Genomic DNA, 52,171 nt, shown 5'->3' with positions numbered 1-52,171 from the left:
TGGTCTCGATCTCCTGACCTCGTGATCCGCCCGTCTCGGCCTCCCAAAGTGCTGGGATTACAGGCTTGAGCCACCGCGCCCGGCCACTGTCCTCAAATTTTCAAAACCAGACCTTGCCTGACCCATTAAAGCGAAGGGCTAAGCATGGCCAGCTGTGTCCGAGGAGGTTTTGTCCTCCCTTAGTTCTTCCTCGGATCCGCAGTGGGTTGATCCTGCCCTTTCTGAAATCCACCACCATGTTTGCTGGTCAAATTGTACCCACTGGCTCCTTGATGGAACTGAAGGCAGTTTGTTGCAGAAAAATTCAGGAGCTGCAAAGTTAAGAGGCTCAACTGTAGCACAGAGTCAACAGTTTGCAAATAAAGCCCCTGGAGCTAAGATTTCCTTTCATGTGTTAGCTGCCTCCAGGATACATAGGGGCAGGTGGGAGTGCCAGCTCTTGTACTTGGAAGAGTGGATTCGGCTTTAGACAAACTCCTGCAGAGTGACCCAAGGAAGCACTGAGGGTCTGAGGAACGACAGGGAGCAGAGATTTACTGAGGAGAGTGTGACCTCCCGTCATAGCACCATTGCTGTTACTTGAGTAAATTAGGTAGAATCTTTCAGTAAGAAAACTTGGTCAAAGGTATTCCAGCAGAGTCTTCCTATGAAACCATGCTCACTCATCACCACCTTCCAAGTGCAGCCCAGCTACTGCAGCCACCCACCCCGCAGCCCCACCACCTCCTCCTGCCATCCCATGGCATCTCAGGTCCTCTGTGGGTACAAAACGGAGTGGGAACCAGTCCCTCTCCCAAGACATACTGGGATAGTGCCACGGGACATGCGTGTGCACATCTGCAGGAAGGGCCGCAGGAGCAGTCAGGGCCAGCCCTGCCAGGCGGTCATGTGGAAGACCCTCACCAAGCCCACAGCCGTGGAGGCTGGAGGCGGATGCTGCTCTGAGAGCCCGTGACAAACCCACTACTCCCCTGCCAGGCCGTCATCTGCTGATGACGGATGATGGTTTTACCTGAAGCGTCTGCATTTGTATTTAATATATTCACTTTTCAGGAATAAAGAGGGATATTCCCATGCATTTTTTTCCAGGGTATTTTACCGACTCCCGTTGTAGCCACCCATTATACAACCCAGCAGAACTGGAAGAAAACGATGCCATCGGAGTGAGGCGGGCGGCCCAGAGGCATCTGCAAGCAGAGCTGGGAATTCCTGGGGAGCAGGTACACGCAGCACCCAGTCACGGCTATGTCCACGGGAGTCCAGGTTGGCAGTGGGCAGAAGCTGAACAAAGTCCAGGCTGGATCTGTGCTGTTGGCCTCATGAAGCACCGTGAGGATGAAGGATGGGGCTGTGGATGGGGCTGTGAATGGGCTGTGGATGGGAACGTGAATGTAGCTGTAGATGGGGCAGTGTGAGTTTTTGTGTGTCCCAGGCAGGGTTGAGACTGTGCAGGAATCTGTCGGCCACACACCAAAGAGGAAATGCAAGTGTCCACTAGAAAGAATGTCCAGGATCCTGTGAGCATATGTGTTAACTTCATCCATTCAAGAACATCTTTAAGAGAGGACGGATGTTCTCCTGACAGTGCTGGCCGGTTTCTATGGGATTTTCTGTTGAGGATGTGTGTGTGACAGGGTTAGTTCTTTAAATGAAGACACAGACAGGTTTACTGGAACCAAGAAACCAAAGCCAGTTTATCATTCAGACTTGAGTCCACAAAAATTTACTTGGCTAAAATTGAGGTTTTGGAAATTATCAATTACCAAAAGAAAGTGTTCATTTTCTTTGAGGAAAACAATGTGTTTATTTTCTCTATTTTTCTGTAAATTCTGTTTTACATGTGTGTTGTTAACACTGCACCAATTTCTGTCAGATTTCTCCAGAGGACATTGTGTTCATGACAATCTATCACCACAAGGCAAAATCAGACAGAATTTGGGGAGAGCATGACATTTGTTACCTTCTGCTTGTGAGGAAAAATGTCACCGTGAACCTGGATCCCAGTGAAAAGAAAAGCATCCTCTACCTGTCCCAGGAGGAGCTGCGGGAGCTCCTGAAGAGGGGGCCAGGGGCGAAGTCAAAGTCACCCCCTGGCTAAGAACCATTGCCGAGAAGTTTCTGTACCGGTGGTGGCCTCACCTGGATGATGTGACCCAGTTTGTGGAGCTTCACACAGAGTATGAGAGGCAGGGAGATCGAGTCAGCCGTGTGGAATGCTCTCAGTGCAGGCAGACACACCATCGAGGCAACAGCACACCCAACACAGGGCGAAAGGGGCATGTGATTGCCCATCAGCTATAAATCACTCGTTTCCTTTTCATCAACTTTGTCATGTCTTCATTTTCCCTTTCCTTTATTTCTATATTTCTCATCTGCCTGGTGGCACGGAGGAAATTTAACGTTTCCCTTGTCCCAGTTTCCATTTTATAAGCACTTGGTCGATGAACAGCGGCTGATCCCGAAAGTCTTGGGGAGAGCTTGAGAGTTCTGACGCAGGCGGACTAGCATGGCTGGACTGTGAGGCTGCCTCCCCACAGCTTTATCCGAGCCTCCAAGGTCAGGAGGGGTCTCTGCTCCATCTGTTTCTTTCTAAATCACTTATTTCCAAGTGCAACACAAGGTTGCATTTTTTAAAAAAGACACATTCAATTTTGCATCTTAAGCCTTGGCGATATGCATTTAAGTTCACCTTTCAAATGAATTTAGACTTACAGATATTACATTCCTAATACGAGCAGTACAGAAGATGTGTATGGTCTCAGCCAAGTGACTCAACGTTTATCCACTTCTGTTCATTTGATTACATTTCAGTAATATGCTTACAAATAAAGACATACTTGCTTTAAAACATACTGTTGTTGTTGAACACAAAGTAACTACATATTAGGTTTTGGTGTTTAATACGGAGAAAGAATTTCAAAAACCAGATCTGGTAAAAATTTTTTTTTGACACAGAGTCTTGCTCTGTCACATAGGCAGGAGTGCAATGGCACGATCTCGGCTCACTGCAACCTCCGCCTCCTGGGCTCAAGTGATTCTCCTGCCTTAGCCTTCTGAGCAGCTGGGATTACAGACGCCCATCACCACGCACGGCTAATTTTTCTATTTTTAGTAGAGATGGTGTTTCACCAAGTTGGCCAGGCTGCTCTCAAACTCCTGACCTCATGATCTGCCCACCTTGGCCTCCCAAAGTGCTGGGACTATAGGCCTGAGCCACTGTGCCCGGCCCAGACCTGGTAAATTTTGAAAATTGCCACATGTAATCCAGAAGTGTGACCAACTAAAATCCTGTCCTCAGCTATAATGTTGATTGCGACTTGATAACTCATCTGTGGTGGCTCTCGGATCCCTGTGTGTCCTCAGGGCTCCAGGAGCACACGGACCCCTGGGCGAGTCCCTCTGACCCCACAGCTCTTCATCTCAACGCTCCCCGGCAGGTGCTTCTGAGATGGTATTGGGGGTGTTTCTGTGTTTTACTGAACATATATACTTCAGGGACAGGCCACAGAAATAGGAGAATGCCCATATTTAATTGCCTAATGCCTCCAGCAACACTTTACTCCCCCAAAAGTATTTTTGCTTTAAAACAAAATAGAAATGTCATATGTTTTTTGCCTTTTTATTTGGTCAAATCAATAGTGACTATAACTGAACCAAAACATGGCTAAGTATATCAAAACTACTTTCTTTTTTTTTTTTTTGAGATGGAGTCTCGCTCTGTGGCCCAGGCCGGAGTGCAGTGGCCGGATCTCAGCTCACTGCAAGCTCCGCCTCCCAGGTTTACGCCATTCTCCTGCCTCAGCCTCCCGAGTAGCTGGACTACAGGCGCCCACCATCTCGCCCGGCTAGTTTTTTGTATTTTTTTAGTAGAGACGGGGTTTCACCAGGTTAGCCAGGATGGTCTCGATCTCCTGACCTCGTGATCCACCCATCTCGGCCTCCCAAAGTGCTGGGATTACAGGCTTGAGCCACCGCGTCCGGCCTAAAACTACTTTCTTCTGGAAGTTTATTTTGGATAAAATAATTGAAGACAGATTACAATGAGACACTGTACAATAAGAGTAGAAAATAATTTAGGAGGGTATTTTAAGCACGGATTCCGACACATTCATAAACATGTTTGCTCCCAAACTCTTACAAAAGAAAATAAGGTTTTTCTCCATCAAGAACAACCCAGTTACACCAGTAAATCTTACCAGTTCTGAAAATCTGAAGCGACTGATACTCCATTAAATGTAGAAATATTGTCTACTCAAAATATTTGTAATATTATGCAGTGACAAAAATTTCCCACATCTATTAACCATAGTTTTCAGCAAAGCAACAAGTGCTTTACTTATTTTGTCTTTTTCAGTTTATACAGAACTCCAATTTCATGAAACCACACTGTGCCAAGCCAGGAAATAAAGAGCAACAGTCTAGCCAAGCCACAATCAAACGGATACTATCTCCTGTCCTTTTTGCCAGCTTTCCTCTTCCCAGAGAGCAAGTGCTTAGGCTTCATGTCGAACACGTGTCTGTCTGCCTCCCCTTTCTTCCCCAACCGGTTCATCTTCTTCTGGGCATTCTTCATCATAGTCTTGGCTTTCTTCACCATCTAAAAGGAGGAGGAAAAATGAAGTATGTTCATGGCTTGAAACCAATTTACCATTCTGAATTTGAACTACTGGGTAACAATCCGTTTTAATGGCTCCAGTCTGTTCAGTGAAGAGACCCTGTAACATCTCTTTTCTCTTAAGCCCAGCACAGTATCTGCAGGAACTCAATGAATATTTTTGTATAAAGACTGGATGAAAATCATACCTAGGACAAGCTTTACACCCAGGACTAGCTACATTTTAGACCTAGAAGGTTTTAACTCCCTCTTATACAACCTAAGGACTCAGGCCCGTGAACCTGTTTTGCTCAGGTCTGATTGACAAGTGGTAACACCAATATTAACAGCCAGGTTTCAAGATGGCAGCGGCACAGAAGAGTGAAGCTCAGGCTTCTATGAAGGAGACGGCAGTTTACACACAGACTTTCTCCTGCATCTCCATTGCCACAATGCTGAAACTAAAAGTTGTTGTGTTTAATAAAAGGACATTTCACCAAGAGAGACTGTACATCCAAAGTGTCTTTGCCAAAAGACATTACCAATGAACTAAATGTGACTCCAGCTCTCCACCTGGGGGGAACAATCCTGCAACCTAAAGATGAGCAGGATCACCCGCCAATCGACCCAGGACTTCCCTCTGGCTGTTCCTCCCACGGGGGGCTTCCTGGGACTTGAGGTCTCCTGGTGCTCAGCAGTGGCCACTTCCTGGCCCTCTTCAGACAGCGGGGCCTGAGCCCAGACTGCGGTGCTGTCCGACCACGCTCTGGCCACCCTCCGCAAAAGGAAAGTGCCACGGAGGGGTCCATCCAGGGCAGCTGTCCAGGGGCGTCCACTTGTACCCTGGCCCATGCTCCCCTCTAAAGGATGCCACAAAACCAGGGCCGGCAGTGCACACGACCCCTGCCATAGCTCCTGCAAACGGCAACTGCTGGTGTTTGCCCTGAACCCTGTGCAATACACAACAGAGGCTGTCATTTTATCACATTGCACAACACAGAGACTGACCTTGACATCCCTAAGACCAGAAACGTCACGTGGAGTTCGAGAGCAGCTCCGACTCCGGGCCACAGAGGACGGGGGAGCAGAGTCTTCCCGCTTTCTTTTCCTGGTGACGCTCCGGGATCTTCTTGCCTGGACTGCGTAGTGGGCCTGCAAAGCAGGGAAAGCAACGCTGAGCGCTCAGGACCCCGGCCCCGCTCCCGGGCTCAGCGCTCGGGACCCCGGCCCCGCTCCCGGGCTCAGCAACAGGCATGAGGTCACTCCAGCAAGAGGGGAGGAGAGGAGTGTTTGAACCATTACCACATGGGCTAAAGATCTTGAAAATACATATTTTCATATTAGTGACACCATTTCAAGTTCACATTAGTAACAATTTCACATTAATTGTTGGTCAAATATTCTTATCCGCTTAACAGAAGCTGCTTTAGGTAACAAAGCTGATTTTAACTCCACTTACAGAAACTTAGAACTCTCATTTAAAAGTGATTATTAGAGTATAGCATCACAATTTGTATTTCAGACATAAACAATGCTCTGTCCCTCATCGTCCCGTTTTGGGGGTTACTGATATGAACACAAAGGGACAACCATCAGACAGAAACCGTCAGACAGAAGCTGCAGACTGCACATCTAGAGGACAGGGTCTGCAGCCACACCCTGGGCACGTCACCGCGCGGCCTGGTGCTGCTGTGGACACACCCTGGATACGCACAGAGCTGCCTCCTGCGGGCTGTGAAGCTTTTTATTTTTTTTTTGAGATAGTCTTGCTCTGTCGCCCAGGCTGGAGTGCAGCCTCAATCCACCACTTCAGCCCAGACCCAGGGTCAGGGAATCCTCAACCCAGCCCCAGGGCCAGAAAATCTCAAAAGACGAAAACTGGAAGCTCTCATTTCTTTTGCTGTCATTTCCCACGGCTTTCCAAAACCCTGGTTTGTTTTCTTCCTTTCCTTCCCTTTTTCCTTCCTTCTTTTCTTTTCTCTTTTTCTGAGATGGAGTCTCACTCTGTCACCCAGCCTGGAGTAGAGTGGCGTGATCTCAGCTCACTGAAACCTCTGCTTTCCGGGTTCAAGCGATTCTCCTGCCTCAGCCTCCTGAGTAGCTGGGACTACCAGCATGCACCACCACGCCCGGCTAATTTTTTGTACTTTTTTTCAGTACAGACTATGTTTCACCATGTTGACTAGGCTGGTCTCGAACCCCTGACCTCATGATCTTCCAGCGCGCCTTGGCCTCCCAAAGTGCCTGGATTACAGGCGTGAGCCGCCGCATCCGGCCGGTTTTCTTTATTAAAAAGGTGTATCCAGCCACATCAACACACGAACCGCCCCCACACTCACGTCGTCTTTATCATCCATGTCAACACCAAGACTGCGCATCTCCTTCTCCAAAGCTGTCCTCTGAACCTGAAAAGGAAAAAAAGAAATATCTGCTTTAAATTAGTTTGATGAAATGCTGAAAAAAACTTAAAGACAATATATATGTATATATATTTTGCAACAATTATACTTATTTTAGAAGTTGCAATTTTTACTGGGCCTTGCTTTCATGTTTTTGGATAGCTCAATTAAATCCCACGGAAACTAACATTTACGGAGCAATTGCCGTGGGAAGCATCAGGTGTCCTCTACGTCTGTCTGCTCTTCACCACCACACGGGGGGGAATGTCCCCTACGTCTGTCCGCTCTTCACCACCACACGGGGGAGAGTGTCCTCTCTACGTCTGTTCACTCTTCACCACCACACGGGGGAGAGTGTCCCCTCTACGTCTGTCCGCTCTTCACCACCACACGGGGGGAAGTGTCCTCTACGTCTGTCTGCTCTTCACCACCACACGGGGGGAGTGTCCTCTACGTCTGTCCGCTCTTCACCACCACACGGGGGGGAAGTGTCCCCTCTACGTCTGTCTGCTCTTCTTCACCACACGGGGGGAGTGTCCTCTACGTCTGTCCGCTCTTCACCACCACACGGGGGGGACGTCTGTCCGCTCTTCACCACCACACGGGGGGGAGTGTCCCCTCTACGTCTGTCCACTCTTCACCACCACACGGGGGGGAGTGTCCTCTACGTCTGTCCGCTCTTCACCACCACACGGGGGAGAGTGTCCTCTACGTCTGTCTGCTCTTCACCACCACACGGGGGAGAGTCCCCTCTACATCTGTCCGCTCTTCACCACCACACGGGGGGGAGTGACCGTCTCCATCGGAGGTGAGACACTAAAGCTGAGGTTAGCGAGGCGGCCTAAGGCAAAGGCAGTGCGCCAACCTCTCTCCTCCCAGAGATGGCTGAGCCCCTCCCGGAGAAGTAAAAAAATGTCCAAGTCCGCCATAACCAGTCACTTGCCACCATATGAAAACTGTGTGTTCAAACAGGAAGACCCACTGAGAGGCATCCTGAATGTCAAGTGACTTCTCTGGTGACATGTTAACCGCCCTGCATGTGGGCTTTCTTTTCCCCCCATCCCACCCTGCCACAGAGCCAATAAATTGCCTTTTGTAGACTGGGTCAGGTTTCTGTAAATTGCTAAAGAGTCCAGATTTAATGCAGAAATTAAACAACAAGAAAACCAGCCGGGCGTGGTGGCTCATGCCTGTAATCTCAGCACTTTGGGAGGCCAAGGCAGGCAGATCACTTGAGGTCAGGAGTTCGAGACCAGCCTGGCTAACATAGTGAAACTCATCTCTACTAAAAAGACAAAAGTCAGCCGGGCGTAGTGGCAGGTGCCTGTAGTCCCAGCTCCTCAGAAGGTTGAGGCAGGAGAATCGCGTGAACCCGGGAGGTGGAGGCTGCAGTGAGGAGAGATTGTGCCATTGCCCTCCAGCCTGGGCAACAGAGCAAGACTCCATCCCCACCCCCGCAAAAAAGAGAGAGAGAGAAAAGGACAGGAAAATGTTAACTGAGAGCCTTAAATGTCTGTGAATCTTAAGTTACAGTTTTAATCTGTACAACTGCAAAAAGACTGGATCTAGAATAGTGCCAAACTCGAAGCTGAAAATCACCAAGAAAGGACACAGTAAAGAATACGAAAGATCAGGACGTGAGCAATCTTGCAAATCCATAAACCAATAAAACAAGAATGTGCAATCTTATGGCCATGAATGGGTGGAAAGTTGTTATTCAGCAATGATCACACAGGAATCCAATCTGCAAAAACGAGATCACACCTCTTTGGAAAGACACAAACTTGCCTTCTTAGCAGTTCGCGGCATCCTGGGTCCCTGGGTATTCTTTTCTTTGGACTCCAGAATTTTCAACTTCTTTTTCTCTCTAATCTGATTCGCCAGCTGTCGGATTTCCAGCATCTCCTCATCTTCACTCTCAGATTCACTGTCATACTCTCCAGCAGCTGTTCTCAGCTCTTCTTCTTTTTCTAATTCTTCCAATTTCTTTAAAAATACAGTTGTAATTAAACAAAATTAACAGTGAGAAAACCCCTAAGTCAGTGAGTGTGGCAGTGTGTATATATGAGCTATGTTTCCCTGCCTCGAAAGACAGAGCGATTGCCCTGGTCCGGTCCCACCTGGGCCCGGCCTACGTGCCATTTACCTCACAGGGAGGGTTCTGTGAAGAAAATGGAGACCACGTGAACGCCAGCTGCCAGCAAGTCAGGAACCGCTGTGCACCGTTTCCCTTTTGTAAAACAATTAAATTCCAAGGCTAAAAATGTGCAGAGACTGCCTCCTTCACTTCCAATGCTTGCAGCAGACACACAAAAGGAACTCAGTCCTGAGAAACTGAATTCGTGCCACATCCCATGTATCCGTTCTAATGTCACCCCAAATACAACATCACTGGATACAAATAAGACAAAAATGAAAACTAAAATACATGCATGTTTATCACACCCTAATGAAGCAACCTAGTCAGGAGCCCAACAGGCAGACGTGCCTGCGTGAGACTCTGGCCAGGAGTGCAGAGGGTGAGGCTGGGGGGCCAGGCCTCGTGGAAGCGGATGGCATGGGCACAGCTGTGTCGGAGGAGGGGAGTCTCAAGGCTTCTCACGCCCGGCAGCGCGGACTGCAGAGGGGAAGAGGCTGAGAAGGCAGGCGGCCACTGCAGGGACAGTGAGGGCATGGGCTGGACGGGGGCCCCAGCAGTGGCAAGAGCAGATGCCCTGAGGCCACTCCTCCAGCACCAATGAAATTGAGATGCTGCCCCCAGAATCTGCTATCCCAGAGTCTGCTATGGAGGCACAGGAAGCACAGAGACCATGAGACTGAAAATGCGAACTCAATTATGGAGGGCCTGTGGGAACCAAGGAGTAGAAACGTGGGACATGCAGAGGGCAAGTATTATATAAAGCATGTTTCACACAGCTCAACTGAGAAGGCAGGATAACAATTAATGGAGGACACGGTTTAAGTATGTTTTCGTTTTTTAAAAGGATGAGTAAAACTTGTGGACATTTATATGCTAAGAAAAAGCATGTAGGGAGGGGATTGAGGCAGGAAAAAGATATGACAGAGGAGAGCTCAAAGGGAATAGGGCCCAGCAGAGCAGAGCCCATCCCTGCCAGAGTCTCGGGGTGGGGAGGAGGTGCAGGGGGCAGAGTCAGGATCGAGGGGACAGGCCCAGAAGCTGTGCTGCTATCTTCCAGCAGTAATATCATGACAAAAAGGAAAACAATCCACAATTTAAAAAGTGACACAAACCTTCATGATGGCTGGATCAATATAATCAGCTATATTATGGCCTTCCCAGATTTCTGGTATCTTATCATGCTTTTCAGACGAATTCATTAAATCCCAGTACTCTAAAGTTAAAAAAACGGTGGTTACATTTACAGCAGTTTTTAATATCTTCAAGTACTACGTGCGTAAAATGAGTTGTGACTGACGGCAAGTCAGCGACTCCACCGCAGAAGAGAGCACGACATGCAATTCCACTGCAGCAGCACCAACAGCATCAGCCTCACTCAACACCCACACGCAGAGAAAGCTACAAAAACCACCCCACCGCCCCAAAACAACAGGAAACAACTCCCACATCACCCTCACTCAACACCCACACACGGAGAAAGCTGCAAAAGTCACCCCACTGTCCCAAAACAACAGGAAACAACAGAAGAACTCCCACTGAGTGCTATCAGTATGCAACTTTTTTTTTTGAGACAGTCTCTCGCTCTGTCATCCAGGCTGGAGGGCAGTGGTGCAATTTCTGCTCACTACAGCCTCGACCTCCCAGGGTCAAGTGATCCTCCCATCTCAGCCTCCCGTGTAGCTGGGACTACAGGCACATGTCACCACACTCGGCTAATCTTTGTATTTTTTGTAGAGACAGGGTTCTGCCATGTTGCCTAGGTTGGTCTCAAACTCCTGGGCACAAGCAATCCAGTGTTGTGATTGTAGGCGTGAGCCACCACACCTGGCCCTCAGGATGCAACTTTTAATCTTGAAATTGACAAATAGGCTGAGACGCTTTTACTCATTAAAGTCTTTCCCCCCTTTTCTGAAATACTTCACGTTCAACTGGCATTTTATAATAATGATCCCACTCTGGCCCTTACTCTGAAGATCCAAAATATAATCATCTCCCATTTCCAGCTCAAGATCTCGTTCCTGCAATGGAAAGAGAAATTATCATCAGCTTCCTTTTGCCGTTCAGATCCAGAAATGCTCTGCCCCTTGTCACTTGAAACAATCTTTTCTCCAATTCCCTCAGTATCAGTGGGGTTCACCTTCCATTTCTGGTAGGAAGGCTGCTTCTTATTTCAGTGCCTGTGGGGCCCGCCTTTGGGTTGTGGTAGGAAGGCTGTTTCTGGCGGTCTGTGGACTGTCCATCCTACTCATGCATTGTATTCATGGCCATCTTCCCTCAAGCCAAAGAGCTCCATGAGAGGGGCTTCTGCAGGGGGACTCACTGCTGTGTCCGCAGCCTGATGGGGCTGGTGCCTGGGCAGCCACGCCTCCTGTTCGATGCCCCAGGCCCCCGCGACATGCACACACAGCCTGCCTCCCCCAATGAGAACACCGGGCAAGAGCTCTGGCAGCATACCCTCTTCTTCTTGGGCTCCTCAATTTCCATCCTCTTCCTGCGAGCCACCACTCCGTCAGGGATGAAAGGAGGCCTCTCCTGAGAAGACACCACAAAAAGTATTTATGTGAAATGCCTGCTGAATGAGAAACTTACAAAGCCGAAAAAGTAGAAACAAATGCCCTATGTGTAAGGGGTACGGAAAACCATACCCAGACCAGTTAAAACCAACAGATTATTTTAGGGGCAAGCAGAGGGTTTCGGGGTCACTTTGCGCAGAGACCAGGAGGACTCCACACAGTGATTCCAAAGTTTATCCAGGAAAAACAGAAATCATGATTATCGTGAAAAATTACGGAAGAAGAAAGTGGTAAGAAATAACACTGGATCAACAAATGAAAGAAATTTAGACATAAACTCAAGTGCATATAACAATTCAATGGAAAGACAAAATTTCCAATACTCAGGTCAGAAATGCCGACCACTTGGAACGGAGTGCAACCTCCACCCTCACAACAGAACCAACTCAAGACATGGTGAAGACTATCTAAAAAAGCTAATTTTTAATGCAAGGATAAAAGATAAATTTTTTTTTTTTTTTTTTTAGACAGAGTTTCACTCGTCTCCCAGGCTAGAGTGCAATGGAGTGATCTCGGCTCACTGCAACCTCCGCCTCCCAGGTTCAAGCAATTCTCCCGCCTCAGCCTCCTGAGTAGCTAGAATTACAGGTGCATGCCTGACTAATTTTTGTATTTTTAGCAGAGATGGGGTTTCACCATGATGGCCAGGCTGGTCTCGAACTCTTGACCTCAGGTGATCCACCTGCGTCGGCCTCCCAGAGTGCTGGGATTACAGACGTAAGCCACTGCACCCAGCAAGAAAATATACTTTTAAAATGACTTTGGAATGAATGGTAAGCCTTTCTATGTACAATGCAAACCCAAAGAGCCAGAAATAAAATATTAATATATTTTACTAGTTTAAAAATGTACAGCATATTTGAGGTTAAAAAGGCAAGTGACAAAAAGAGAAAAAAAAATTTACAGTGTATCTAACAAGAATCCAACCTTTGTAATATAAAAACAACCAATCAATGAGAAAAACAGAAACAGCCTAAAGAACTCTGAGAAGGCCAATAAGCAGACAGACAAGCTCAACCGCACCCATCATTACAGAAACACACAACAATAAAACCATCTTTACACCACAAGACTGACAGAGTGAGCGCCCGACCACGTCAAGGACACAAACAGAGGGAAGGACACAGCCTCCGGTGTCAGTGGAGCACACACCAGGAAGGCGTCTGTGGGACAGGAATGCTGTCCACACCACACTGTGAAGTGTGGACACATTTGCAGTAAAACATGAAGACACAGCGTAACGACGTGTGCCCATCCACAATGGACAAAACAATGAAAATTTATTTTATTTTACTTTTTTATAGAGACAGGGTCCCATTACGTTGCCCAGGCTGGTCTCGAACTCCTGGGCTTCAGTGATCCTCCCACCTTGGCCTCCCAAAGTGCTGGGATTACAGGCGTGAGCCACCTCCCCGGCCAAAAAAATGAAGAATTAAAGAATGAAACAGATTTCCATCTGTGTTTAAAGAACTTTTTAAAAATTAATCTTCTATGTCAGACACATTTCTGGAAGGATAAACGACGACCGTGTCATGCAGTGAGAAACGGGCGCCATGTGGCGCTTTGCACTTTCTTCACCTTCTTGATCCTTCACTGTACGCAAGGAGGTGAAACTGAGGCCCACCCACGATATCCACCTGCGAGTGTGTGAAGCTGGATCTGAGGCTTCTGGAAAAGGCACATGGACGGCACCTGCTGACAGCGCAGAGCCCATGGCAGTCCCAGGAGCCGCCTTACCTTATCGTCCCTCCTGGTTGGGACAGCCAGGTGCAGTCTATTCAGCACCTCATTCACTTTATTTCCCTTCATTTTGGTTTCCACTCGATGAGCCAAAAGCCTGTCGCAAGCCTAATAACGTAAAAAAGAAGGCACAGTCACAAACACATCCTCCAGCAGCCTCCGGCTGCAGATTCCAGGAGAAGCCACAGATCAGAGCCACTGAGACTTTTCCCTCAAGGTAACTAACATGTAGGGGCCACACCCTCTGAGGCCCAGGCGGAAGTGGCCCTGAGGGAAGATGCATCTTCAGTGCCTGGGCCTCACTCCCACCACAGTGACCCCGTGCACAGGCGCAGGGCGCCCTCCCACTGCCCTTCACAAACTGGAGGCAATGTTGCCCCTCAGGACTCTAACCCGAGCAACAAATCCCTGGGTGCCACCATGGCATCAGGAGCGCCTTCTTTTTAAATCCCTGGGTGCAACCACGGCATCAGGAGCGCCTTCTTTTTTTTTGAGACAGAGTCTCGCTCTGTTGCCCAGGCTGGAGTGCAGTGGTGCGATCTCGGCTCACCGCAACCTCTGCCTCCCAGGTTCAAGTTGTTCTCCTGCCTCAGCCTCCCGAGTAGCTGAGATTACAGGCATGCGCCACCACGCCCGGCTGATTTTGTATTTTTAGGAGAGACGGGGTTTCACCATGCTGGCCAGGCTGGTCTCGAACTCCCGACCTCGGGTGATCCGCCCGCCTCGGCCTCCCAAAGTGCTGGGATTACAGGCGTGAGCCACTGCACCCGGCCAGGAGTGTCCCTTTCTTTGAGATAAAAACAACATGAAGTAGAAAGTAATTAGGACAGCACGTGAAATCCAGCAGCGGACTGCCTCCTGCAAAAGCTGTTCTGCTTTTTAGACTTTTCTCCCTTCTACTTCTGAACAGGTTCCATAAAAATAATTTTCACTGTACTTGCTACTGGAATATTAGAAGGCCAGAGACAACAGCTGCTTTAGGGTAAAGTTGTTTGGGGTGACAACAGCAAAGCATCCCCTCAAACCCCACTGTCCACCGGGCGCAGGGAAAGTGGGTCTTAGAGGGGTCTGTCTTCACGCCTCGCTCTCGCACGCCACCCGCCTCGCTACTGCGAGGGCTCCACGTGTAATAATGTCTAGAAAGAAAACTATTTTCTCCCCATGACTGACTTGAATCAAACAAGAGACAGTAAAAGGATTGATACCTGACTTAAGGCAGCACTGACCTCTGTTTTAACTTTAATAACACCTTCCTCAGTCAGGGTGCTGGTCTCTATTACAGGGAATCCTTCAGTCTGCAAATCTGTAAATATTTTCTGGGAATACAAAGAAAAAATGAGAGATGTATTATTTATTTCCAGTTCCCTATGGAACAAACTGTACAGTTCTGCAAATGGAGGTTGCAAATGTGAACTGTTCAACATCTGTGGCTGTTTCAAAGTCTTAAAAAACAGACATATCCTAAAAACAGTTATTTTCTTCATATTCTTCTATGATCAAGAAAATGCAAATGACATCAACAAGATGGCCGACTCGTAGCCCCTCACATCTGTCCCTTACAACAAAGGCAATCAGAATAACGAACAACTACGTGGTAATAACTGAGGGGGAGCTCCAGAGGGCATCACAGGAGTGACAGGCACACCCTGGTGAGTAGAAAAACGATGAAATACAGCCCAAAGAAAACACTGGGGGCCAGGCGCGGTGGCTCACGCCTGTAATCCCAGCCTTTGGGAGGCCAAGGCAGGCGGATCATGAGGTCAGGAGATAGACACCGTCCTGGCTAACAGGGTGAAATCCCGTCTCTACTAAAAATATAAAAAATTAGCCAGGCGTGGTGGTGGGCGCCTGTAGTCCCAGCTACTCGGGAGGTTGAGGCAGGAGAATGGCGTGAACCCGAGAGGCAGAGCTTGCAGTGAGCCGAGATCGAGCCACTGCACTCCAGCCTGGGCCACACAGTGAGACTCCATCTTAAAACAAACCAACCAACCAACCAAACAAAAAAAACGCTGGGCTGCCAGCAATCCCCCTACAGCTGGGATGCAACGGGTCCCAGGAGGAGGTTCTCCCTACAGCGAGGGGTAAGCAAGAGGATGGCAGCAGCTCCCACCACCACTCTGGACACCCACAGCCCTCACCACTGGAGTCCCCTGGCGTCCTCGCAGCTGAGCTCCCACACAGAAGGAGCTGACACTGGGCCCCGTCTGTTGGGCCCATGGGGTGGCTATACTCCATCATCTTGGGACTGGAACTACGGCTGCAGTACGTCTTGCTCAGGGGAAAGTGGCCACAGCTCCCCTTCATCCCTGAGGCTAAACTGCCTCCAAACTACCCAAACCTGGTGGCCCAACATCCCCAAGCCAGCTGCGAGCAGCTGCTACACCCTTCCCAGCAGGGCTTGGTGGAGGCGGAGCCCCTTCCCAGCAGGGCTTGGTGGAGGTGGAGCCCCTCTCCCGGCCCTTGCCCCAGCACCCAACGGTACCCTGCCTCCTGGTAAATAGCACTGTGGCCTCTCCGGGCACCCTTGTCTCCCTGCTGCCTGAGCTGAAGCAGTGCGCTGCCTCCTGGGAAATGCCCAGAATGGTCACATATCCCAGCACCTACACTGAAGAGATACCTTGTATCCCAAGGAAACAGTGCCTGGGCCACCCAGAAGAGTCACAACCCTCAGGCCCAAGCTGATCAGCCATGCACCATGGGGAGGAGCTGACATTGTACTCCACGTCCCAGGGAAACAGGGCAGGGGCTGAGCAGAGGCACCTGCCCCACCAGGCAAACAGCTCCAGCACCTGCTCCCTGGAGCTGGACTAACCCTACAGTCCGAGCTGCAGAGTCACCACTTTCCAGGAAATGGAGTCACTGCTGTCCTCCTCCCTGTCCTCCAGAGCCCAAATGACAGCTGGACTGGTCCATTCTGGGGTCCTTGCTGCCACCTCGCTCAGCATCACAGGGTCTGGGATACTGCCGGGCCCCACCATCCCAGGGTCCAGAGTTACCACTACACAGTGCCTCATCCCCTCAAGCTGACACTAAGCCCTCCCTACTGGCTCAGGTTTCTGAAGTGCAGCTCTACCCTGCTTCCCAGGCTCAAACCTCCAGAGTACTTCTTCCTTGGAGTCAGGCCAGGACTGTGCCCTGACACCATGGGTGGAGTCACAGCTACAACCTGGCCCTGTGGGCCTAAGCTGCTAGGAGTGCTTCAGGATCACAGATCCACCACAGAGAGCAAACCTGCACCCCAAGGCCAGATACCATGATAGGCACACAAGACCCTAAGGCTAGGACCCCAGTCCCACAGCTACTCTGAGTACCTGTAGCTGGAACCCAGCACCATAGCAGCTGCTTGTAGACCATCTCAGACCTGACACCCAGAGAGATCCCTTCGGATAAGTCCCCTATTGTGGGAAAAACAAGAATAGCAGGACCCCAAAAGCCCTTGACACCAAGGACATTAAAAACGTACACCACTGCTGGCACAAACTTTCAGAGCTGAGGCCACTGAGCCACTCAGTTATTGCCAACATTTCATGGAGGTGAGGAAGCTGCACAGAAACAGTATCACTGCTCCTATCCAGAAAGTCACGGTTCCCTTCCCAAATGGCACCTTAAACCCCAAGTGAGGTGAAAGTCTTTCTCCATGAAAGCCAATCTAGAAGAAAGTATACAAGAGGCCATTGTTCTACCAGATACAGAGACGTCAATGAAGGGACACAAGAAACATGAAAAAGCAAGCAAATAAGAAATCATGAAAGGAATATTAACTCTCTAGGAACAGACTCTAATGAAAAGGAAATCATGAGTTGCCAGAAAGAGAACTCAAAATAATTTTTTTTGAAGGAAACTCAATAAGAAACAAGAAAATACAGATAGACAATTCAACAAAATCAGGAAAACAATTTCATGATATGAACAAGAAATTAAATTGAGACAGAAATTATAAAAAAGAGCCAAAGAGAAATCCTATAGCTGAAGAATTCAATGGATGAGAGAATACAATAGACAGTTTTAACAGCAAACTGGATGAAGCAGAAGAAAAATCTCTGTCATTTGAAACTACCTAGTCAGAGAAAAAAAAAGCAGTAAGAATGAAAAAGAATGAAAGAAGCCTACAAGATTTACAGGAAAACATTAAGAGAATACATGTTGGTATTATGGGAGTTCAAGAAGGAGAAGGGAAAAGGCTTAATAACCTATGTAATGAGATAGCTGAAAACTTTCCAAGACTGGGGAGAGGTACGGATATCTAAAACCAGGAAGTTCAAAGATTCCCAAATAGAGTCAGCCCAGAAAGGTCTTCCCCAAGCCACATTATAGTCAAACTGTCAAATGTCAAATACAAAGGAAATTCTAAAAACAGCTAGAGAAAAGCTTCAAGTCACATATAAGAAAATCCCCATTAGACTAACAGCGGATTTCCTTGCAGAAACCTTGCACGCCAGGAGAGAATGGGGTGATATATATTCAGTGTGTTGGAAAAAAAAAAAGAAGACTGCCAGCCAACTATACTACATCCAGCAAAGCTATCCTTCAGAAATAAGGGAGAAACAAATTCTTTCCGAGAAAAGCAAAAACTGAGAGAATTCATCACTAGTAGACCAGCCTTACAAGAAATACTTAAGAAAGTCCTACATCTGGAAGTGAAGACGATAATCACTATCATGAAAGCATGAAAAAGTATCCAAGAATTCACTTAACCTGTAAAGACACACATAGACTGAAAACAAGGAGATACAAAAAGATATTCTATACAGATGGAAACCAAAAGCAAGTAGGAGTAGCTACACTCCTATCAGATAAAGCAGATTTTAGGTCAAAAACAGTAAAAAGAGACAAGAAGATCATTATATAATAATAAAGGGGCCAATAATACTTGGGGACATCAACATCAGGCTCTCAACATTAGACAGATCCTAGGCAAAAAAGAATCAACAAATACTGGATTTAAAGTGCACTGTAGGCCACGCGCCATGGCTCACACCTGCAATCCCAACACTTTGGGAGGCCAAGGCGGGCGGATCACTTAAGGTCAGAAGTTTGAGACCAGTCTGGCCAACATGGTGAAATCCTGTCTGTACTAAAAATACAAGAAATTAGCTGGGTGTGGTGGCACGTGCCTGTAATCCCAGCTACTTGGGAGGCTGAGGCAGGAGAATCACTTGAACCTGGGAGGCAGAGGCTGCAGTGAGCCGAGATCGTGCCACTGCACTCCAGCCTGGGCGACATAGGAAGACTCCGTCTCAAAGAACAAAAAAAAGTGCACTGTAGACCAAACATCTACTGAACATGTCATCCAACCGCTGCATGATACACATTCTTCTCCTCAGTCCATGGAACGTTCTCCAGGATAGACCATATGTTAGGCCAAAAAACAAATCTCATCAATTTTTAAAAATTAAAATCATGTCAAGTATCTTTTCAGACCACAATGGAATAAAACTAGAAATCAATACCCAGAGAAACTTTCAAAGCTGTAAAAAAAGAAACCCATGGGAATTATAAACATGTCCCAGAATGACCAATGGGTCAATGAGGAAATTCAGGAAGAAATTAAGAAGGTGATGCTGACATGGCTGGTCCAGGACCACAATTTGAAAGCCACTCTACCAATGCATGCTTCTAAAAGCATTTATCACGAAGGACGCCTATTAAAAAGGGTTGTAGGACCAGGCGCAGTGGCTCACGCCTGTAATCCCAGCACTTTGGGAGGCCAAGGCGGGTGGATCACGAGGTCCGGAGATCAAGACCATCCTGGCTAACACGGTGAAACCCCGTCTCTACTAAAAATACAAAAAATTAGCCGGGCGTGGTGGCGGGCGCCTGTAGTCCCAGCTACTCAGGAGGCTGAGGCAGGAGAACCTGGGAGGCGGAGCTTGCAGTGAGCCAAGATCACGCCACTGCACTTCAGCCTAGGCGACAGAGCCAGACTCCGTCTCAAAAAAAATAAAAAATAAAAAAAATAAGGGTAGTAGGATTCAATTAGTTTGAAAAATTATGTCCAACAATACTGCCTGCCTCTTGGAGAAAGCTAGCAGGCACGTCTCACTCATAGATCCAGAAAGCCCCAAATTCCAAGATCCTCCTTCTCCTTCACTCAATCATTCGTTTCCAAACTCATTTAATCACAGAACCTGTTTTATGAATTAACACCTGTGAGTACCCTTCCCCAACAGTTCTCTCCTAAGTAATCACATTTTCCAAAAGTTCAGCCCATCAAATACAGATAGTTCTACACACTCAAGAACAAAGTAGGAATCCAGAAACCTATGTTTTAGTTTTAGTTTGCCAATAACTACGTTTTTATTATGTCATTTCACTAAACCACTGAGGATATTATCTCAACTATAAAATACAATTGTGGACTAGTATTGCTAAAATTCCTTCATCTAAACTTTGGTTGTCTGAGATGAGAATTCAGAATTGGTAAGTAAGAAATATTCAAAATGTTAACGTGATTTACCTGATCATCTTCAGAAAGTTCAGCTATTCTCTTCACATCACATTTGTTGGCTACAACTATGAGAGGCTAAGCAAGGAAGAAAAATAACGAAATCATTATTCTCATACTGCAGGATATGAAGCAAAACATGAGTGACCACACACACCTTGTTGATGAAGAGAGGTCTGATGTTCTGGAAGAGCTCTAGCTGCTCCCTCAGCCCATGCCCACACTGCTCAGACAAATCCATCACGTACAGGACCGCAGCACGGAGGTGGGCCAGGGCAGTGATGGCCTGCATCTCGATGGTGTTCCTATCCTCCAGAGGCTGGTCCAGGATCCCAGGAGTGTCTACAACCTAACACAGCCAGACCTTGTCACTGAAAGCACACTCACCCACAAGCTTCTTGTCCAGCACATCCCAGAAGTCACTCACACATGCCCAACCAGACCTAATAATCTTACAGGAGAATCGTGTTAAAAAAAAAAAGTAGGGCCAGATGCAGTGGCTCACGCCTGTAATCCCAGCACTTTGGGAGGCCAAGGCGGGTAGATCATGAGGTCAGGAGATCGAGACCATCCTGACTAACACGGTGAAACCCCGTCTCTACTAAAAATACAAAAAACTTAGCTGGGCGTGGTGGCGGGCGCCTGTAGTCCCAGCTACTTGGGAGCCTGAGGCAGGAGAATGGCGTGAACGTGGGAGGTGGAGCTTGCAGTGAGCTGAGATAGTGCCACTGCACTCCAGCCTGGGCGAAAGAGTGAGACTCCGTCACAAAAAAAAGTAGGTCTCCTAAACACCATAAAATAAAGCAGTGAGAAAAAAGTACATATTATTTATTTAAACATCAAAAAAGGGAGGAGGAACCCTGTAGAGCTCAATGAAATGCTAGCCATGACACTGAGAGAAATGACTCCTCTTTTTACCAGTGACATCACAAAACACAAAAACTGGGATAACTGAGAACCCTCCCACGTCTTAGGAATTACTTTCTTCACAATTTATAAAACTATAGTGTGAAAACATTGCTTCATGCTTTTTATTTATTTATTTATTTCTGAGACAGTTTCACTCTTGTCGCCCAGGCTGGAGTGCAATGGCACAATCTCGGCTCACTGCAACCTCTGCCTTCCAGGTTCAAGTGATTCTCCTTCCTCAGCTTCCTGAGTAGCTGGGACTACAGGCGTGTGCCACCACGCCCAGCTAATTTTTGTATTTTTAGTAGAGACGGGGTTTCGCCATGTTGGCCAGGCCGATCTTGAAATTCTGACCTCAGGTTATCCACCTGCCTTGGCCTCCCAAAGTGTTGGGATTACAGGCGTGAACCACCGTGCCCAGCCTGCTTCATGCTTTTAAACTGTATATATGCCATTTCTGATAACAGAGTTAGAAATGACACAAAGAGAATTTCATTTTATGTTAACAAAATGCAGAAATCCACACTAGCAGCTGGCTGCCTCCCCTGAATTATATCAGAGACATGTGACCTGTTCTTATGCATCCCCAGAGCTCAGACGAGTCTTTCTTATGATGATGAAATTTCAAGTTCTTGATTACCCTAGATAAACCAATATATTTTTTCTGTTTAAAGACAAGACTCTCACCAGGTGCATGACTCACACCTGTAATCCTAGCACTTTGGAAGGCCAAGGTGGGCAGATCACCTTAAGTCAGGAGTTCAAGACTGGCCTGGCCAACATGGTGAAACCCCCTCTGTACTAAAAAAAAACACAAAAATTAGCCCGTCGTGGTGGTGCGCACCTGTAATCAATCCCTGCTACTTGAGAGGCTGAGGCGGGAGAATCACTTGAACCTCGGAGGCAAAGGTGGCAGTGGGCCAAGATCATGCCACTGCACTCCAGCCTGGGTAACAAGAGTGATACTCCATCTCAAAATAAATAAATAAATAAATAAAAATAAAGACAAGACTCTTACCTGCCAACGTAGATACTTATAATCCATGTGCCCAACAAACAGAGATTTGGTAGTGAACGCGTAGGGCTGGACATCCACGTCTGCTCTCGTCACCTGAAACAACAGTGAGAACTTTCAGAATCACCTCATTTCCTCTGTGTATACAGGGCATCTGTGTGTTTTAACAAGACTAATTTTGGGTAGGAAAAAACCATAGAAGAAACCTCACACAATAAAACTGCATCAAAACAGGAGCCTGGTACCTCTTCCTTCACACCACCAGGCCAAGGACTGGGGCACGAGGACAGCGTGAGGGCTGGCATCTGGAGGACAGCCACCAGCTCTCCTCACCCTCCCACGTCCTGCCCCACCGCCTGCAACGCCCTCAGAGCTCTTTATGATGACAGGAATGTTCCGTCTGCACTGTCCAAACGGGGCCACCAGTCACGCACTGCTAACGAGCCTTCAATATGTGGCTCATGTGACTGAGGAGTTGAAATTTTCATTTTGCTGAATTAAACTGCAATTTAAAAAGCCACCTGGTCCAGCAGCCACCAAATCGGCCCCAGAGCACTGGCTCACTGTGGCAGGTTCAGAGCTGACAAGCATGTGAAACATCAGCAAGGACCCTGCTGAGCTTTGCTGGTCACCACGTCACAGCAACCTATAGACAAAACAAAACTTACAAATCGATTTTAAAGCAAAAGTGATCTTAAGGAGGGTGGAGTCGTTCATGCCTGTAATCCCAGCACTTCAGGAGGCTGAGGCAGGAGGATGGCTTGAGCATGGGAGTTTGAGATCAGCCTGGGGAACACAGTGAGACTCCGTCTCCACAAAAAATAAAAAAACTAAACAGGTGTGATGGCGTGCACCTGTGGTCCCAGCTACTTGGGTGGCTGAGGTGAGAGGATTGTTTGGGCCCAGGAGGTTGAGGCTGCAGCGAGCCAAGTCTGCACCACTGCACTTCAGCCTGGGAGACAGAGCAAGACCCTGTCTCAAAAAGCAGAAGAAAAAGTTTCAACAAAAAGAAAGAATTTTTAAAATTAAAAATTAAGTGATCTTGGCACCAAGTAAGTCATAAATTTTCTGGGCACATGAGCTGCTGCTGGTTGTAAATTCACATTTCAAATGTTGCTTTGCCTCTTCCTGGGTCCCTCAAACTCAGCCAAATTTTCCTGAAGAACCAAATGACCGAGTCTCTTAAATGTTACGCTCAAATCCTAGTCAGTGAGCTCAACCAGGGAAAGAGCGACTCGGCACCGTCCCTCTACTGGACCACGTATGATTTCATGTGAAAGCTGACACAGCAACCAAGGTAACAGATCACCTAGAAGCAGCTGCAGACGGGAAGACCTCAGCTGGGCGAGTGTCACCTGCCACCAGAGCCCCCCTGGCATAGCCATTCCAGGACAGGCCAACACCACCCAAGAAAACCTCTCCAGTTGTCAACAAAAATGCACTGACATGTCTCAAATTCCTTAGAAATCACAGGACACACACAAGAACAAAAAGTAATGGCTTCTGTAATAGTAATATAAATGTAGACACAGACGAAGTCAATCCTCTCCAAAAGGAACTCAGGTGTGCTCAGGCACTGGGGCCTCCTGCAGACCAGGGCAGTGTTTACTCAAGGACCAACTCGGAGGCCAAAATTATTACCAAGGCCATCCTGAACCCCACGCAGTCAGAATACAGTAACGCTGACCTAAAATGGTAGATTATTTGCTTTACGATAAAAAACAGACCAACCTTATTGATGAAACTGGACTTCCCAACATTTGGGTACCCACACAAAAGCAGAGTCCTGGTATTTGGATCAATGGTTGGCAAACGGGATAAATGCTGACGCACTATGAAAATATGAAAAGTTCAAATTGAAAAACTAAGAAACTCAAAGTGTAAGATTTGCTTTCAATTTTCTTTTCAACTTAGTTACAGTCCAGGCCTGTGGTGATATTAATCTTACTCCAACTTTTGTAATGCAAAAGTGATGGAGAAAATAGTTGCAGAGAGTAACTGTATATATATAGTATATTCAATAGTTATTTCCCAAGTTTGGCTCTAGTAAGAATCATATTCCTCAGCCCTTCTAAGCCCATGTTTTAACTCATTAGGTGAAAAGTGGGGCCAACAGCATCTCTGGAAGTGTCCAGATGATTCTCATGAGCAAGATGACATTAGGGAAACAGTGTACTTTGAAGCCTGCATGCCATGCCGTTCTGGCTACACATGGGTTACTGCCATTCTGCCACCTCATCTGTAACACACATGGCTCCAGGGTGGCATCCCTTGGGCCATCACGAAGACCACACAGATCTGTAGGAAAGCACCTGCAAAGCGTCCACGTATCATAAATTTTGTTTAAAATTATTTGCAAGATGCAGGAGGGATAAGAAAACCAAATGAGTCAAAATAATTTGTCATGTAAGAATACACACAAATAAATAGGCAAGTAATTGTTTCAATAGAATCCTACTATGTTAATTCAGAAAGTCCTATTAAATAAAAGTATTTTTAAAAATAAAAAAGTCAATAATAAACTATAAGCGATCTTATTTTTTATACTTTTCAGTACTTTCTCATGATTTTTTGTCTATGCCTTACCTATTAAATATGAAATACATAAATTTTCTTACCAGTGCTGTTGATTTGTAAGTATTATACGTGCTACCACTTTTTCAGTAAAAACCAGCCTATTACTGTTTCTCATAGGTAAAGCTAGGAAAAATAACTGACCCGGTCATCTCCAAAATACAACAAAAACAGACATCTCAAGTCCTCAACAAGGACGCGTCCTCTCAGCAGGACACTAATGCGGTTCCTGCAGATGTGTGACAAGCACCTTGCTCCAAATACTCCAAACTCTGCTTCTGCCTCTTGATCACAGTGCACATCCGTCCCAGGGCCGCGCGCTTCAGCTGTTTGCAGCGGTAGAGAGAGTCGCCGTACTTCATCAGTCGCACGTAATCTTTAGCAACACTGTAAAAAATGAAAAGCACTAGTTTTTTTTTCCCCACTTTTGATAACTTAAAAGACACTACAGTAAAAAAGTACCTTACCTGTCCACTAAATTTTTGGCAATATTTATTTGCCCCAGAGCCAACTTGTAATGATCCTTGTCGTAGAGAATATTCATCAAATCAGCATAGAACGGATGAATATCCTGTAACAAACAAAAAAAGCACACCATGGTCACTTTGGGCCGGCAGTTTCTCATCCCTAGAAGTACCACTTGAAGAACAATTTCTTTCCCTCTCCCTTCAAGCCCACAGTGTCTCCTCCTCAGTTCCCTCTCCTGGCCAGGGGCCCTGTCTATTTAGTCCTCTGAGAAAAAAAGCATCAGAAGGGATGCGGGCGCCAATGGTCACGGCTCGCACCCACCTCGCTCCAGCGCAGTGCTGGAGCTGTAGGACCCAGCAATGGCCAGCCCCCGGCCCTGCATGTGCCCTTCCTGCTGCTCAGGAACTCAGCGCCAGAAATTCTTTCCTCCACCAGACTATTCCCATCAGCCTAAAAACTTGCTGTTATTTCCCAATCTTTAGGAAAAAAAATTTAAAACTCCCGTGGCCCCCAAATCCTTCCTATTCCTTCTCTTTGTTCCCAGGAGGTCCTGTGTCTCTCCTCTTCTCTCCTCCCTCTCTTGAACCCACTCTCACCAGAATTCTGTGTCCACCACTCCTTCTAAACAGCCTACAAGCTCACCAAGGACCTCCCAACGACCAATTCTCAGTTTTTAAAATCTCACAGACCTCTTGAAGCACTGGGGGCTGGCCACGCATCCTGCCTGCAGCATTCTCCTCACAACTTCCAGGTAAAGAGTCTGCCCCCTCTAAGTCCTGTGCTGGCTCGTGCTCACAGCTCTACCCGAAACATTCATGCTCCCCACAGCACCCTTCTTCCTACATTCTCTTCCAAGATCTCGCCAGTGCATATAAACTCAACCCTTGACTACCACCTCCAATTCCATGTCCCAGTGTTCACCTCCCCACCCCGCCCCACCTCCTGGGTCTCCTGCACCTGCTGCTTCTCTGACTACAGGCCTGACTCTCTCTCCCCGCACAGATACTCCCTACTCCCTTCCATGGCTTCACTGCATTCATCTGACACGCTGTTTACTGTCTTTTCTCCACCAGAATGAGATCATGAACCTTTACCACTTCTGGATTCCTAGTGCTCAGAACAGTACCTGACAGACAATAAGCACTCAGTGAATGACGACTTAGTGTCTAACCCTCCACTAACCCTCCACTCTGAAGCTGTTCTCAGATAACCAGTCCTGGCTTTGAAAGAAGTAATAGAATGTTAATACATTTGAACTCTCCTACCTCTGATGGCTATAACACTGAGGATGAAAAAGATAAAACTTCTTAAAAAGAACCACAAAAATCTGATACTAAGTAGATCAAAATATGTTGTTTGCTAAAATCAAGTGTTTCCTAATATCAAATCAGTTAAGAATAATCTCATTCTTGGCCAGGCGCAGCGTGGCTCATGCCTGTAATCCCAAAACTTTGGGAGGCCGAGGCAGGCGGATCACCTGAGGTCAGGAATTCGAGACCAGCCTGGCCAACATGGAGAAACCCCGTCTCTACTAAAAAAACCCAAAAAAATTAGCCGGGCGTAGTGACACATGCCTGTAATCCCAGCTACTAGGGAGGCTGAGGCGGTAGAATTGCTCAAACCTGGGAGGTGGAGGTTGCAGTGAGCTGAGATCATGCCATTGTACTCCAGCCTGGGCAACAGAGCAAGACTTCGTCACAAAAAAAAAAAAAAAAAAAAAAAAATCGAAACATATTCTTAATCACTTTCTTCACCCCCAGGTACTCTCTAGTACCTGACCTTTCCCAAGAAACCATTCACTCATTCAACAAACATCTACTGAGCAACTGTGTCAAATCCTAGACAGATACAACCTAAGTGTCTGTCCTCTAGCAAGAATTTTTGCATTTTATTTTAAGTACTTCTGTATTTTAAAAATAAGCCATTATTGGCTGGGTGTGGTGGCTCACGCCTTTGGGAGGCCAAGGCAGGTAGATCACTTGAGGTCAGGAGTTCAAGACCACCCTGGCCAACATGGTGAAACCCCGTCTCTACTAAAAATACAAAAATTAGCAAGGCGTGGTGGTATGCGCCTGTAATCCCAGCTACGCAGGAGACTGAGGCACAAGAATTGCTTGAATTCAGGAGGCAGAGGCTGCAGCGGGCTGAGATCACGCCACTGTACTCCATCCTGGGTGATAGAGTGAGACTCAGCCTCAAAAAAAAAAAAAAAAAGAAATAAAGAAACAGGCAAAACAGGCAAACTGCAATGTGCAGCAGTGAAAGGAGCTCAAGGTTTCTGGCTTCATTCAAAAGTCACAGCTCCCACATGATCTCTTCTTGCCAAAGAAGAAAACAGTCAGTGCTGAACTGTCATCAGCAGATGAAGCAACAAGATCACAAACAGTGGTGGAGTTTACACCACTCACCCAAGCTGAGCCCAGAGGAATAAAACACTTGGAAAGAGGGTGCAGGAGATGAAGCCGAGACAACCAGTGAGCTGTCAGCTTCTGCATTCATAACCCACAGCTATCATTACCACTCGGGTTGGCACCTGCAAGCCCAGGGGTTACACAGAAAGCCTGAGAAGAGAGCTTCGGGCCTCCTTAGACGGGGTTTAGTTGGAGGAAAGAATACTAGGGAATCAAAAAACCCATATTCTGTCCCACTTTTATTAATTCAACAAATTAGTTATTTGCCACTAACTTATTGAGTAATCTAAGTAATTTACTTTGCTTCCTTTTCTGTCAAATGAGTACACCAAACTGGTTAAACACTGATTCTCTGAAGGCTCATATTTACATAACCACAGAAGTCCCCCAAGTCACTTACATCCAATTTAGGGAAATCTGTTAGAATTTGTGAAAGTCTATCATGGTAATTCTGTTGAGTAAATTTGACTTTTCTCATGTAAAAATGTCTAATGCGATGAATTTGGTAATGTTTATGAATAACAGTTGGAGTCTTTCGTTGAGTCTTCGACAACGTCAGGTCAATAAAGTCCTGCAATTAAAGAAAATAAAACATAATTACATCAAAAGTGTCTACTTTTGATCCACTTATTTGAAACCTTCTTAAAACAGTAATTACAGTACTACATATTTTAAATTACAAAAATTTACTCTAACTAAACATTTTATGTACAACCTTGTTCATCTTCAAACACACGGCTGCTAAGATAAATTTTACACCACACTTTCTTGATGCTATCTTAATTTCCAAACACCTAAGAACCTTTGAAACTTAAGTAATCAGAGAACTCAAATCATAAATTAGAAAAAATAGTTGAGAAAAAGAAACAATCCTCCCATTTCTTTATGTGTATCTTTGACTTTGAAAGTACATAAAATAACAGGTAAAACTAAAATCCACTTCATAATTTCCTAAGAGCATGGAAGGGAACTACTTGAGGAGATGAAGGATTTTTGCATGAGTTGCCCAGTGCAGAGAGTCAGCACTTCTCTTTAATAAGGATCCAATTCCCAGGATTCCTCAATCCAGTGTATCTAGTCACACAAAATTACTTGGATCTTTTTTCTTGAACACTTTGATTAATTCAACAATTTGATTAACTCAATATTATTTCAAACAAAGGTTGTTAGGGATACTTGGGTGCTGAAGATAATGAACAAGATACTGTCCCTTCCTTCACGGAATTCAGGGTCCAGTGACAGAAGTAAACACATAGGCACAACACAGTCTGCCAAGTATTATCCTTCTCCCCTCTGGGTCTGCAAGTGAGACAAGTAAACAGGTGGTCACAACAGTCTTCCAAGTACTATGAGGGGCACACACGGTCTTCCCTCTGGGCCTACAGAAGATCTTCCCTACATTTTTCTGCACCTAATGGCGTTCACACATCCTGAAGGGGGACCAGTTCAAAGGTTACCTACTTCATAAGATTGCCCCTGACTCTCCAACTTACCACAGCTAACCGCACTCTTCTCTCCCAATCCATGTGGGTCCTCCATGATAACAATGTTTCATTTCTAGTATGGTCATTCATGATGCCACTTACCCTTTTTTATTTTGTTTTGTTTTGTTTTGTTTTGTTTGAGACAGAGTCTTGCTCTGTCGCCCAGGCCGAAGTGCAGTGGCAGCACAATCTCCGCTCACTGCAAGCTCCGCCTCCTGTATTCACGCCATTTTCCTGCCTCAGCCTCCCCAGCAGCTGGGACTACAGGTGCCTGCCACCACGCTCAGCTAATTTTTTTGTATTTTTAGTAGAGACGGGGTTTCACCATGTTAGCCAAGATGGTCTCGATCTCAGGACCTTGTGCTCTGCCCGCCTCAGCCTCCCAAAGTGCTGGGATTACAGGCATGAGCCACCGCGCCGGCCTCGACTTACCCCTCTTGACAACGACTTCCAAAGAGGCAGGTATTTTATCTAATGCATTTTTGTAACACAGTACCCAATGCATAGGACAGGCACTCACTTAACAGCTTCTAGAATGAACTGAATACCACACACTTTCCTGATGTGATTTTTTTTTTTAACTTCCAATCACCAAACAATTACCATCACCCATTTTTTAGGTAAGTAAACTCATCTGTTCTCTAAAAATACAAATCTCATTCCACAAAAGATGGATGGTGTACTAACATATCCTAAAGTTCTCCACATAAGTCAATAACATGAAAAAAGTTCATGTAATCCAAAGAGCAAATTCCTTCAACAAACTTGAGAGATGGCTGACCAAAAATACAAAGAAGACATGACTCCTGCACTCGAAAATACTACAATCTGGCCGGGCGCGGTAGCTCATGCCTGTAATCCCAACACTTTGGGAGGCTGAGGCAAGTGGATCACTTGAGATCAGGAGTTCAAGACCAGCCTGGCCAACATGGTGAAACTCCATCCTACTGAAAATACAAAAATTAGCCAGGCCTGGTGGCCTGCACCTGTAATCCCAGCTACTCAGGAGGCTGAGGCAGGAGAATCACTTGAATCTGGGAGGCGGAGGCTGCAGTGAGATGAGATCCACCACTGCACTCCAACCTGGGCAACAGAGCGAGACTGCATCTCAAAAAGAAAGAAAGAAAGAAAATACTACAATCTATCAAGAGATGTGTCAGAACAATTGTCAGGAAGAAATGAGAAATGGAGAGAAGTGGGGAAACAATTATTGCTATGAAGGTAAAATACGAGACTCCCACAAAGTTTTCCAAGGCAAGCTCATTCCGTTGTTAAGACGTGAAGAAAAGGAGACACTGATGAGAGGAAAACAGTCACTCTGCAGGGACTTCAGTAACTCCCTCTCGTGCAGCAGTCCCTGAGAGGCTCGAGTTGCCCGTCAATGTCTCTGTAATTGCGACCCAAGTCGAATGTTCACTACATAAAAACATGACTTCTTAAAAGTCGTAATACCAGGGCCGGGTGTGGTGGCTCACGCCAGTAATCCCAGCACTTTGGGAGGATCTCCCTGGGAGACCTGGGATCAGGAGTTCGAGGCCAGCTTGGCCAACGTGGTGAAACCCCGTCTCTACTAATAACACAAAAATTAGCCGTGCGTGGTGGCGCACGCCTGTAATCCCTGTTACTCGGGAGGCTGAGGCAGGAGAATCGCTTGAACCCGGGAGGTGGAGGTTGCAGTGAGCCTTGATCGCGCTCCAGCCTGGGAAACAAAAGCGGAAAACTCTGTCTCGGGGAAAAAAAAAAATATCCTAACACTTAACACTTGTTGACTCATTCTTGCCACACTAACCAACGCTGTAAAAATTTAGTCTGGGCCTACTATGGTCTAAAAAAGAACAGGGGTTCCCAAATCTAACAGTGAAAGAGAATGACTTAAAAATTAAGAAATGTTAAATCACGATAGCAACGAACCGAGGATTCCTGAGAGGGGAGGGGGCTACGCCAAACCCAGAATCTGAAGGCTCATCACGGACCACGGAGTGCTTCCTCCCTCACATGTTGGGGTCCCCTCCACTCGCCCACCTCGTCACCCGGAGCCCCTCCAGGGAACCCTACTCTGGGTGGACTCCGATCTCTGGGGGCCCTCAGTCTCTGGGTGGGTCCCGGTCTCAGGTGGACCCGGGTCTCTGGGGGATCCGATCTCTGGTGGACCCCGGATTCTGCTGGGGGAGGGGAAATGATCTCGAGTACGCGTCCGGCAGGTCGGGCCCGGGAGCGGGTGGTGGGCGAGCGGAAGGCGACCGCTCTCCCACGGCTACAGGCCCGGACCCTCCCCTGAGACCCCGCTAATGAGAAGGCGAAAGTAGCAGTGGCCCTCCCGGAGCCACCTACCTTGGCGGACGGCACCACCGTAATTTTCTTGAAGTTGTAGTGCGCCATGCCGGCTGCCGTATGCACGCGGGTACTGGGCACTCCCGGAACTTCCGCCGTCGGGAGCAGGAGGGACTTCCGCCGTCGGGCGCTTGCTGTACGTCACTTCCGGGAGCCCAACGTGTCTTGAGTGCTCTATGGCGCTTTCGGCGTCGCACAGCGCACCCGCCCGGCCTGGAGGTCCGCCGCGGAGAGTGTGTGAGGGCCCCAGGAGCGAGGGCGCGGGGGAGAGGACGCCTGGGTTTTAGGGGGCGCGCGGAGACTAAATTCATGCTGGGTAAAGCAAAGGCTTCCGACAGACTGCCCTGCGGGTTTCTGGAGCGGGTTCAGGCCCCCAGCCACCCGCCCTGGACCAGGGTTCGAGGGGGGTCTTGGGATTTGGGGGATGCGGGGCTTAGGAGTCCGGAGGGTCGAGGGTATCCGGGAGTCTGGGCGTCCCGGGTCGCGGCGAGCCCCGCCGAGGAGGAGGGAGCCGCGCGTGCGGGGCGTGCCCGGGCTCTGGGTGTAGAGCGGGTGACGCCCCCCACCCTGATCCCGGGCGGTGGTGAGGAGGCCCTCGCGGCTCCCCTGCAGCCCGCCTTTCTCGTGCTTGTTAAATCCCAAAACGGGCGGAGAAGGGAAATCCTGATCTCAGGCGAAAGAGGTGCCGCTGGTTCCGCAGAGTGCCTTAGGAGAGCGGAGGAAGCAGTTGCGAGAGACAGTCCTGTGGGGTCCAACAGAGGAGAAAGGTGATGAGGATGGAGCCTTTACTGCTTTAATGTTTGTGAATAGTGTGGCCGCTCCCTTAAGGAACCCAGGGCCACATCCCGTAAATTAAACGTTAGGTAGGGCTGACTCAGTCAAGCAGTGTTCAGAGCTGTTGACTACATATTAACTCGTTTAATTCCTGCAACTGCCTCATGAAGTGCGTGGGGAAACCCAAGGCACAGCAAGGCTCGAAAGCAGCCCGGGGTTGTGCAGCTAAGGGGCAGCAGAGGTGGACTTTGAACCCAGGCAGCCTGGCTCCAGCAAACCTACTTCTAACGATTAGCTATACTGCTTCTCACGCATCTGGGATGCCCCCCACTCTCCAATCTTTTTAAATAAGTCCTATTATTCTTACACGAAAACACCTCTCATAAATTCCCAACATTCCAATATTGAAAATCATTCTGAGTCATGCTTTTCTCATCTATTAACTATGCTTCCATTTTTGTGTCACAAGGCGGATAAGCATACCTCCTACATCTCTGGCACTTCTAAAGGAAGCTTCTAGGGTAATTAGGATTCGCTGGCTATGATCATTTGCTAAGCCGCAGGACAGTTCTGGCCACCATTTCCGAGATTAGCAAAGCTATGCTTATACTTATTGCCCTTTCTTTTAGGTTCTTATATGTTTCCTCAGCCTCTCCCACTTTCTCTCACTCTGATATAGCCAGTTCCTCTTTCTTTTTCTTTTAATCCGGTATTTAGATAAGTCCAGTCAATGCTTTGCTTCAGATGGGCAAACATCCTTTCTTTAATTCTTTTTTTTTTTTTTTTTTTTGAAACAGAGTCTCACTCTGTCACCTAGGCTGGAGTGCAGTGCCACGATCTCAGCTCACTGCAATCTCCACCTCCGGGGTTCAAGCAATTCGTCTGCCTCAGCCTCCCGAGTAGCTGGGATTGCAGGCACCTGCCACCATTCCCAGCTAACACTTTGTATTTTTAGTAGAGACAGGATTTCACCATATTAGCCAGGCTGGTCTCAAAACCTGACCTCAAGTGATCCACCGGCCTTGGCCTCCCAAAGTGCTGAGATGATAGGTGTGAACCACCTGCTTATAGCTTGTTCAGCTACAAAGGCATGTCTGTGAATGCACAACCATAATGGCTCATCATGGGCCCAGAGCTATGACCATGGTAAGGTACCAAGCATCCTACACCATGTGCGTGTTGATAAGAATCAACATCTTTGCCTATTCTTGTGATTTTCTGGCTGAGTATAGCTTCTTGGGGGCAAGTGTGTGTTCTACACCACCAGGAGCAAGCTTCTCTATTGATAGACTTCTGGGCTTCTCTGGAGAAACCAAACGCTAAAGGCCTTTCTGAGGAGAGTCAGAAATGCTGCCTGCAGTATGAGGCACATTGCCAATTCTTGACTGTGTTAATGGAGGTTCCAGCTACCAGGATGCCTCTAAGTGTGTGTACCTTGTGACAGAGAAAGGTACTTCTCAGCCGTAGTAAAGGATGCTCTCAAGGGTACTCTGCAAAGCTTCTGACTGCCAGGCACTTCTCAGTGAAAAGCTTTGTTTTTCAAATCTCTTTGTTTTGTGGACTTGGTATTTTCTGTTTTACCTTCTTGTGGCTGTAATTCTGATGAATGAAAGGTACATTTTGCAGAATTGAACTTCCTGCCTGAAAGGAGCCTTTGCATGGGGATTAGCCATCAGTAGCCATCCGGTCTTACGAGGGTCCTAAGAGTGCTCCATCGGGCCCGTCAGCCACTTCCCTGGATCCCCACAGGAACCCATTCAGAACGAGTCACATGCTGCTTTGTACCTGGATGCTTCCTCTTGTACATCTTGTTTGCAAAGGAAGTAGCCAGCTCTTCATGGACAGGAACTGTGTCTTACTCTTCTGCCATCCCTCCCCTCAGGCAGCACTGCCAAGAGCATTCGTAGTGGCCATGGTACTCTGTTGATTGAATATTGGCTTGAGGAAGTTCCTGATGTAGTTGGGGCTGTAGCAGTTGGAATCTGGCTTCTGCGATACTCAAGTAGTCCTACTGAATTACAGTACCGTCAGAACCCTGTGCACAACCCTGAAATGGGTCAGAATCCACACTGTGCCATAAAGAGGAAAACCGTCAACAGGGAAGTCTAAGGAAACACCCCCCTTTGTGGAAGGCAGCAGTGGCATGAGAGCCACCCTCTGGGCCAAAGGTGCAGCCTGACATTCTCTGCAGAATTACACCATGAGTTAAGAGTGTGAGCTTCGTTTCTGAGATACAGCTCCACCCCCTGTGATCCTGGGAAAATTTATCAGCTTCACCAAGCCTCTGTTTCTTCACTCTTTGCTCAGTTACTATCCACCAGGCATGTTAAAAATACTTTATGTGAATTATTTTTGCTTTTCACTAACCCTATTCTACAGGCATTAATAAGTGAGCAAAGAGATTCTCTATTATTTGTTACGCATTATTATGTATTATCTATGTTCTTATTAACTACTTAGTTACAATAACGTTTGCTAAACTTTTGTTCTGTTCATTAAATTCTCGTTGAACCTTAACAACTGCAAAGCAGGGAGCCTCCACCACATGCCAGGTTACTTGCTTTCCTTCTCGGGACAGCATAGTGAGGTGGGTGTGATTGTCTCTGTTTCACAGATAAGAGTGCTGGCTTTGATGTGGTTGAATGCTTGCTCACCGTCACACAGCTGGAGAGACACAACTGGAGGTGAGTCCAGGGAGCATAGAATTCCAAAGCCACTCTCCTTTTGCACTGCCAGCCAAGAGTGGCTTTGTTCTTGACCTCTTTAGGGTTATTACCTTGTTTGGTATTTGTTTGTTTGTTTATTTATTTATGAGATAGGATCTCACTCTGTCGCCCAGGCTGGAGTGCAATGGTGTGATCTTGGCTCACTGCAACCTCCACCTCCCAAGTTTAAGCAATTCTCAGATTTAAGTGCCTCAGCCTCCCGAGTAGCTGGGACTACAGGTGCACGCCACCACACCTGGCTACTTTTTGTATTTTTTAGTAGAGGCGAGGTTTCGCCGTGTTGTCCAGGCTGGTCATGAATTGTTTGGTATTTAAATGGAGGTACATGATGGATTGCACTTGGGGTCATATGCTGTCAATAATCCCCTAGCACCTGTGTTTCACTAAAGCACTGTTTGCATACGCAGACAGGTTGTTTCTTCTGTGAGAATTCTGTTCCTGTGTGTGTGGATCATGACAGGCACCTGTGCTAATGAACTTCTGCCCTTGCTCACGTCAGAGCTGCTGATAAGGGTTGTTTCCACGGGTTGAGTAAGAGTCATTCAGTTGACACACTGTTAAAAACATTCTTTGCATTCTGCTGTTCCATACAGGAACAATTTTAGGTTTAATGGAAATTTTCCGATCTCTTTTCCTAGAGAAGATTTGTGATAATAATAAACATACACGTATTTGGAATGCATGTACTTATGCCTGTATGATCAATTTCCAAACGATTCTAAATATCTGCAGGCAGAATTTCTTAAGATTAGCATTCTGTGCTGTACCCAAAAAGATACTCGAGATAAGCAAAGATAAGTTTCATATTGCAACAGACATCTGAATCCTTGGTGTTTATGGAAGCTGGTTAAGCAGGTGGTTGTGATGTCTGACCCTCAGGTTAAAAACAGCGAAAAAAATTCACTTTGATGTGACGTTATTGTCACAAGTTTAATAATTGATTTTGAAGGTTTGCACAAGGAAACCATAATGTTTTAGCAATTTCCATTTTCCAGAGGGAGGAGGCTTAAATTTTCAATTCCAGCCCTGCCACCAACTTCTAGACTAATAGTAAGCTAAGTGCCTTTCCCGCTATTATTTTTAATTAAAAACATATTATTTCCTCACAAAAGCATAGAGGTATAAAAGTAATATTCGCTATCAGAATGTATCTGTCTGGACAGTCTAAATTATCCTATGATAACAAATAGTCTCCAAATCTCAGCGTTGGTTGTTTCTCTCTGATGCTTCATGCCCACTGCTGTGGACCAAATTGAGTCTCCCCAAATTCCTATGTGAAAGCCCTGACCCCCATTGTTATGGTATTTGGAGATGGAACCTTGGGGAGATAATTCGGTTCAGAAAAGGTCACGAGGCTGGAGCTCTCCTGGTGGAGTTGGCACACTTATGAGCACTTCTGAGAAAAGATACCAGAGGGCTGCTCCCAGGCTTCCCCGACCCTGTGCATGCACCAAGGAGAGACGATGTGAGCACAGAGGGAAGGCAGCTTTCAGCAAGCCAGGCAGAGGCTGCAACCAGAACCCAACTATGCTGATGCCCTGATCTTGACCTTCCAGTCTCCAAAACTGTGAAAAGAAAATTGCATGTTATTGAAGCCACTCAGTCAGTGGTATTTTGTTATGGCAGCCCAAGCTGGTTAAGATACCCACCACAGGTCAGCAGGGGCCCCTGTTCAGGATGGTCATTGAGAGATCAGACTCCTAGAATAAAGGTTGACAATAGCTATGCCGAGGAAAGGGGAATGAGTTTGACAATCAAATGTTTCAGTCTCAGCTCCCATGTGCCTATTTCTGGACAGTGAGTTGAGAATAACAGAGTTATTTGTAAACAGTACTGATGCCTACGGCATTGGCATCTAAAGCAGATGCTCTTTAAATCTGTGTTTGATTGAGCTGGGCACAGTGGCTCACGCCTGGAATCCCAGCACTTTGGGAGGCCGAGGCAGGTGGATCATGAGGTCAAGAGTTCGAGACCAGCCTGACCAACATAGTGAAACCCTGTCTCTACTAAAAATACAAAAAATTAGCTGGGCGTGGTGGTGCGGGCCTGTAATCCCAGCTACTTGGGAGTCTGGCTTAGGAGAATCACTTGAACCTGGGAGGCAGAAGTTGCAGTGGGCCAAGATCACACCACTGAATTCCAGCCTGGGTGACAGGGTGAGACTCTGTCTCAAACATAAATAAATAAATGAAAAATAAATCCATGTTCAATTGATAATCCAAATATGGTACAACGTATAATGCCAAAATACTTCTGTGTAGAAAATCCGAACCTATGACCATTATATGAAGAGACAGGTAATAAACCCTCTTCTGTTCCTCTGTCCCAGGCTAATATTGACTAATGCAGGTCTTCATAAATGTTCATTCATTTAAAACCTCCATAAAAGCATCAGTATACCTGGGGACTGACAAAGTCGGAATTCCAAACTCTTAAGAAAACATGAAAGAACTCTCGTGAATGATCCTGCCCAGCAAGTAACTCCTATCCTGTTTCCTTTCTCCTTATAGTCTGTTTCAGCTGATCATCATCTGCATAGCTCACTTTCCAATGGGATTAATTCAGACCACTTTTTTATTTTAAGTTATTCTCATTTTCAAAATTTCTGTGGCAGGCCACCATGCCAATACTCAGTAAACAGAAGTTAAAACACATTCAAAATAGGAAAGTACTAGGAAGACCATGGGATTGATGGAGAAAATTGAATCATACAGAATTTTAATAACTTTAAATAGTAAATTTTAGAAGTAGATATGTAAAAACTTCATGATTTCATATTTTGAGGCAATGTGTTATCACCTGCGATATGTGGCTTTATCTAGATCGTGTTTTCCATTTTGTCACCTCATCACAATTTGCTCTTTTTTCCCTTTTTAGTTGACTGACTGACTCTGCCATGAGAAAATGTGGTCTAGTCCAAGTTATTTTTTTAAATATAAAAAGTTATATAGGTTGAGGCTGGGCGCAGTGTCTCATGCCTCTAATCCAAGCACTTTGGGAGGCCGAGGTGGGCAGATCACTGGAGGTCAGGAGTTTGAGACCAGCCTGGCCAACATGGCAAAACTCCATCTCTACCAAAAATACAAAAACTAGCTGGGCATGGTTGCACACATCTGTCGTTCCAGCTACTCAAGAGGCTGAAGCAGGAAAGTTGCTTGAGGCAGGAGGTTGCAGTGAGCCAAGATTGTGCCACTGCACGCCAGCCTGGGTAACATAGTAAGATTCCATCTCAAAAAAAAAGAAAAAAGAAAAAAAGAAAAGCTATAGGTTGAAAAAGTGGCAGATCAAGAATAGCTTTGACCAGCACATATATGCTAAAAGCAGGCTTACCCTGCTGCCTACTGCTAGATTCAGGCAATTTCAGACATTATCTGTTCCATACATAATAAATTTTAAAACAAGTGCCATTTTACATGGTCGGCTAGGGATAAAGGACAGTCTCATATTGAAAACAGTACATGGCTGGGCACGGTGGCTCATGCCTGTAATCCCAGCACTTTGGGAGGCTGAGGCAGGTGGATCATGAGGTCAGAAGTTCAAGACCAGCCTGGCCAAGATGGTGAAGCCCTGTCTCTACTAAAACTGCAAAAATTAGCTGGGTGCAGTGGCAGGCATTTGTAATGCCAGCTACTCTGGAAGCTGAGCAGGAGAATTGCTTGAACCTGGGTGGCAGAGGTTGTGGTGAGTGAAGATCATGCTACTGCACTCCAGCCTGGGCAACAGAGTGAGACTCCATCTCAAAAAACAAAACAAAACAAAAAAACATTACCAAGTACCTAAACTATGTTTTAAACACCCTTTAAAGTTATCTAAATATTACTTAGTGATATAGTTTGGATATTTTTCTCATATTGAATCTCATCAAATCTCATATTGAATTATAATCCCCAGCGCTGGAGGTGGGACCTCGTGCGAGGTGTTTGGATCACAGAAAATTGGTACCAACGAGTGGAGCATTGCTATAAAGATACCTGAAAATGTAAAATTAACTTTGGGACTAGGTACTAGGCAGAGGTTGGAAGACTTTGGAGGGCTCAGAAGAAGATAGGATGATGAGGGAAAGCTTAGAACATCTTAGAGACTGGTTCAACAGTTGTGACCAAAATACTGATAGTGATATGGACAGTGAAGTCCAGGCTGCTGAGGTCTCAGATAGAAAAGAGGAAATTATTGGGAACTGGGTCAAAAGTCACCCTTGTTATGCCTTAGCAAAGAGCTTGGCTGCGTTCTGGTCGTGCCCTAGGGATCTGTGGAAGTTTGAACTAAAAAGTGATGATTGGGGGCATCTGGCGGAAGAAATTACTAAGCAACAAAGCGTTCAAGAGATAGCCTGGCTAATTCCAACAGCTTACCTTAGATAGAGGAGCAAATAAATGACCTAACGTTGGAACTTACATTTAAACAGGAAGCAGAGTATAAAAGTTTGGAAAATCTGCAGCCTGGTCATGTGGCGCAGAAAGAAAAAGCTTTTTAAAGGAATTTAAGCAGGCTGCAGAATGATCACTTGCTAGGGATATTTGCATAGGTAAAAGCGAGCCAAGAGAATGGGGAAAAAGGCTGGAAGGCATTTCAGAGACCTTCCAAGGAGCCTCTCCCATCATAGGCCCAGAGGCCTAGGAGGACAGAATGGTTTCATGGGTCAGGCCCAGGGTATCCATTGCCCTGCACAGCCTTGGGACACTGCTTCCCACATTTCAGCTGCTTAGTTCCAGCCATGATTCAAAGGGGCCCAGGTACAGCTTGGGCTTTGGAGAACATAACCCTTGGCAGCTCCTGCATAGTGTTAAGCATGCAGGTGCACAGAATGCAAGGATGAAGAACTCTTGGTGGCCTCCACTTAGATTTCAGAGGATGTATGAGAAAGTCTGAGTGCACAGAGAAGCCTGCTGCAGAGGCAGAGCCCTCACAGAGAACCTCTGCCATGGAAGTGCCAAGGGGAAATGTGAGGTTGGAGCCCCCACACAGTCCCCAATGGGGCACTGCCTAGTGGAGCTGTGAGAAGGGGGCCATCATCCTCCAGAAACTGGAATGGTAGATCCACCAGCATCTTGCACCCTACACCTGGAAAAGCCACAGGCACTCAACTCTAGCTGGTGAGAGCAGCCCAGGGGGCTGAACCCTGCAAAGCCACAGAGGCAGAGCTGCCCAAGGCCTTGGGAGACCACCCTTGCAGCAGTGTGCCCTGGATGTGAGACATGGAGTCAAAGGAGGTTATTTTGGAGCCTTAAGATTTAATGACTACCCTGCTAGGTTTTGTTTGCCTGGGGCCTGTAGTGCGTTTCTTTTGGCTGACTTATCCCTTTTGGAATGGGAATGTTTACCCAATGCTGCCTGTATCTCCACTGTGTCTTAGAAGTAAATAACTTTTTTTTTTTTTTTAACAGGCTTATTGGTAGAATGTACTTTACTGTCTCAGATGAGACTTTGGAGTTGTGAGTTAACGCTGGAACAAGTTAAGATTTTAGGGGACTCTTGGGAAGGCATGATTGTATTTTTTAATGTGAGAGGGACATGAAATTTGGGAGGGGCTAGGGGTACAATGATAGAGTTTGGATATTTGTCCCTGACCAAATCTCATGTTGAACTATAATCCCCAGTGCTGAAAGTGGGGCCTGGTGGGAGGTGTTTGGGTCATGGGGGCAGATCCCTCATGGCTTGGTGCTGTCTTTGCAATGGCAAGTGAATTCTCATGAGATCTGGCCATTTAAAAGTGCATGGCACCTCCCCTACCTCTTGCTGAAGCTTTCACCATGTGACGTGCCTACTCCCCTTTCGCCATCCACCATGATTGGAAGCTTCCTGAGGCCTCCCTAGAAGCTGAGCAGATGTCAGCACCATGCTTCTTACACAGCCTGAAGAACCATGAGCCAATGAAACCTCTTTTCTTTATAAATTACCTAGTCTTAGGTATTTCTTTATAGCAATGCAAGAATGGCCTAATACACTTTGAAAAAAAAAGTGTCAGTGAAAGCAGGTACTCAGATGGAGCTCTGCATTGGTTTTCACTCTCAGAGCATTTGCTGAACTGACTGAACTCCAGTTTTGGTGTTTATAGCCTTGTGGGGATGAGGCACTGGAAATAAAACCTAGGGCTACCGAAGGTGAATAGAGTATTCACTCTATAAAGCTGGGTCCCAAAGGGTACACACTGAGCACTAAGAAAATGGGTAAAGGAGGCCCCTGAGAAGTTATAGCCAAACCCTAGGCCTCATGCTGGTCTTAGAGTGAACTTGGCAAAGCAACACAATTTTTCCTGAAGAAACTTATTTTCATGCCAGACCCCAAAGAATACCTACAAATAATTTTCCATGGAAAATGAACAACTCATAATAAAAAAAATCATTAAATCCAAAAGAAAACAAGGCATTAAGAATAAGAACCAGCAGAAACAACAAATAAGATAAATTAAATCACAAAGACTTCAGATATTGGAATTATAGGACACAAGATACAAAATAATATTGTTTCTTATGTTTAAAGAAGTAATACACAAACTTGAAATCTATGCAGAAAGGAAAAGAAAGAAACTCAGGCTATAACACTCAACCAAGAAGACTTGGAAAAAATCTAACTGAAATTTCCTGATTAAAAAAAAAAAAAAAAACTAATTACTGAAAATGAAAACTTAATAGACGGTTTTAACAGCAGAATAGAGATAGCTGAAGAAAAGTAGAGAACTGAAAGATAGATGAAAAGAAAGTATCCAGATCACAAAAAAGTAGTGTGAAATATAAATTTGTATTAGTTCCTGTTTCAGACAGGAAATAGGTGGCACACTCGAAGAATTTAAATGAATATAATTTTAAAATTAATTTTTTTTTTTGAGATGGAGTCTCACACTGTCACCTGGGCTGGGGTGCAGTGGCGCATTCTTGGCTCACTACAACCTCTGCCTCCCAGGTTCATGCCATTCTCCTGCCTCAGCCTCCTGAGTAGCTGAGATTACAGACGCCCGCCACCATGCCTGACTAATTTTTTTAAATTTTATTTTTAGTAGAGACAGGGTTCCACTGTGTTGGCCAGGCTGGTCTTGAACTCCTGGCCTTGTGTTCTGCCTGCTTTGGCCTCCCAAAGTGCTGGGATTACAGGCATGAGCACCACGCCCAGTCATGAATCAATTTTTTAGAAGACTCTATTTTTGTTTTGTTTTGTTTTGTTTTGTTTGAGATGGAGCCTCACTTTGTCACCCAGGCTGGAGTGCAGTGGTGCAATCTCGGCTCACTGCAAGCTCCACCTCCTGGGTTCACGCCATTCTCCTGCCCCAGCCTCCCAAGTAGCTGGGACTACAGGTGCCCGCCACCATGCCCGGCTAATTTTTTGTATTTTCAGTGGAGATGGGTTTTCACCGTGTTAACCAGGATGGTCTCAAAACTCCTGACCTCGTGATCCACCCACCTCATCCTCCCAAAGTGCTGGGATTACAGGCATCAGCCACTGCACCTGGCCGAAGACACTATTAACAGAAGTGTGAGCTGGGTTGAAAGAACCAACAAAGGATGATGAGGGACCCAGTTAACTGGCAACTGTGGGAAGCCATCACAATTCATAGGACTGAGGGGCAAAGAAATGATAGAACCTAGCAAATGCTAAGCCATGTAGAAGGGCCCCAGGTGGGAGTCACAGCCATAGAGGAACACAGTGACACCAAGCCTCAGCCCTGCAGAAAGGGAGTGAGAGAATTTAATAACCAAAGCAGTCTCTCCTTATTTCTGCTGGGGCCTCCCTTTGACTAACCCAACAGCCAGAATGCAAGAGGGTCTGGACATCCAGTCTGTAGAAGTCAACTTCCAGGGGCACAGAGCAGGGCAGAGGAAGACACAATCTGGAGGGGCAAATGGAAAACACACAACACCGAAGTTAAGCAGATCGAAATAGATTGAGAAGACCAGTAGGATTGAGAGCAAATGTTTGTCCTATAAGTACTCCAGAAGGGCAGGAGAAGGAGCAAGGGAAGGAGGCAATGGTTGAAGATATAATGGCTAACATTTTTCCAGGTAAGATGAAGAACCAGAAAGATAAACAAGAAATCATAGTCAGATTGCAGAATACCAAAGACAGGAACAATTTGTTAAAAGCAACTGAAAGAAAAAGATTGCCATCGAAAGAGCAACAGTGAGTGTGACAGCTGACTGCTCAACAGTAACATTGAGAGACAAGAGACAGTGGAATATCTTCAATATGATGAGGGAGGAAAAAAAACAAACAATGCTGCCAAACTAGAATTTGATGCCCAGAGAAAATATCCTTTAAGGCCTAGGTGGAAAACATTTACAGACAAAGGAACACTGAGAAATCTTACCATAAGCCAACCCTTTCTAAAAGAAAGTTTAAATAATATACTTAAGACCGGGCACGGTGGCTCACGCCTATAATCCCAGTACTTTGGGAGGCCAAGGTGGGTGGATCATGAGGTCAGGAGATTGAGACCATCCTGGCCAACATGGTGAAATCCCGTCTCTACTAAAAAAAATTACAAAAAATTAGCCGGGTGTGGTGGTGGGCGCCTGTAGTCCCAGCTACTAGGGAGGCTGAGGCAGGAGAATGGCGGGAACCCGGGAGGCAGAGCTTGCAGTTAGCCGAGATTGCGCCACTGCACTCCAGCCTGGGCGACAGAGCGAGACTCCATCTCAAAAAAATAAAAATAAAATAATAATAATAATAATAATAATAATATTAATAATAATATACTTGCAGTAGAAGCAAAGTGATCAGAATGAGGAACAAATAAAGTGCCAGAATGAGGAACAAATAAAGTGCACATAAAACCATAGTAATATCTTTTTTTTTTTTTTTTGAGAAGGAGTCTCGCTCTGTCGCCCAGGCTGGAGTGCAGTGGCATGATCTCAGCTCACTGCAAGCTCCACCTCCCAGGTTCATGCCATTCTCCTGCCTCAGCCTCCCGAGTAGTTGGGACTACAGGCGCCGCCACCACACCCAGCTAACTTTTTATGTTTTAGTAGAGATGGAGTTTCACCATGTTAGCCAGGATGGTCTCAACCTCCTGACCTCATGATCTGCCCGCCTCGGCCTCCCAAAATGTTGGGATTACAGGCGTGAGCCATTGCACCCGGCCAATAGTAATATCTTATTGCATTTTAACACATAATTAATAAAGCCTATAAATCAAGAAAGGGATAGAGTTGAGTTCTAGGTCCTACTTTCAGAACTAGGGTAAAGTACTGATGAACTTCAGACTTGGTAAATTAAGTATTCCTGTTATAATTCCTAGGTTAATGATTATAACTACACAAGCAGAATGTAAAACTTCCAAATTAGTAGAAAAAAACCTAAAATGGTTAACAAAAGCTAATTGAAATGAAGGCAAGAAAAAAGTGAAAAGAAACAGAAAAAAAAAGGAAAATCACAAATAATATGGTAGCTATAAACCCAAATGTGTTAATAATCATAATAAATGTTTAATTCCTAAAGATAACTTTAGAGTAATGTGAACCAATAACATAACCTTGAAATACAGAATGCAAAAATTGACAGTACAAAATTCTGCCTGAAAGTTAACAAGGTAAACATCCATCTTAAATTTAAGAACAGCAAAATAAAGTAAAAGAACAAATAAAATGAAGGAATGAGCAGAAATTCATGCTGTATAAAACAAAAGTTGATAATGAAAAGACTAAATGGTCAAACCTGGGGCCAGACTGATGAAGAAAAGTGAATAGTGGAAATACTGTTTCCAGCCTAGAGGCAGCTACTGAATGTGTGGTCTCATTCTTCAGCCCCATTATTCTGTTTGTAACTCTATAGAAATAGCCTATGGGATAGGGTAGTTCATCCAGCACACCCTAGGCAGGGGGCTCACTTTTAAAGGCAGTGTGGGTAGAGCTGCCTCACCCACCGCCACACCCAGTGACCTCAGCCCACCCTTGCCTTTCACCAGAGTCTTTGTATGTAGTCATCCATTGGTATGGATGGGGCATTGGTTCCAGGAATCCCTGTGGACACCCAAATCGGTGGATGCTCAAGTCCCTGGTATAAAATGGCATAGTATTTGCATGTAACCTATGCAATCCTCCTGTGTACTTTGTCATCTCTAGGTGATTTATAATACCTAATACAATGTAAACGATATGTAAATAGTTGTTGTACTGTATTGTTTAGGGAATAATGACAAGAAAAAGAACTCTAGGCCAGCATGTTGGCTCATGCCTATAATCCCAACACCTCGGGAGGCTGAAGCGGGAGGATCTCTCCCTTTTTTTTTTTTTTTTTTTTTTGAGACAGAATCTTGCTTTGTAGCCCAGACCCAGGCTGGAGTGCAGTGGCATAATCTTGGTTCACTGCAGCCTTGACCTCCCAGGTTCAAGTGATTCTCGTGCCTCAGCCTCCCAAATAGCTGGGACTACAAGCGCACACCACAGCGCCCAGCTGGGAGGATCTCTTGAACCCAGGAGTTCAAGAGGGCAACAGTGAGATCCCATCTCTACAAAAAATAAAATAATTAGTTGTGCATGGTGATAAGTTCCTGTAGTCCCAGCTACTCAGGAGGCTGAGGTGGGAGGATCACTTGAGCCTAGGAAGTAGAGGCTACAGTGAGCTGTGATCACACCACTGCATTCTAGCCTGAGCAACAGAGCCAGACCCTGTCTCTAAAAATAAATAAATGAATGAATAAAGTAAATTCAGCATTATTTAAATACCTTACCATCGACTCACTGATTCAAACCCATGTGACTGATTCCTCTCTGCTAAGTGCGTGGGCAGTAGCCTGCACTCACACATCAAAGATCTGTTCCTCAGGTGTCTCATTTTCAGACAAGAAAGTGAGTTCCAAACATTACACGACGGGCCTACCTTCTACTAGGCCGGGCCACACGGTACAGGACGGACCTGCCTTCTACTAGGCCGGGCCGCAGGGTACACGACGGGCCTGCCTTCTACTAGGCCGGGCCGCACGGTACAGGACGGGCCTGCCTTCTACTAGGCCGGGCCGCATTGCTTGCCTTCCTGTTGTGTTTCCCATTTCACACTGCCTGGGTTCTGTCACGTCCACCCCAAGAGATCTGTGTGCACTCAGACAATTTGCCACTCAGTGGAGCTCCCTCGAAAGTCGCTCCTTGACTGCACATAAGAAAACAGCATTTCTTCCATTTCTTCAAACCTAACATTTTGTGTATGAAAATCTAGGCAGGGCTTGTGCCCCGGTGACTGGGAGAAGAAGAAGAAGAAATTCCAGGAGTAAATTCAGGGCGTTTAGTGCATTGAAACTGAATTCAACAGACACTGAGCTCCAACTGTTTGGCAGACCCTGCGCTACACACGTGGGGACATCAGTAAATAAAACAACAGGAAGCTATTGCTGCGTCAGAGCACGCGTGCTCGGGACACCACGGGTGGATGTGTTAGAATTAATTCAAACAAGCACATCATCTAAGAACTGTATTGTGAACTATTTCTGATTAATAGATTGGCTACTTTTTCTGACTGCTGAGAACCTATAAAATCATAAAAGTAACTTGCATGTATTTCCCTTTTAAACCTCAAATATTTTACGTAAGTGACTACCTCTGAAGCACAGGCATTCCTGTGTGCTGGTTTGATCCGTTGTGACGGTGACCAGTGGACACAGAAGGAGCCAGGCAGGGCCTGCAGAGGCCAGACCCCATCCCAGCCACAGAACAGTGCCAGGTCTTGAGCCTCCTGAGCCTGCCCTGGCTTCCACCCCTACCACTAGTTTCCCAATCACGCTGTCACCTCATGCCTGTCCCCAGACCCTTGAATGACAGGGTGGGAGGGTTGAGCATCTGCACAACAGTGACAGCCGACATTTGTTGAATGTTGTGGAGCTTTTGATGAGCATGAACCTGTTTAATCTTTACACCACCTTTGAGTTCTGTATTAGCAGGTGTTTCACGGTTGAGGTAAACTACATCTTGTTGAACTTCTGTAAGCAGAACCGATTACACTCTGGCCTAATGGCCGAAGGAGCTCGGACCAGTGGCCTGGCCTCGTGTCTGTGTTCTGAGACAAGCAGCCCAGGGTCAGAGCCGTGCTTTATAGATGAAGTGTGCACACCAGCCCCTTGCTTTATGTGAGTTATTTCTAGTCCCGAGAGTAATGCTTCAAGAGAGCCTTTCACATTCCCAATTTATAGATAAGAAAACCGAGGCCCGGAACAATGAAGGAAGCTGAGACCGCACAGGCCATGAGCGTCCAGGCCTCTCTGAGAAACACCCGGACACGTTTCCCACAGCAAGGCTCCCTGGGAAGGTGAGTGTTAGAAGCTGAGCATTGTCTGGAGAAAATAATAGTTAATGGGGGAAGGAGGCAAACTCCCCAAGGGGAAAACCCCTTCCCACCTGCCCTGGGTCTCCGTGGGAGTGAACCGTGTAGACAAAGCACCAGCTGAGTTGTTCCTCATGGGACCTGGACCACTGCCCCTCCTGGTTACCCCGTGCTGTCTGGAGGTTGAATCGATGTTTGCCACTCCAAACCAGCTCTCCCAAACCTTGCACAAAAGGTGTGATGTTTGATGAGCTGTGCGGAAGCAGGCTCACTCCCCAGGTTCTCTGACTGTCCACCTTTGGGACAGGGGGAGCTGTTGATGTTTGTCAAGTTGGGTCCATCCTTGGGAGTTTTGAAGATTGCAAAGGCCCACATGGGGAAAGGGCACTTCCTAAGGTTATTCCCACCTAACTAAAGGTCGTGGACCGGAGTTACAGGACTGGAAATACTCTGTTACTCAGCATGGAAACGGCAGAAATCCTGGGAGACTGCACTTTTCCCATCCCACAGTATTACTGCTTCCCCGAGATGGTGGAAGATAACATGTTATTCATGAAGGCTCAGCTGTTAAGATCTAGTGCGTGTAACCTCTGGAAGCTCTTAACTACAGCATGTAAATGACAATACTGTGTGGTTAAAAATTTAGCTGAGGGGGGCGGGCATGGTGGCTCACGCCTATAATCTCAGCACTTTGGGAGGCTGAGGCGGGTGGATCACAAGGTCAAGAGATCAAGACCATCCTGGCTAACACGGTGAAACCCATCTCTACTAAAAATACAAAAAATTAACTGGGTGCGGTGGCGGGCTCCTGTAGTCTCAGCTACTCGGGAGGCTGAGGCAGGACAATGGTGTGAACCTGGGAGGCAGAGCTTGCAGTGAGCCGAGATTGCACCGCTGCACTCCAGCCTGGGGGACAGAGCTAGACTCTATCTCAAAAAAAAAAAAAAAAAAACAATTAGCTAACGGGAACCAATGTGGCTGTAGAGCACGGGGAAAGTATGTTAAAAGTTCACCAGGCCGGGCGCGGTGACTCACGCCTGTAATCCCAGCACTTTAGGAGGCCTAGGCAGGTGGATCACGAGGTCAGGAGATCGAGACCATCCCAGCTAACATGGTGAAACCCTGTCTCTACTAAAACTACAAAAAATTAGCTGGGCGTGGTGGCGGGCACCTGTAGTCCCAGCTACTCAGGAGGCTGAGGCAGGAGAATGGCGTGAACCCGGGAGGCGGAGCTTGCAGTGAGCCGAGATCATGTCACTGCACGCCAGAGCGAGACTCCGTCTCAAAAAAAAAACAAAAAAGTTCACCAAAGGCGGATCATGTTCGGATTTTTAAGTGAGAACTGAATGGTGGTTGTTGTATAGGAGTGGGGTGTGCCATGCCCTATGTGAGGAAGGGACTGTGTGGTCCCAGCCACCCTGCGAACTCCCCCTGCCCCAGTGAGTCATCCCTGCTGCACTCGCCAGCAGTCTGGGCCCGTTTCCATCGTGGCTCTGGCAGGTGGACTCTCGTAGCACATCCACCTCCATCACCAGACCAGAGCTCCTTTCTCTCTGCAAGAAAGGCAGCCCACAGCACATGGTCGGCAGCTGCGTGGGCACTGAGTCGGCGCTTGCCCCTTGACTTCTCCCGTTAGCCTTGTTGCCTCCTTGTCCCACCCACAGAATCACAGTGGTAACGCCCACTGCACGGGGAGGAACTGAGCACGGTCTCTCTAACTTAGCTGACGCGTCTCCAGAAAACTCGATGTGGCTCAGCAGTGAGCCCTCCAAACAAATGACAGACAGAGCCGCCAGCATTCTCTGTAACGCCAAGACCTGCTGGGCAGCATGCGTGGCCTTGGACAGGAAAGAAGGCAGCTACCGGGGCTGCATCTTCCTTCTTTTCTAGCTACTTTTCTCTGCCTTTTGTAATTTACTTGTCAAGATCAGATCTCAACACAGAATACCTGATATTCTCAGTGTTTGATTCTCAGCAAGTGCGTACTTCATACCAGTCAAACAGCTTACATAGAAATGGAATGTTTCATGATTGCCTGGAAGTCTCTAAACACCCCTTTCTTGGTCTAACTCTGATGCTGTGGCTGTGTGATCTGTCTTCCTCTGGCTTCTACATGAGTGGACATGAACCTCTTTGGAACCTCTCACCCCTTTGAGAATAGAATGAGAGCTGTGGACTGTCCCGCCACAATTCCACAAACTGGGTAATACATAAGGAATAGCAGTTTTTTTGGCTCATGGTTCTGGAGGCTGGGAAGTCCAAGACATGGTGCCAGCATCTGGTGAGGGCCTTGCCCTGGTGGAAGTGGGGGCAAGAGACAGAGAGAGGCCAGGTGCGGTGGCTCATGCCTGTAATCCCAGCACTTTGGGAGGCTGAGGCAGGCAGATCACCTGAGGTCAGGAGTTCAAGACCAGTCTGGCCAACATGGCAAAACCCCGTCTCTACTAAAAATACAAAAATTACCCCGGCGTGTAATCCCAGCTACTCAAGAGGCTGAGGCAGAAGAATCACTTGAACCTGGGAGGCAGAGGTTACAGTGAGCTGGGATTGCACCACTGCACTACTCCAGCCTGGGCAACAATTGCAAAACTCCGTCTCAAAAAAAAAAAAAACAAAAAGAGAGGAATGGGGACAAACTTATCAGGAGCCACCTCCCTAGACAACAAATCCACTCCCGATACAAAAGCATGTTCCATCCACAGGGGCAGAGCCTCAGGCTAACCCCCTTGGAAAGGCCCCAGCCCTGTTACAAGAGCAACTCAGCTTCCAGCAAATGAACTCGGCGGACACAGGCAAACCACTGCGTTCAGAATATTGGCACTTCTCATTTGAATTCTATCTTCACACACCCTGCATGGAGTGGGAAGCGCCCTCAGCAAATAGTCAGATTCATGTGGCTACACTAAGTTTTTCAGTTTGCTTCCCTTATTGCAAGGGTTTTGTCCTTCCAGTTTCTGTCAGCTTCTGGGTGATCTCTAGGGCCTTCGAACTGTTATTTTAATATCTAATACGGAAGTTATCATGGTTATTAGCAGGAGAGTTCCTCCAGTAAAGGCAACTCTGCCGTGGCCTAAAACAGATTATGCAAAACAATTTCACCATGTGGATGTACATTCAGATTATGGACTGATACATAATCAAAACCAGAAATCTTTACAAATGGAGAAAAATGTATTTTCCTACTATTGTTATAAAACAGTTCGGGCCACTTCTACTTCCTAGTATCCCTGGATTGCGTAACACTAACAGCTGCGGTTCAGTTGCACATTCTGCATCTAAGGAGCGAGGGCGGGAGCCGAGCCTTCCCGCCTTGCATCTCCCTGTCCTCGTGCTTAATCTCAGCAGCATGACATCATACTTGCTGATAATTCACCTGAGTGACGAAAATAATTTTTATAAGCATGTCACAAAAAGGAAGGAAAAGTTTCTTTTCCCTGCTTTGATATTTGAACCAAATGGAACTCTGGAAGTTTTCAATAAAATGAAAAATAATTTAAATTGGAGAAAAAAATTCTGTTCCAAAGTCTCATCCAAATAACTCTTTTCTAAAACTGCGGCTGGGCTCCCAGAACTGCCAGAGGGACTGGGCATGAAACGCGCTGGGCGGCTCCGTGCGCCCGTGTGCACTAATGCTGCTTTAATTGGATTTTGCAAACACTGATGATGTCCTCTGACACACAGCACAGCAATCTCAGGGCGGTCGAGCCAAGGCCAGCACTTGGAGCTCTGACACATCCGTCATAAAATGCCCAGTAATACTTCCACTGTCTTCCCAATCTCTGCCTCCATTTCATTTGTCCCTAATCCCTCCAGCGGTACTTGCAACATGTTCTTCAAATGTCCTCTCTCTTGTGCTCAGTCCAGTCTTACAGTTACCGTAAGAAGAAAAAAACACATTCCTTACACAACAAGAAGGAAAACAACACCTCTGACCTTGAGTTCAATCAAAGTTGACATGGCTCTCTTTTCCCTGTTTGCAAATGAGTTCAGTCACCCGTCCGAGGAGCCAGAGTAAAATAAACACTTCGGTGGTCACTCAGGGCAGAGTGTCATGGCACAGAAGTCCCGATGAGTACTTTCAAAGGACTGCTGTGCAAATATTTACAAGCTCTTAGAGCCTCAGTCCAGTCCCACTTGTGAGCCAGGGATTCTGATAATTCATAGAACGACAGAACCCCAGATTTGGGAGGGATGGAAGATATTGCTTAATCCAGTGTGGGACACTCATCATGGAATTTTCCCTTAAAACACCCCTGAAAGATGGATGTCAGTGTTTGCCCTGTGGCAGGAGCTCTGGCTTCCAAAAGCACTCTCCTACTGATGGGAGTGACAATGCTTAGAAATTTCTTTTTGCATTAACTATTCCTTCCAGAACCTTCTACGCATTGGTCCTTGATCTGTCCTTGAGCTGTGTAAATGTATAGTTATCTAATCCATAAATATAGGCATGCAAGAAAGTACTTTCTTTAAAGTCAGTTTACATTCATGTCTAAGCCTTTTTCCATCAGCGTTGTGGCAACACTTCATCTCCCTCGTTATTAGTCCCCGGTCACTGTCCGACGGCGCCGGGACAATGAAGAGGTCCCCGGACTTGGCGCAGAGCCAAGCACCCAGGGACCTCCCACAGGCGTCAGTCAGGGCTCAGGACTGCTGAAATGTTCCAGTCCCGTGCCTTCCGTGTGGGTGTGCCAGTCACCAACTCCCTCAGCTGCCCCTGCGGTCCTCTCTTCTGGACATCTCCATCAAATGGGAGTCGGCCTTCCTCTAATCTTGGGATACTTCCATTCCTTTCTTCCCAGAACAGTTCTTTTTCTCCTAATTTTCTTTTTTTTTTTAAGACGTAGTCTCGCTGTGCCGTTCAGGCTGGAGTGCAATGATGCAATCTCGGCTCACTGCAGCCTCCACCTCCTGGTTCAAGCAATTCTTGTACCTCGGTCTCCTGAGTAACTGGGACTACAAGCGTGCGCCACCACACCTGGCTAATTTCTGTATTTTTAGTAGATACTGGATTTTGCCATGTTGGCCAGGCTGGTCTCAAACTCCTGGCCGTAAGTGATCGACCCACCTCTGCCTCCCAAAGTGCTGGGACTACAGGTGTGAGCCACCGCACCCAGCCTTTTCTCCTAATTCTTAAAAGCATCGCTCCTCTATCTATCCTACCACTAAATTCTTCCGAGCTTTTATAAAAGTCAGGAAGAGCCCTTGTCATCAAGCTTTCTGGAAAACACCCGCAGCAGCTGAATTCCAAGTCTGAACCGTCACCTGGAGTGGAGCTGGGAGATGGGAGAACAAACCGGGAAGGTAAATGGAGGGAGACAGAATATAGGTTGTCACCGCCTACCTTGTAA

At 46.6% G+C, this 52,171-nt stretch overlaps 2 protein-coding genes across 4 annotated transcripts; one reads left to right on the top strand and one right to left on the bottom strand.

Moving 5' to 3' along the window:
- Positions 1–1,073: 1,073 nt before the first annotated feature.
- IDI2 (isopentenyl-diphosphate delta isomerase 2) lies at positions 1,074–2,630 on the top strand. The gene is given in 3 exon segments (XM_011991566.1): positions 1,074–1,220; positions 1,874–2,060; positions 2,063–2,630. Coding segments are annotated over 3 exon segments (573 nt in total). The 3' UTR covers positions 2,302–2,630.
- A 1,359-nt stretch (positions 2,631–3,989) lies between these two features.
- GTPBP4 (GTP binding protein 4) lies at positions 3,990–31,580 on the bottom strand. 3 transcript variants are annotated; one of them, XM_011991555.1, is made up of 17 exons: positions 31,084–31,580; positions 27,669–27,839; positions 24,857–24,960; positions 24,640–24,776; positions 23,547–23,647; positions 21,819–21,911; positions 20,049–20,240; positions 19,904–19,969; positions 14,673–14,762; positions 13,444–13,554; positions 11,588–11,665; positions 11,100–11,151; positions 10,246–10,346; positions 8,782–8,979; positions 6,934–6,999; positions 5,603–5,746; positions 3,990–4,597 (listed from the first exon to the last, which is right to left on the bottom strand). In XM_011991555.1, the coding sequence occupies exons 1-17, from the start codon at positions 31,129–31,131 to the stop codon at positions 4,445–4,447; spliced, it is 1,905 nt and encodes a 634-aa protein (XP_011846945.1). In that variant the 5' UTR covers positions 31,132–31,580; the 3' UTR covers positions 3,990–4,444. The 3 variants fall into 3 exon arrangements, with proteins under 3 accessions (XP_011846945.1, XP_011846946.1, XP_011846947.1); XM_011991556.1 differs by having other exon boundaries at positions 30,664–31,152; XM_011991557.1 differs by lacking the exon at positions 24,857–24,960 and having other exon boundaries at positions 31,084–31,149.
- Between the last annotated feature and the right edge of the window lie 20,591 nt (positions 31,581–52,171).

This window comes from Mandrillus leucophaeus, unplaced genomic scaffold (assembly GCF_000951045.1).
Source record: "Mandrillus leucophaeus isolate KB7577 unplaced genomic scaffold, Mleu.le_1.0 Scaffold399, whole genome shotgun sequence".
In the NCBI taxonomy this organism is placed as follows: Eukaryota; Metazoa; Chordata; class Mammalia; order Primates; family Cercopithecidae; genus Mandrillus; species Mandrillus leucophaeus.
This window is presented reverse-complemented; position numbering and strand designations above follow the sequence as displayed.

Coding starts and splice junctions, on each gene's coding strand:
- GTPBP4 (XM_011991555.1), bottom strand. CDS start 31,131: ATGGCGCACTACAACTTCAAGAAAATTACGGTGGTGCCGTCCGCCAAG. Junction 7,000..8,781: donor TGCCGCGAACTGCTAAGAAG/GCAAGTTTGTGT, acceptor TTTCCTTTTCAG/GTTCAGAGGACAGCTTTGGA. Junction 5,747..6,933: donor ACATGGATGATAAAGACGAC/GTGAGTGTGGGG, acceptor CCTGCTTTGCAG/GCCCACTACGCAGTCCAGGC.